General features: G+C 40.5%; 1 pseudogene across 1 annotated transcript; it reads right to left on the bottom strand.

Annotated features, from left to right (window-relative positions):
• Positions 1-33,982: 33,982 nt before the first annotated feature.
• Positions 33,983-70,580, bottom strand: LOC308630101 (phosphoethanolamine/phosphocholine phosphatase-like; annotated as a pseudogene). The gene is made up of 2 exons: positions 70,520-70,580; positions 33,983-34,777 (listed from the first exon to the last, which is right to left on the bottom strand). The product of its transcript is annotated as a phosphoethanolamine/phosphocholine phosphatase-like (transcript).
• Between the last annotated feature and the right edge of the window lie 1,509 nt (positions 70,581-72,089).

Below are 72,089 nucleotides of genomic sequence, written 5' to 3'. Positions count from 1 at the left end.
GAATTCTGACATTTAAACTGGGAAATATAAAAGTAGAAAATGTAAAAGCTGTAACCAATGAACAGTAAATTTAAATTATTTCATGGGTTATCATGAATATGAATTAGTGAAATTTGTGAGAAGTTATTAAACAAAAAGTTACCAGTATTTTCCTGCAATACTATGACATGAAATAGAAATTTTGGAAAAGTTAAAGAATGAGTAGAAATACATAAAAGTGTTACAAAAGAAAGAAAAGGATTCTGATATCAACTGCAAGTTTGGAGTTTTCCCCAAAAACCCTCATGTTTGTTAATTTGTTAGAAACACAGAAATGACCAAAAACTATTATGTTCAGTTATAAGGAAAGAATATACATTAAAACCAGCCAAGGGAAGAGACATAGAGAAGAGTCTGGGAGGGCTCCAAACAGGAATTTTACATCATGCTCAGAATGTGTCACCCTCCTGGCATCATGTGTGACAGTACACTTGAGGTACTGCCAACCTGTGGAGTTGACCTGAGCTTCAGTTTCCAGTTTTACTTATTTATTGTATTGACGAGTTTTAACTAAAATATCATCAAACATATATTTTAATTAATGTAGAAAATATTTTCAATTAAATATATATTTGACTATAAATGCATATCATACATAAGTTTTCATAGTGTATTCTCAATACACAGCCATATGACAGGTGAATCTATGCATGAATAAGCAGTTTAGAATAGAGACCAATTAGATTAGCAGCTCAGTAAGAAGAGTAGCATTATGTGTGAAATCCTAAGATGTTGATTGAGACAGGGAATAGGCAATTTTCTGGATTCAACAGAGGGCTGCACTGGAAAAAAAAATGTGGGGGTGTGTGAGTGAGAGAGGTGGGACTTAATGGATGTTTTATAGAATCAGATGCAAGCAAGACATACTTAAAATAAATGTACAAGTTCAGGGCAGAGATATGATTTTCTGGGAAAATGATTTAAATACACTTAAAAATTAATGCTAAAAATGTAAATCACTGTGAAGAAATTTTAAAAACAAATAATACTTGTTCTGTATTACAAGGACAAGATTATAATTGTTGGCATTTTTACTGTTCTTGACCATTCGCTTCATTTGAGTATGCATTTTTAAGTTTCCAAATATGTTCAAGGTTGTGCTAGTTATTGCAGGGTTCAGAAAAGTGAATAAGCTATTTAAACAATTAAATATTATGCAAAGCAAATACTAAGAGAAAAATGTGCTCTGTACAGAAGAAAAAGATGTAGTTTTATATAAATACAGCCAAACGTGTCTTCAACAGCAATTCAAATTCTGAACAATAAAAGTAAAGCCAATAGAAAAGTACATGCTTTAATCAAATTGCCATACTCACTATCTACATAATGCTCAACAAATTTTTCTTACAATACATTTAAAATCAAATAGACTGAATAAACTATTTTTTCTTTTCAAGTGTTTTTCAAGCACAAAATGTTATCATTGTTTTCTACTACTGCATAGGAAATTCTGGAAAGAGAGCAACATGTCATTTGCAGCCAAAAAATATGCAGCGTTAAAATACAGTGATAAAGCAATAGAAAGTGAAAATCAAGCCAAGTGGAAGAAGGGCACCCATAATAATGCCTACCTATAGAAAATATAGAAAAATATACTTATAGAAAACCATCATTTTCTAAATGTGTTTTATTATTTTTCTCAGATGAAGTTTTCAACTCCAACAGTAACTGCCTATACAAATTAACAAATAGAGGAGACTTTTTTTTGACTAATTAATATACAGCCACTCTTACATAAAATCCACAATAAACTCACAGATGCTTGGGAATAACTTTTTTCTCATTGATGTCATTTACAATTGCAGTAGATTGAATTTTGTTTTATTTACCTAAATTTTTCTTGCTCTGTTGTTACAAATCCAAGATATTGTCTTCTCTACTGAAAGGAAAAATGGCCATAATCTTAATTGTAATCAATGGAGGAAGTTGTCAAAATTAGTTATGTTTCTTCTATTTGTGTTAACACTAGACATAATAATAAAGTGAGCAGTGTTTTCCTTCAATGTCTTCAGCTGTCATATTCTTATCCTCTCTTGATGAAGACTTTCGAATGTTCATTAATTTTGTGTTTCCATCCTGTCTGAGTGTACTTAGGTTTACAACTAGGTTTCTCAAAAGTAGTCTATTACTCTATCCCTCAATTACTGACTTTACATTTATTTCTCGAGTAAGGTGATTTGTGTTCCTCTATCATTGATGTCCTCAATCCAAAGTATTGACTTATTTATCAACTGCACAGATTTCTTAGCTGCATTTACACTATTTTTCCCTAAACTGGCTTCATTTCTGAAAACATCTTCTCTCTTAGATTCTATAGTATTGTTAATTCAGCATTTTTCATGAATCTATCCATTGTTCATTCGACAATAAATGTTAAGATTAATACATATTTTCTGCTCTTAAATGGAAGAGACAGAAAAAAGTGAACTTTTATCAATAAGAATTATTACTTCCATGATAGAAATAAGTATCTAATACTAATCAGGTAGAGAAGACACTTTTTACAGATGGTGGTTGCAATCATGGTTATGAATGTTAAAGATTTCCTGGAGGGGGTAGTACATGAGTTAAGCATCAAAAATGAGTAGGCATTGGCTAGAATAAATGAAGGTAGAAGAAAAGGCCATGTAAGTTGGAAAGGATAGTTTTATCAAAAGAATGAAGATATTTTAAAAAATAGAGTCCAGTGTAAATGGAAAATCATGGGAATTATGATTCAGTGGGACATAAATATGATACAAAAAGTAGAAAAAAGAAATACTTAACAATTTTGTCAGAGGAAAATATTTCTTCTCAGTCATTTCCTGAATTGGACTAAAAAAATGATGCCTTAAGACTTTAAAAAAACACAGATAAAAATATATGTAGCATATCAGATTTGACAAGTTATATGGATTTAAAGTATTCCAAAGTTTTTGTATTATCTGAAAAATTATAAAAGTAACAATATGTATTAGATTCTTAAAACCAAGGCTGTAGGTTTAAATGCTGTAGTGATCATTTAAAGAATAAATCTTTATATGAAAGATCTCTCTATATGAAATCTCTTATATGAGAGACTGCTGTTAAGCCTTCTTGACCTTCGAGTAAGTAGTTCATATTTTGTATTTCAGAGCCATCAAAAGTTCGAGGATTTTGTGGCTTGTGCTTTCGATGTCATATCTAAGAATCCATTGCCAAATCACAAAAGCACAAGCAACAAATTTGGAGGACTTAATACACAAATTTTAATCACATTAATAGAATGAATGATTAAACACACACACACACACACACACACGGTCATTTCACTTGATATAGAAAAATCATTTGACAAAACCAGCATTCTATAATATGGTATGATATGATATGATATGATATGATATGATATGATATATGATAGAAATACCTAACAATCTGGGAATAGAAAGTAACTTTCTCAATCTGATAAAAGGAATTTAGGGAAAAACCTACAGCTAATATTATATTCAGTGGTGTAAAACTGGGAGTCTTCCCCCTAACAGCAAGAATAAGACAAAAGCTGAAATAGCTATATTAATTATAGAAAAAACAGACTTCACAATTTAGAAGATTACTTGGGATAAAGAGGGCATTGCTTAATGAAAAGTGTCAAGTCTCCAAGACATAAAAACTCTAAACGTTAATGTATCTCACAAGAGAGATCAGTATACATGAGATAGAAACTGATCAAACAGTGAGACACAATAGTTAAATGCACTGTTATAGTGGATTATATTATTTCATTATACTAGTTTGAGAGTTTGCTGAGTACCTTATATCACTCTAAATAATTTATACCCCAATATTATCTTCAATTCATTAAAATAATCATGTGAGTTACATGTTATTGATATTCCCATTTTTACAGACAATTAAAGGGAGCCACAGGGAGCTTAAGTATGTCCCTATCAAGCAGCTAGCAAGCTGGGCAAGATGTGTGAGCATCAGACTGCTATGAAAGAAATTATTTAGAAAACTCCTTTGATGAAAACAATACAACTAAAAGACTGCCTAGCCTGAATTCGTGGCTCTCTAGTTATAGTGAGGGTTTATTCAATAAGTTTACAAGAAATAAGAGTAACTTGAGGAATGAGTGTCATGCATATGTTAAATCTAAACACACCCCTCACATTTTGGACATGCACAGATTTTGGAAGTCTACTATGGAATTCATAAAAGTTTGTTCATTTGAGCATGTGTGCATGTGGGAAATTGTTAATTTTAGCTGGTTGACTGTTAAAGGCTCTGGTAGCATTTAGAAATGTTGAGTGGGTAATGGAAATACAGAGCCAAGGTTCGTGGTCAGGCCTGGAAATAATGTTTTAAAATTTCTCCACCTATTCCTAAATTCATGGAAGTAGATTAACTTTTTCAGAAGAGAAAAGAAAAATAAAAGTAGAGGACCATGGTTCAGCATCTTGTAGGAAAACAACACTTAAGGGTGGAAGGAAGGCTTATGTAAATGGTATGGCAAAAGAAATGGGGGATGACTATAAAGTTTAGAATAAGAAGCCACAAAAGGCAGACTTTTGGGGTGGAATGAAAGAATGCCTATGTTCAATGCTGCAGAGAAGGAGAATGTAAGAATAGAATATTACTGTTATGTTTGGTTTTAACACCCTCAATTGTCCTAAAGTAAGAGAATGTGGGGAGGGGGCTGTGAGAAAACAGAAACAGTCAGTATAAACTACCCTTGTGAGAAAACAGACTGGAAAGAAAGAAAATCAGTAGCTGAAAGGAGGTGCAGATTGGAGCAACTTCAGCCTATTTAATTTATAACTGAAGGTTTGTGATTGTTGTTATATAACATGTTCTTGGATCCCTTGTCTTAATTTATAGAAATATTATTGACATGGGGAAAGAAAACTTCATGTTCAGTGAAATACTGGCAATATACAAATACTACAAATTAGCCACGATTGAATGTTAAAGAAATACATAACTCAGCTGTCCTCTGAGAAAGAAACAAATGAATCCTAACCTCCCTTATATCCCTGCCAAGTGGAATGCTAGAGCTTTTATGGTACTTATAAGCGTTCTTCTTCCAGAAACAATGGCATTGCTAAATGACCGGATCTATTAAATGAATTCCTAAAGCTTCTTTATGTAGGCACATCAAGGGAAAGCATGTAAAATTGCATTATAGTACTACAGAATTATAATCTTTGTAGAACCACGAAAAACAGATGTTTATAATACAGATTTGCTCCATCTTTTTCAGCCTTTAGAATGGGTGTAAAGTGCCTTATTTACAAACATTTCAAATTTGTATTCTTAATCTAGGAATTCAGTAGCTAGAAAAGTCATTACATTTGGAATCTGGTGTTTGTTATCACATTACATTTTTTTCTTCCTAAACATACCAACATTAGTTATTTTTGCCTGTATATTGATATAATAGTTTTAACTAATATTAACTTCTGGAAGGTAATGTTAAATATGTCTATACACTATTAGACATTGAATACACTGAGGTGCCCAGTAAGAGTAAAATATTAATAATTTTTTCTCTATTAAGAAAAAGCCCAAATACTTCTGAGTATTTACCTAAAAGAGTTGAAAGCAGGATCTTGAAGAGATATTAGCACTCCCATATTCATTGCAATCACTATTCACAATAGCCAAGATATGGAAATAAATGTCCATTGATAGGTGAATGGATTAAAAAAGTAGTATATACATAATATGGAATACTTTTCAGCCTTAAAAAAGAAGGAACTTCTGTAATATATGACCACATGGATGAACCTTGAGGGAATTATAAGTGAAATAAACCAGTCACAGAAGGACAAATACTGCATGATTCCCTAAAATAGTCACACTTATAAAAACAAACAGTAGAATGGCAGTTGCCAGGAGCTGGGGCGGGAGGGTGGAGGAGTTGCTAATCAACAGGTATAAAATTTCAGTTATGCGGGCTTCCCTGGTGGCGCAGTGGTTGAGAGTCTGCCTGCCGATGCAGGGGATGCGGGTTCATACCCCGGTCCGGGAAGATCCCACATGCCGCGGAGCGGCTGGGCCCGTGAGCCATGGCCACTGAGCCTGCGTCTGGAGCCTGTGCTCCGCAACGGGAGAGGCCACAACAGTGAGAGGCCCGCGTACCGTAAAAAAAATTAAAAAAATCAGTTATGCAAGATGAATAAGTTCTAGAGGTCTACTGTACAACACTGTGCTTACAGATAACACTATATTGTACACTTGAAAATTTGTTAAAAGGATAGATCTCTTGTTAGGTGTTCTTACCATAATAAAATTAAAAAATTCCCATGGATGTAATGAAAATATTTCAAAACCCCATTCCCATTTCCAATGGAATATCTTTTTATTATAAGCAAATTAATTTCAGCTTTACCTATCATTTTATAGTTTGTATGGACCTTTAACCTGTTGATATTCACACGATTTTATTATATCAGTGATAGCATACTAATCAAAACTGGTTAACCAGAAGTGACAGTTATGACAGATGTCCTAGTAAGACCCATGCTTGCAGAGGTGATTATAAACTCTCCAGAAAGGGCTGTTTCCTATTTGTGAAGATTTTAGGAGTTTGATGATCTGAGTCTTTTGGAATAGTCTTTCCAAGATGGAAAAGAAAACAAACAAGGTATTTTACATTATACTCCCTTACCACTAAGAAAGACACCCAGTGTTGTCTTTTACAGTTAAGGTATAGCTTTGTATATCCCCTGCTCCCTTAGTTTAGCTCTAATTGATATTTATTACTGATATGTATTTTTCTCTCAACCACTAATCATTTTTTAATAAAATGACCCTTTGTTAGGTAGTCAGACATTAGCAGCAAGGAGGTGACAGTGGCGGCAAGACAAGAGGGGAATAATCAAGTCACACCCCCCAACCATCTGGAGACCCTCCTCTCTGACCCCACCCAGAATGGGCAAAGCTGTGGTCGGCTGGTGGGCAACTTATCCTGATAAAGAGGGAATACAGTAACAGGAGGGAACCTCCCCGGGCTGTGCATGCCCAGACTAGACACACGTATAGCCTATAGTAAATCCAAACTCATTATACCATCATTATAATAAAATCAGCATACGTGCGGTTTTGCCGCCCCCGCCTCGCGCCCCCCACACCGTGGGCTTTTCTTAGCAAATCAGGGATGAGGGCATGCGCAATAATGAACTTGTTACATAACTCAGGACTGCCAATCAAATAATGATCTCTTGTCACTCCCCCATGATCACACCCCAGCTCCTCGCAGAACGCTCCTTATAAACACCCTTAAGCCTGTACAGGAGTGCTGATTTCACTTCGCAGAAACAGCCCGCTCTCCCTCTGAGAGTGTAACTATGCTTTAATAAACTTCGCTTTGCGCTTAAGCCGGAAGTGGTAGGCTGCAGTTCTTTGCTTGCACAGGGACAGAGATTGTTGGTCCGGGTCTTCTGTTGACTTCCTCCATTGAAGCTGTTTGACACAATGCACGCCAACCGGTAACACCTTCACCTTTTTCCCCTTATAATACCTCAAAAATCTTGAGGAAAAAAATAGTGTAAACTCTAACCCTTACTTCCCAAATTTCACAATCTCAGAACTATAACTCTAAATTTGAAACAATAATAGAAACTTAACTAATGCCTTGCCTAACAGCTAATTCCTTTTATATAGCTGTTATAACTTTGGATATGGTTATATATAATAGAACTATTATAACAACTAATTCCTTATAGTGATGTACTTGTTTGCTAAGTTCTGACACATCACCATACCTTCATCCTTATCAAGAATGGAACCATTAAAGTCATATCACTTTATTAAAGTACATATGACCTGCAGTTTAAAATATATACAACTTTATAAAATATAATACTCTTATTATTGCTTTTCATATTTAAGACATGTTAACACATTGCAAAAAGTACAATTTTTAAGAGATTCTCAGGTGAACTTTCCATATTCTTCCATTCTCCCGTATGGGTCTTGGAAAGTTGGACTTCTCAAAATCTATGTCACTCTGGATTTATGCATTTTGGATATATGTGTCCACAGAATACATGAGTACATGCCCACTTTTCCAGCAGTATCAACTTTTACTGAAAGTTTGGGAAAATGCATTAATATTAAAAATCCAGATATATTATTTAAGGTAATTGCATTAATGTTAAAATAAAATATAAGACTTCGAATACATTTTACACTTACCAATATTACTTTGAGCTACAGACCCAGACCTCAGAGGAACAAGTTCACTTTTCTCACTATACATTTGAAATCAAAGTTCGCGAAGCAAATTTTAGATGTCTGTACTATGTATGACAATCCAGTATTTCATGTTATTTCTCCTCTTTGGGAAAAAGAAAAAGTATTACAATGTGACTGCTGCAAAAAGTTATATGCATTTTATGTAAAAATGAACCAGAATATATAAGCATCTGTTTTCATACTCTGTTGTTGAAATGTTGATACACATGCATTGCTACATACATCTTTTAGATAATTTTCAAGCATTTGCCTTTCATTGTTCTATAAATCTTCTCTTGCCAAAGGGATCAGTAGGGATTAGAGTTTTATCCTAAGGCTAAAATATACAAAGCAAAAGGCCAAGTGGAGAGTAATCTTACCTTTCAAAGAAATGCATTTAAGCAGTAGTTGCATATGCTTCTGCTTTGTGAGTTTTTCTCCCTCTGAATGTGGTTCTACTATTTAAAACAACAGTGCTTACTTTTTAACATAACATAGCCCTAATGCAAGATAACTACCTATCATGTGCTATTACGAAGAAGTATTTTTCTGTTGTAAGAAAAGTGGCTGTTTTAGACTTATTGAGAGATATTATATGGATTTCTAGCTTGATGCCTACCTAAGGGATTTTAACAGTGCTTTTTACTATAGAAGAAAAGAAAAATATTATTTTTTAAACAGTACAGTTATTACTAGCTCGTTCATAGATAATTTATCACTTAACAATATTAAGTTTTCCTTTCCTATATGAAATGTTTAAATACATGGCTATTTTAATTGTTCAAAAAGACATTGATAAAGTATAAGGATACTTTTGAAATCAATTGAATAGTTTGGGAAAGAAATTTCTTACACAGTAGTTGAACAGCAGACTTAGATTTTTTTAATGTGAGTTTTCATAAGTAAAAGTTATATTTACTATGAGTTTGTCATAAATGGACTTTATAGTACTTACTGAATTCACAGACTGTAATGAATGTGTAACTTCATAATAAAGACTCAGTAAACTCTCATTTAAATGTATGTTAATATGCTTAAAATCACATACTATCATCTAATAATGTCAAAGGTTTAACAAAATATTTTATTAAAATTCATGGTATTAAAACATTTTCATTTATTCAAGTCTATTTTGATTCTTATATGAGAAAGTCAAAATAGTGACAATCCTAGGCAAAAAGTATATTAAGCTAAATCTTTACTGATCAGCATTTTACTGTAATTCCCTCTAACCTAGGCTTTCTTGGAACTCAAGAGTTAACATGCTTTATGCCACAAAATTACTCCAGATATGCTGTTTCTGTACTATCTGCAAGGTTTTATTTCTATCATCCCCATGGTCAATCTTCACATTCATTCTGAATCTGTTTGGGTGCCCGAGATTTCCAGTGCCCATTTGTGCATGCTAACTAATAATATGGGAAAATGCATTATTTTAACTTGAAATGATGTGCCTCTGCTATGGAAGAATATTTTGCCCCTTGAAAAATTAATTTATTTTCATTAACAACTTAAAATAGTAAATACTTTTTCCCAAAATAGCAGTATTAAAAATTTGTTTGGTTTCCATATATTATCTCCTTTAATTTTCAGGGCAACTTTCAAGTAGGCAGAGACACTAGCATCCTAGTTTTATAAAAGAGGAAAATGAGTACAGAGAGCTTTTTTGAAGTATTATAAGGTTCATACATCCAGTGAGTGCAAACTCTAGAATTCACGTATGTGTTTTCTGATTCTTTGCCTGGTGTGCTTTTTCACTGTCAGTGCAACCTTCAGATGAAATAACAGTATGTGGTTAATATTTAAGATTAAATATGCATGAGATGTAAAAATTAGCATAGAGGATGAGGATGAAAATTTTAAAAGTAAATATTTTTGATTTCTAATAAACTGAAGATGGAATACTATAAAAGTGATATTAATAATTGATATATCAATTATTTACATATTAATCATCTATACCTGTATATATCTATATATAATATATATTTTATTTGATGAATATACTTTATATAAGTTTTATTTACAAAACTCACTTGGAACAAGATTTAAACCTATTAGAATATTTTCATGTTTTATGTTGCTGTTAAAGATACTTTTAGTTTGCTATCCAAAACCTTTCTCAACTCCTTTCTCTAGCTTCCTTCTACAATACAAAATGAAAGCCAAAAGCTCATTTTCTCAATTTTTCCTGCTTTACATAGAAACCAATCCATAAGGAGTGAATGCAAACTGGCAAGGAGTAAATTAGCGAATTTTTAATGTTTTTGTAAAAAGAGACAACGGTGACTGAGCAGCCCTTCCCTGTTTTTCCAGGTTCCTTTCTTGAAGGTGAATGGATGGCTGAGCAGCAATAGCCATCTTGTAACTATGTGAGAGATATTAAAAAAATTAAGTTCCTTAGCTTTAATATTGTTGAACCATGAAACCAACACAAGCAGTACTGTTTACTATCAGACTACTTGTTATATCAGAACAATAAAATACTATATCTATAATATACTGTTGGGTTTTCCATGTCAATTATACCTCAATAAAGCTGAAAAAAACTTGGGTTTTCCTTTAATTACCAGAGAGAATGTAATATTAATCATTGCAACAGTTCTTAAAACTTCCACTTGAAAAATAGTAAATATAATTTTCACCCTTTGAAAGTATCGTGTATGAGCTTTCATACTATTATCAAATGTGAAGATGAATATCACTGAACTCTGTATTTTGGTAAATGCTTTGGGTTTTAGGTTTGAATGGAGCCATATATGTCATTTAATTCAATTTCCCCCTTCATTTTAACTTCGTTAACTGAAGGATCAAATAACTGGCAGATTGGCATGAGCAAACATACTTTGGGTAGTAACTGATAGAATTAACAATAACTCATTATGGCTCTTTTGGCAAACAGATGCATGGGCAAACATAAAGCTTTTCTATTGCAATTGTAATGAGGAAAGTAGAACGATTATTTAGTGGTTAAGATATAACTTCATTATTATGAGTAAATCCTTATTAAAATACACATAGAGGAACAAAAATACTGTAGAAAACAATATATTTCCTGATTTTTTTCTGCTTTCCAAAAGAACTCCTTTCCTTGACAAATCTGATACTCCTATGACTTGACTTCAACTGCCCACTTTATGCGAGAGATTCAAACAGGTAGACCTGTAGCTCCAAATTATATACCTAACTACTTGGTATATGTTTCCAACTCATCTTAACCTCCCTCAAAACCTACTTTATTATCATGTCTTACAAAATTATTTGTCTCCTACATTCTCTATCATATTTTAAGGCACTTTTACCTCCACATTAGTCACCATTTAATGCAGCTTAAATTATTTTTATTATTTAATTTTATTTCCAAATAGCATTTTACTACCGTGATCTCCTACTTATTTGCACTGACATTTTAGTCCTTCAGTATCTTACCTACATTACTAAAGTAGCAGTAGAAGAAGAAATTTCCCTACTTGCAACCTTTCCATTTTATATATTCTCTTCTCTCTTTAATCATACATTTTCTCCTTCCTTCCTCCCTCCCTCCCTCCCTCCCTTCCTTCTTTCCTTCCCTCTCTCCTTCCTTCCCCCTCCCTCCCTCCTTTCCTTCCTTCTTTTCTTTTCTTGGTTTGGTTAAAAACACTTCAGTAGCTTCAAGCCCCTTACAGCCAGCAAAGCCATTCACAAGATGGCTCTATCTATAGTCACCCTTACATCTTGTTCTTTTTCTAACCAAAACTACACTTTACACAGAGAAAACTACGTGCCCGTCAATGGAAACACAATTGCCTTTTCTGCCTCTCTTGATTTGCTCATATTTAAGTGTCCTTCCACCTGTGTAAGCCACATTTATCATGTAAGACATAGGCCAAAGTATGACATATACTGATAGAACTTCTTGATTTGATAGGATACAAACTGCCCCAAAGATTCTGCCATAATGCCATCAGAAGAAATGCCTGAGTGAGCTTGCTGCAGAGGATAGGACTAGGAGTCATTGTGTTGTATCTGAATGCATTTTATTGTGAGATTTCACTGTAGTGATTTCCTCTGCCTTCATAAAAATATGAGCCTATTTGTAACATGCTACTTCATATATTATATTAATTATTATCAATTATGTTTATCACCTCTGAGAGCCTCTTTGCAGAAAGAAATGGTCTCATATACTTTTTTTTTTTTTTTTTTTTTTTTTTTTTTGTGGTACGCGGGCCTCTCACTGCTGCGGCCTCTCCTGCCGCGGAGCACAGGCTTCAGACGCGCAGGCCCAGCGGCCATGGCTCACGGACCCAGCTGCTCCGCGGCATGTGGGATCTTCCCGGACTGAGGCACGAATCTGCGTCCCCTGTATCGGCAGGCAGACTCCCAAACACTGCACCACCAGGGAAGCCCTCATATACTTTTTAATTAAATACTTATGTGTCTGACTAAATGTAGATCCACAGTCAATGTATTAACTGACCAGAAAAGGTCAAGAAGACTAAAAGTGAGATAGCATGGTTGATATTATGGTTACTTATCTCACCAAACAATTCTTGTTGTTTTAACATTACTATAATTAAGTCTGTGTTGATAATAAAAACACAGGATAAAAATCATTTTAAAAGATTATTTATGATATTTCATCTATCATGGTTCTTTTCTCCCAACAATGACTCACCTTGTTATGATAAACATTTTTTTGAACAAAAACCAAAAATGTATGTACTGGAGTACTACCCGGCACTAAACTTCATGATGTGGAATATATGGCGATGAAAAATAATATTCTCTGATGACAATTGTACTTCTATCAATACATACTAATAGGGCATTACTGAAAATATTGTCTCCATACTATTTTTCTATAAGCTTTAATATATGTCATTCTAAAAACAGGGGGAAAAAAGGGTTGAGAAAAGATGGATTTGACCAGAAAGATGTGAGAAGAAATGATGTATGCATCCTGATGATAGGAAAGAGAATTTGAACATTTGATGGTTTTAGAAATGAAAGCAGCATAACACCATGGAATCCTAGATTGCTGGTTTTAAATAATTTGGGTAAAAATGTGTTTCTCCTAAAACTGTAAAGATGGATTTCTCTCTTGTCTTCCAGCATCTTATTGGTACACAGAAAAATTCTGGAAACACTTTGAGTCTGGATTCTTTGAAGGTACTCTGTTTTCTTTGAGGGGTTCTTTTTGTTTTTGTTTTTTTTTTTGCTTAATGATTTTTGTTGGAATTGGCTTTTTGGCTATATACTTGGTAAAGATTTTCTCCTTATCTTAGTTATTCTAAACCTTTGCCTGTTATCATTGGACCCTTTTCATGAATTTAATATATATTTTTCTGGTAACAACTCTTTTGATGAACTTAATATACATTGCACTGGACTCTTTATCCTGTATAATGGCATTTTTTCAATCTGGCTCTTGCTTTGAATACCAATATTTATATGGGGATTGAATGGATTTTATGTAAAAAATACTCTGTGGTCAATACATTTGAGGAAACTTGGGCTATAAAAATAAATGAATTAACTGTGCAATATTTGTAAATATGTAAGAGGGTTATGTTCTAGAATTTTCAGGAAGTCATTCTCTGAAATATTTTGAAGTATTTTTAAGCTTATTTGAATTCACTTCCTTTTTTTCTATTCCTTATGGACTTCCTTAGCTTTCACATATAATTTTGGAAAAGGTGATCTATGTTTAGGTTTATTTTGTATTAATTATTATTTACTTATTTATTTGTGGTTCAGTTTTTTTCCATCTTTGGTCATTGGGAGGTCTTTCACTTGGCTCCTGTGTCACTTGGATGTATACCAATCATTGTGTTTTCATTTGAGCTCTTCCTTTCTTTCTGGTATTACAGATTGTTCCAAGCTCACCTTATGTATTTCCTATCTTGGTCCTAAGAACTTTACCTGAACCTGTACCCTAATCCTAACCCGTACACTAACACTAAGGGGTACCCTAACATGTACCGTAAGCCTAACACATTTTGGTACCATAACATGTACCATAAAACTTACCCGTTCACTAAACCTAACCCTAACCCTAACTCCATAACACTAATCCTAACCCGTACCCTAAAACGTACCCTAACACGTTAACATACCCTCACCTGTACCCTAAACCTTACCCGTTCGCTAGCCCTAACTGTAACCCTTACCCTAACCTGTACCCTATCCTAACCCATACACTAACACTAACCCTCACGCTAACACGTACCCTAACCCTAACACATTTTTTTACCCTCACCTGTACCCTAAACCTTAGCCGTTCGCTAACACTAACACTAGCCCTCAACCTAAACCTAACCCAAACTGTACACCTTACCCTAACCCATACCCTAATCCTAACGCGTACACTAAGACGAAACCGTGCCCTAAAACGTTTCCGTACCCTCAGCTGTACCCTAAACTTACCCGTTCCCTAACCCTAACCGTAGCCTTAAACCTAAACCTAACCCCAACCCTACGCCTTACCCTAACCCGTACCCTAATCCTAACCGGTACACTAACACTAACACATGCCCTAACAAGTACCCTGAACCTAAAACTTTTCTGTACCCTCATCTGTACCCTAAACCTTACCGGTTCGCTAACACTAACACTAGCCATCAACCTAAACCTAACCCCAACCCTAACATTTACCCTAACCCGTACCCTAATCCTAACCATTACACGTACAGTAACCCAGGCTGTAACACGTACCTTTAACCTGACATGTTTCCATACTCTCACCTGTACCCTAAAACCCCTTTGCTAACCCAAACCCTAACCCTAACCCAACCCTAACCCTTACCCTATCCCGTACCCTAATGCTAACGAACCAGCACTCCAACTACTTGAAACTAAGCCTGAGAAAACCAAAATTAAAAGAGTTATCTACAACAATGTTCATCGCAGCTCTTTTTACAATAGCCAGGACATGGAAGCAACCTAAGTATCCATCGACAGATGAATGGATAAAGAAGATCTGGCACGTATATACCATTCAATATTACTCAGCCATAAAAAGAAACAAAACTGAGTTATTTGTAGTGAGGTGGATGGACTTAGAGTCTGTCCTACACAGTGAACTACGTCAGAAATGGGAAAACAAATACCGTATACTAACAGCGATATAAGGAATCAAAAGAAAAATAAAAGTTCATGAAGAACCTAGAGGCAGGACAGGATTAAGGACACAGACTTAGAGAAAGGACTTGAGGACACGGGGAGGGGGAAGTGTAAGCTGGGACAAAGTGAGAGAGTGGCATGGACATATATGCATTACCAAATGTAACATCGATAGCTACTGGGAAGCAGCCACATAACACAGGGAGATCAGCTCGGTGCTTTGTGACCACATAAAGGGGTGGGATACGGAGGGTGGGAGGGAGATGCAAGAGGGAGGGGATATGGTGATATATGTATATGTATAGCTGATTCACTTTGTTATACAGCAGAAACTAACACTCCATTGTAAAGCAATTATACTCCAATAAAGACGTAAAAGGAAATAAAGAAAGAAAGCCCAGAGATAAACCTACACACCTATGGTCAGCTAATCTATGACAAAGAAGGCAAGACTATACAATGGAGAAAAGACAGTCTCTTCAATCAGTGGTGCTGGGAAAAATGGACAGCTACATGTAAAAGAATGAAATTAGAGCACTCCCTAACACTATACACAAAAATAAATTCAAAATGGATTAGAGACCTTAATGTAAGACTGGACAGTACAAAACTCTTAGAGAAAAACATAGGAAGAATACTCTGACATAAATCACAGCAAGATCTTCTTTGATCCACCTCCTAGAGTAATGCAATAAAATAAATAAACAAATGGGACCTAATGAAACGTAAAAGCTTTTGCAAAGCAAAGGAAACTACAAACAAGATGAAAAGACAACCCTCAGAATGGGAGAAAATATTTGCAAACGAATCAATGGACAAAGGATTAATCTCCAAAATATATAAACAGCTCATGCAGCTCAATATTAAAAAAACAAACAACCCAATACAAAAATGGGCAGATCTAAATAGACATTTCTTCCAAGAAGACATACAGATGGCCAAGTAGCACATGAAAAGCTGCTCTATATCACTAGTTATTAGAGAAATGCAAATCAAAACTACAATGAGGTATCACCTCACACCAGTTAGAATGGGCATCATCAGAAAATCTACAAATAACAAAAGCTGGAGAGGGTGTGAAGAAAAGGAACCCTCTTCCACTACTGGTGGGAATGTAAATTGATACAGTCACTATGGAGAACAGTATGGAGGTTCCTTAAAAAACTAAAAATAGAATTACCATATGATCCAGCAATCCCACTACTGGGCATATACCCAGAGAAAACCATTAATCAAAAAGACACATTCACCACAATGTTCATTGCAGCACTATTTACAATAGCCAGGTAATGGAAGCAACCTAAATGCCCACAGACAGACGAATGGATAAAGATGTGTTGCATATATAAAATGGAATATTACTCAGCCATAAAAAGGAATGAAATTACGTCATTCATAGAGACATCAATGGATCTAGAGACTGTCATACAGAGTGAAGTAAGTCAGAAAGAGAAAAACAAATGTTGTATATTAATGCATATATGTGGAACCTAGAAAAATGGTACAGATGAACCGGTTTGCAAGGCAGAAATAGAGACACAGATGTAGAGAACAAACGTATGGACACCAAGGGGGGAAAGCCACAGTGGGGTGGGGTGATCATTGGATGAATCGGGAGACTGGGATTCATATGTATTCACTTATATGTATAAAATAATTAACCAATATGAACCTGCTATATAAAATAATAAATTTAAAATTTTTTAGAAATAAATAAAATTTAAAAAATACAACAGAAAAAAAGTTCTTCCCTTCACATAGATGTATTTATATGAATGAATTATTTCCATGCTTATATCTATAAATACAAAAAAGAGGAATAAAATCTACCTTGAACCAAAAAAGAAAAAGAAAAAACAGAACCCACCAGTTATACAGAGGAAAACCCTATCAGGGCACTTGCTTCAGTGGTAAACAATTCTGAAGTTGGTCAGAGGTGGGGAATCGTCTCCCATGCAGCTAGCAGCACCCCCACAAGGAGCGTCCTCATTGCAAAGCTGGGGGACCATGCCGAGGCATCTCTGAGTAAACGTAAGCTGAGCCCGAGGCCAGCTGCTGCTGAACTTTTCCCACCCTTCCCAGGTAAAACACCTAAATGTGTGCAAGGACGTGAAAGCCTAGAGGAAGGGCCGTGGAGCCACACCAGCAACAGCACGCAGGAAGACTTGGTGCCTGCAGGCCAGCCAGGATGGTCCTGGCCCCGGGCACTCTTCTGGAAGCTTTCCATTTCCCTGCATTAGATACCCCTCCTGTCCCGGCCCCCACTGCTTTTTTCCTTCCTTACCTCTGCCCGGGGAGAATTTCCAGCAGCAGGTATGGGTGACACATCCTCTTCTTTAGCAGGTGGCAGCCTGGCAACTCCTGTAGAAAGTCCAGCAGAGCCCCACTCACACCGGGCCACCCACAAAGCTGTGGCCCCTTACTCCCTCCCCCCAGCCCGGCTCCGAGACTGCTGACGGGGCAGAGAATATGGCGTCAGGCACAGCTGCAGGGGCTCTTGCTGCCTGGAGCAGTGTTTATATTGACCTCAACCCAGGCACACCTGGGAAGGGCTTGCTGGCAGGGTCAGGTTGCCCAGGTCAGCCAATCCTCACCTCTCAGGAGCTCACAGTTGCAGAAAATGGACCTTGCTGAACCGGCCCGGTCCAAGGAACAAGTGTGGGCTCCTGAGAGTCAGGATAGAAAAGGGGCTGCAGCTCTGGCTTGTTTTCTAATCATCTTATCTGACCCATGAGCAGGAGACAACTTCAAGAAGACCCTCTCCTAATGAGAGGAACCCAGGAGTCAGAGAGAGGAGGGGTGGTGGGTGGAGACAGAGGCCTGGTTCCCCGGCTGCTGTGGACGTCTCTGGAAACCCAGGCAGAGGGAGGCCACACAGAGTGATGTCCAGGGTCACAGACCTGTGGGGCTGCTGTTTGTTAGTTCAACTCCTGCTCTGAGGTGTCCTGTGTCAGCTCTGAGTGACAGGTGAGCTGGGTGTGCTCTGCAATGAAGGCTATGTGCACGATTCCTGTGTGCCCAACCCTGCTGGGATACCTGCCGAGAGGAGCTCCATATCCTGGGAGGGGCCTGACCACGAGAGCCCCGTGGGCTGCTGGGGACCAGCCCAGGTGAGCTCCATATCCTGGGAGGGGTGTGACAACGAGAGGCCCATTGGCTGCTGGGGACCTCCTCAGGTGAGCTCCATATTCTGGGAGGGGCAAGACTATGAGTTTAATTACATTTCATAGAATTATTATCCCTGAATCATAATTCTGTTAGTACACCAGGATAGAGATTATTTCTTAATATTTAGGTCAGAACCATTTCCTTCTGTTTTTGAGAATAATTCTGTAAACTCATTTTGAGTATTGGCACTCTTCCCCAAATCAAAGGTTTAACAAAGGAGATGCAGGCAGAATAATCATGAAAACACAAAGCAATACAACAGCAACAAAAAATTTCTAACTTCCAATAACAGCTCAAATTAAAAGAGGGTTTATATTTTCAGAACAAAAGCATTCCTCCTTGACTTTCTAACCAGTCAAAATCTCTGTATTCTACAGAAAATCTGTAGTTATTCCCATAAAACTACCCTTTACTGATTCTGCCTCCAACAGATTTCCTAAGCACTAGTGTTTTAATGTACAGGTTCAAAACAAAATCCTAATGTGATTTATGTATAATGTGTGTGTTCTGTGTCTTATCCTAGAGTCTAAAGTCTTCTCCTTGGCTGAACCACAAATAATATTCCTTTCCATGCTAAGTGATATCTGGAGAGTGGGAAAGATTTAACAAATACCCCAACTCTAAAGTGTACCCTAACCCTAACCCGTACCCTAAACCTAACCCATAACCTGACCCATACACGTACCCTAACCCCTACCCTAACCCTAACCCTAACCTGTACCCTAACCCTAACACATAGCTGTACGCTATCTTGTACCCTAACCCGTAACTTAACTCTACCCCGTACCGTAACCCTAAGACGTGCCCCAACCCTAACACGTACCCTAACACATACGTCAACCCTAAACCATAGCCACCCCCTATCCTGTACCCTAACGCCTACCCAAAGACTAAGCCATACCCCAACCCGTACCCTAATCCTAACCCATATCCTAACACTGACCCGTATCCTAACACGTACCCTAACCCTAAACCATAGCCGTACACTAAACTGTACCCTATCAGCTCACAAAAACAAACAACTCATTCCGAAATTGGGCAGAAGACCTAAATAGACATTTCTCCAAAGAAGATATACAGATTGCCAACAAACACATGAAAGGATGCTGAACATCACTAATCATTAGAGAAATGCAAATCAATACTATAGTGAGGTATCACCTCACAGCAGTCAGAACGGCATCATCAAAAAATATACAAACAATAAATGCTGGAGAGGCATTTATTGGAGGAAAGGGAACCATCTTGCACAGTTGGTGGGAATGTAAATTGATATAGCCACTAGGGAGAACAGTATGGAGGTTCCTTAAAAAACTAAAAATAGAAGTACCATATGATGCAGTAATCCAACTACTGAGCACTAACCCTGAGAAAACCATAATTCAAAAAGAGTTATGTGCAACAATGTTCATCGCAGCTCTATTTACAATAGCCAGGACATGGAAGCAACCTAAGTGTCCATCGACAGATGAATGGATAAAGAAGATCTGGCACATATGTACAATGGAATGTTACTCAGCCATACAAAGAAACAAAACTGAGTTATTTGTAGTGAGGTGGATGGACTTAGAGTCTGTCCTACACAGTGAACTATGTCAGAAAGGGAAAAACATACCGTATGCTAATAGAGATATATGGAATCTAAAGGGAAAAAAAGTTTATGAAGAACCTAGGAGCAGGACAGGATTAAGGACACAGACTTAGAGAAAGGTCTTGAGGACATGGGGAGGGGGAAGTGTAAGCTGGGACAAAGTGAGAGAGTGGCATGGACATATATGCATTACCAAATGTAACATCGATAGCTACTGGGAAGCAGCCACATAGCACAGGGAGATCAGCTCGGTGCTTTGTGACCACATAAAGGGGTGGGATACGGAGGGTGGGAGGGAGATGCAAGAGGGAGGGGATATGGTGATATATGTATATGTATAGCTGATTCACTTTGTTATACAGCAGAAACTAACACTCCATTGTAAAGCAATTATACTCCAATAAAGACGTAAAAGGAAATAAAGAAAGAAAGCCCAGAGATAAACCTACACATCTATGGTCAACTAATCTATGACAAAGAAGGCAAGACTATACAATGGAGAAAAGACAGTCTCTTCAATCAGTGGTGCTGGGAAAAATGGACAGCTACATGTAAAAGAATGAAATTAGAGCACTCCCTAACACCATACACAAAAATAAATTCAAAATGGATTAGAGACCTTAATGTAACACCGGGCAGTATAAAACTCTTAGAGGAAAACATAGGAAGAATACTCTGACATGAATCACAGCAAGATCTTTTTTGATCCACCTACTATAGTAATGCAATAAAAAAGAAAAATAACAAATGGGACCTAATGAAACGTAAAAGCTTTTGCAAAGCAAAGGAAACTACAAACAAGATGAAAAGACAACCCTCAGAATGGGAGAAAATATTTGCTAACAAATCAATGGACAAAGGATTAATCTCCAATATATATAAACAGCTCATGCAGCTCAATATTTAAAAAAAAAAACAACCCCATACAAAAATGGGCAGATCTAAATAGACATTTCTTCCAAGAAGACATACAGATGGCCAAGTAGCACATGAAAAGCTGCTCTATATCACTAATTATTAGAGAAATGCAAATCAAAACTACAATGAGGTATCACCTCACACCAGTTAGAATGGGCATCATCAGAAAATCTACAAACAAATGCTGGAGAGGGTGTGGAGAAAAGGGACCTTCTTCCACTACTGGTGGGAATGTAAATTGATACAGTCACTATGGAGAACAGTATGGAGGTTCCTTTAAAAACTAAAAATAGAATTACCATATGATCCAGCAATCCCACTACTGGGCATATACCCAGAGAAAACCATAAGTCAAAAAGACACATTCACCCCAATGTTCATTGCAGCACTATTTACAATAGCCAGGTAATGGAAGCAACCTAAATGCCCACAGACAGACGAATGGATATAAAGATGTGGTGCATATATAAAATGGAATATTACTCAGCCATAAAAAGGAATGAAATTGGGTCATTTGTAGAGACGTCGATGGATCTAGAGACTGTCATACAGAGTGAAGTAAGTCAGAAAGAGAAAAACAAATATTGTATATTAATGCATATATGTGGAACCTAGAAAAATGGTACAGTGAACTGGTTTTCAGGGCAGAAATAGAGACACAGATGTAGAGAACAAACGTATGGACACCAAGGGGGGAAAGCCACGGTGGGGTGGGGTGATGGTGGGATGAATCGGGAGATTGGGATTGCATGTATACATTTATATGTATAAAATAGATAACCAATAAGAACCTGCTATATAAAAAAATAAATAAAATTTAAAAATTCTTTAAAAATAAATAAAATTTAAAAAATAAAACAGAAAAACGTTCTTCCCTTCACATAGATATATTTATATGAATGAATTATTTCCATGCTTATATCTATAAATACAAAAATGAGGAATAAAATCTACCTTGAACCAAAAAAAAAAAAAAAAAACAGAACCCACCAGTTATACAGAGGAAAACCCTATCAGGGCACTTGCTTCAGTGGTAAACAATTCTGAAGTTGGTCAGAGGTGGGGAATCGTCTCCCATGCAGCCAGCAGCACCCCCGCAAGGAGCGTCCTCATTGCAAAGCTGGGTGACCATGCCGAGGCGTCTCTGAGTAAACGTAAGCTGAGCCCCAGGCCAGCTGCTGCTGAACTTTTCCCACCCTTCCCAGGTAAGACACCTAAATGTGTGCAAGGACTTGAAAGCCTAGAGGAAGGGCCGTGGAGCCACACCAGCGACAGCACGCAGGAAGACTTGGTGCCTGCAGGCCAGCCAGGATGGTCCTGGCCCCGGGCGCTCTTCTGGAAGCTTTCCATTTCCCTGCCTTAGATACCACTCCTGTCCCGGCCCCCACTGCTTTTTTCCTTCCTCACCTCTGCCTGGGGAGAAATTCCAGTGGCAGGTATGGGTGACACATCCTCTTCTTTAGCAGGTGGCAGCCTGGCAACTCCTGTAGAAAGTCCAGCAGAGCCTCACTCGCACCGGGCCACCCACAAAGCCGTGACCCCTCACTCCCTCCCAACAGCCCAGCTCTGAGACTGCTGACGGGGCAGAGAATATGGCGTCAGGCACAGCTGCAGGGGCTCTTGCTGCCTGGAGCGGTGTTTATATTGACCTCAACCCAGGCACACCTGGGGAGGGCTGGCCGGCAGGGTCAGGTTGCCCAGGTCAGCCAATCCTCACCCCTCAGGAGCTCACAGTTGCAGAAAATGGACCTTGCTTAACCGGCCAGGTCCAAGGAACAGGTGTGGGCTACCGAGAATCAGGATAGAAAAGGGGCTGCATCTCTGGCTTGTTTTCTAATCATTTTATCTGACCTATGAGCAGGAGACAACTTCAAGAAGACCCTCTCCTAATGAGAGGAACCCAGGAGTCAGAGAGAGGAGGGGTGGTGGGTGGAGAGGGAGGCCGCATAGAGTGATGTCCAGGGTCACAGACCTGTTGGAGCTGCTGTTTGTTAGTTCAAGTCCTGCTCTGAGGTGCCCTGTGTCAGCTCTGAGCAACAGGTGAGCTGGGGGTGCTCTGCAATGAGGGCTATGTGCACGGTTCCTGTGTGCCCAGCCCTGCCGGGGTACCTGCCCAAGGGAGCTCCGTATCCTGGGAGGGGCCTGACCATTAAGGCCTTATTGGCTGCTGGGTAGCTGCACAGGTGAGCTCCATACCCTCGGAAGGACCTGACCACGAGAGCCCCGTGGGCTGCTGGGTAGCTTCACAGGTGAGCTACATACCCTCAGAGGGGCCTGACCATGAGAGCCACGTGGGCTGCTGGGGACCTGCCCAGGTGAGCTCCATATCCTGGGAGGGGTGTGACAACGAGAGGCCCATTGGCTTCTGGGGACCTGCACAGGTGAGCTCCATATCCTGGGAGGGGCAAGACTACGAGTTTAATTACGTTTCAAAGAATTTTTATCCCTTAATCATAATTCTGTTAGTACACCAGGATAGAGATTATTTCTTAATATTTAGGTCAGAACCATTTCCTTCTGTTTTTGAGAATAATTCTGTAAACTCATTTTGAGTATTGGCACTCTTCCCCAAATCAAAGGTTTAACAAAGGAGATGCAGGCAGAATAATCATGAAAACACAAAGCAATACAACAGCAACAAAAAATTTCTAACTTCCAATAACAGCTCAAATTAGAAGAGGGTTTATATCTTCAGAACAGAAGCATTCCTCCTTGACTTTCTAACCAGTCAAAATCTCTGTATTCTACAGAAAATTTGTAATGTTATTCCCATAAAACTACCCTTTACTGCTTCTGCCTCCATTAGATTTCCAAAACACTAGTGTTTTAATGTACAGGTTCAAAACAAAATCCTAATGTGATTTATTTAAAATGTGTGTGTTCTGGTTCTTATCCTAGAGTCTAAAGTCTTCTCCTTGGCTGGACCACAAATAATATTCCTTTCCATGCTAAGTGATATCTGGAGAGTGGGAGAGGTTTAATAAATACCCTAATTCTAAAGTGTAACCTAACCCTAACCTGTACCTTAACCCTAACCCATACCCTGACCCATACCCTAAATCTAACCCCTACCCTAACCCTAACCCTAACCCTAGCCCTAACCCTAACCATCACCCTAACCCGTACCCTAATCCTAACCCTTACACTAACACAAACCCGTGACCTAACACCCTGAACTGAATACATTTCTGTACTCTCACCTGTAAGCTAAACCTTACCCTTTCGCTAACCCTAACCCTAACCCTAAATCTAATCCTAACCCTTACCCTAAACCGTACCCTAATCCTAACCCATACACTAACACTAACCCGTGCCGTAACACGTACCCTGACCCTAATATGTTTCCGTACACTCACCTGTACCTAAATCTTACCTGTTCACTAACCCTAACCCTAAACCTCAACCTAAACCTAACCCTACCCCTAAACCTTACCCTAACCCGTACCCTAATGCTAACCCATACATTAACACTAACACATGCCCTAACACGTACCCTGACCCTAACACTTTTCCATATCATCACCTGTATGCTAAACCTTACCCGTTGGCTAACCCTAACCCTAAGCCTAAACTTAACCCTAGCCCTAACCCTAAACGTTACCCTAACCCGTACCCTAATCCTAACCTGTACACTAACACTAACACGTGCCCTAACACGTACCCTGACCCTGACACTTTTCCGTACCCTCACCTGTACCATAAACCTTACCTGTTCGCTAACCCTAACCCTAGCCCTAACCCTAACCTTTAACCTAACCCATACCTGAATCTTAACCTGTACACTAAAACTAACCCATGCCCTAACACGTACGCTGACACTAACATGTTTCCCTACGCTCACCTGTACCCTGACCCTAACACGTTTCCGTATCCTCACCTGTACCCTAAACCCTACCCGTTCGCTAACCCTAACCCTAAACCTATCCCTAACCCTAACCCTAACCGTTACCCTAAACCATACCCTAATCCTAACCCGTAAACTACACTAACATGTGCTCTAACATGTACCCTGACCCTAACACGTTTCCGTACCATCACCTGTACCCTAAACCCTACCCATTCGCTAACGCTAACCCTAACCCTAAACCTTACCCTAACCTGTACCCTAATCCTAACCCATACACTAACACTAAACCATGCCCTAACACATACCCTGACCCTAACACGTTTCCTTACCCTCACGTGTACCCTAAACCTTACCCGTTTGCTAACCCTAACCCTAACCCTAATGCTAACCCTAACTCTAACCATAAACCTTACCCTAACCCGTACCCGAATCTTAGCCCATAGACTAATACTAACCCTTGCCCTAACACGTACCCTGATGCTAACCCATACTCTAATACTAAACTGTACCCTAACCCTAACCTGTAGCCGTACCCTAAACTTTACCCTAAAACGTACGCCAACCCTAATGCTAACTCTAACCCTATCCCTAACCCTATCCCATAACCTAACCCTAACACGTACCCTTACCCTAATATGTACCCTAACCCATACACTAATCCTAACCCAGAGCCGTACACTAAACTGTACCCTAACCCGTATCCAAACCCTACCCCTAACCCTAACCTGTGCCTTAACCATACCCTAATCCTAACACATATCCTAACACTAACCTATACCCCAACCCATAACCTAATCCTAACCCGTACACTAACACTAACCTGTACCCTAACACATACCCTAACACTAACCCATACCCATGCCCTAAACTCTACCCTAAACCTAACCTATACCCTAACCCTAACCCAAACCCTAACCCGTACCCTAACCTGTACCCTAATCCTAACTCATACCCTCACAGTAACATATACCCTAACATGTATCTTAACCCTAACCTCTAGCCATACCCTAACTAGTACCCTAAACTCTACCCTAACCGTTCCCCGTACCCTAATCCTAACCTGTACCCCAACACTAACCTGTACCCTAACCCGTACTTAACCCTAACCCGTAACCATACCCGAAACATTACCCTAACTCAAACCCATACCATAACCCTAACCCGAACCCTAACCCGTACCCTAACCCCAACACGTACCCTAAACCATAACATAACCCTAACCCTTAGCCATACCCTAAACTGTACCCTAACACATACCCTAAGCTTAACCCGTACCCTAACCCTAACCCTAACATGTAACCTAATACTAACTTTTACCCTAACACTAACAGGTACCCTAACCCATACCCTAAACCCTAATCCTTACCCCTAACTTAATTTTTTTTGCATGTAAAAAAATATTTTTCTGGGGGTAAAAGAAATTAGCAGAACAACAAAATACAGCAGAAAGTAACCTGAGTGTCCCTCAAAAAGCTAAGTCTGAAATACTTGGTAGTTCTCTTCTATCGACTGTTATGTAGCCTATAAAATGTGTGAGAGCTAAATCTGTTTTTCTACAGTGGGAAACATGATGTTCCAGATGTAAGGAACAGCTGGATAAAATGAGAAAGCTACACATTATGCTGGTCGTTTAGGGAGTGGGAAAGGATGGCATGTATTAAAATATTATCTTTTCCTTTAATCTTTTTAAATTTCACTTGTTACAAAGAACTTGTATTATAATTATATTTTAAAAAGTAACAATGGAAATTTAAAAGAAAAAATATATATTGTGTGTTTAGTTACATTTCATAGAATTATTATCCCTGAATTATAATTGTTAGTACACCAGTATAGAGATTATTTCTTAATATTTAGGTGAGAACCATTTCCTTCTGTTTTTGAGAATAATTCTGTAAACTCATTTCCAGTAATGGCACTCTTCCCCAAATCAAAGCTTTATCAAGGGAGATGCAAGCAGAATAATCATGAAAACACAAAGCAACACAACAGCAACAAAAAATTTCTAACTTCCAATAACAACTCAATTTAGAAGAGGGTTTATATCTTCAGAACAAAAGCATTCCTCCTTGACTTTCTAACCAGTCAAAATCTGTGCATTCTACAGAAAATCTGTGATGTTATTCCCATAAAACTACCCTTTACTGCTTCTGCCTCCATTAGATTTACTAAGCACTAGGGTGTTAATATACATGTTGAAAACAAAATCATAATGTGATTTATTTATAATGTGTGTGTACTTTGTCTATCCTAATGTCTAAAGTCTTCTCCATGCTGGACCCCAAATAATATTCCTTTCCATTCTAAGTGATATTGGGAGAGTGGGAGAGATTTAAAAAATACCCTAACTCTAAAGCATACCCTAAACCTAACCCTTACCCTAAACCATACCCTAACCCTAACCCGTGCCCTAACCTGTACCCTAACCCTAACACGTAGCTGTACACTATCCTGTAACCTAACCCTAAACTGTACCCTAACCCATACCCTAACACTAACCCGTACCCCAACCCTACCACTTACACTAAACCTAACACTGACACTACACTAACCCTAACTCTAAACCATAGCCATACCCTAACACTAACCCGTACCACAACCCTACTGCTTACACTAAACCTAACACTGACCCTACACTAACCCTAACCCTAAACCATAGCCATACCCTAACGTGTACCCTAAACCGTACCAAAAGCCTAACCCAAGACCATACCCTAAGCCTAACCCATGCCCTAACCCTAACATGAACCCTAACCCATACCCTAACACTAAACCATAGCCCTACACTAACCTGTACCCTAACCCATAAGCGAACCCTAACCCTAACCCTAACCCGTAGCCATACACTAAACTGTACCCTAACCCCACCCGTGCCCTAAGCCTAACCCATATGCTAACCCTAACCCATACCCTAACGCTAACCTGTACCCTAACCCATAACCTAAACCTAACCTGTAGCCGTACCCTAACCTAACCCTAAAACGTTCCTAACCCTAAAACGTACACTAACCCTAACCCTAGCCCTATCCTATCCCATACCCTAACCCTAAACCGTACCCTAACCCATACACTAATCCTATCCTGTAGCCGTACCCTAACCTGTACCCTAACACATATCCAAACCCTACCCCTAACCCTAACCTGTGCCCTAACCATACCCTAATCCTAACCCGTATCCTAACACTAACCCATACCCTAACCCGAAACCTAACCCGTACCTTAACCCATACCCTAACCCTAAACCATAGCCATACGCTAACGTGTACCCTAAACCGTATGCTAACCCTAGAAAATACCCTAACCCGTACCCTAATCCTAACTCATACCCTCACACTAACATTTACCCTAACATGTATCCTAACCCTAACCTGTAGCCATACCCTAACTAGTACCCCAAACTCTACCCTAACCCTTAACCTAACCCGTACCCTAATCCTAACCTGTACCCTAACACTAACCCATACCCTAACCCGTACCCTAACCCTAACCCATAGCCATTCCCTAAATATTACCCTAACTCAAACCCATACCATAACCCGAACCGTACCCTAACCCTAACACTTACCCTAACCCCAACACGTACCCTAACCCATAACATAACCCTAACCCGTAGCCATACCCTAACCTGTACCCTAACACGTACCCTAAGCCTAGCCCGTACCCTAACCCTAACCCTAACCTGTACCCTAATACTAACCTTTATCCTAACCTTAACCCATACCCTAACCCGTACCCTAACCCATACCCTCAACCCTAATCCTTACCCCTAACTTAATTTTTTTTTGCATTTTAATAAATATTTTTCTGGGGTTAAAACAAATTAGCAGAACAACAAAATAAAACAGAAAGTAACCTGAGTGTCCCTCAAAAAGCTAAGTCTGAAATACTTGGTACTTCTCTTCTATGGACTGTTATGTAGGCTATAAAAAGTGTGAGAGCTAAATATGTTTTTCTACAGTGAGAAACATGATGTTCCAGATGTAAGGAACATTGGGATAAAATGAGAAAGCTACACATTATGCTGGTCGTTTCAGGGAGTGGGAAAGGATGGCAAGGGTAAAATATTATCTTTTCCTTTAATCTTTTTAAATTTCACTTGTTACAAAAAACTTGTATTATAATTATATTTTAAAATAGTAACAATGGAAATTTAAAAGAAAAAATATATATTGTGTGTTTAGTTACATTTCATAGAATTATTATCCCTGAATTATAATTGTTAGTACACCAGTATAGAGATTATTTCTTAATATTTAGGTGAGAACAATTTCCTTCTGTTTTTGAGAATAATTCTGTAAACTCATTTCCAGTAATGGCACTCTTCCCCAAATCAAAGCTTTAACAAGGGAGATGCAAGCAGAATAATCATGAAAACACAAAGCAATACAACAGCAACAAAAAAATTCTAACTTCCAATAACAGCTCAATTTAGAAGAGGGTTTATATCTTCACAACCAAAGCATTCCTCCTTGACTTTCTAACCAGTCAAAATCTGTGTATTCTACAGAAAATCTGTAATGTTATTCCCATAAAACTACCCTTTACTGCTTTCCCTCCAGTAGATTTCCTAAGCACTAGTGTTTTAATGTACAGGTTAAAAACAAAATCCTAATGTGATTTATTTATAATGTGTGTGTTCTTTGTCTTATCCTAGTGTCTAAAGTCTTCTCCATGCTGGACTCCAAATAATATTCCTTTACGTGCTAAGTGATATCTGGAGAGTGGGAGAGGTTTAATAAATACTCTAACCCTAAAGCATACCCTAACCCGTACCCTAACCCTAACCTGTAGCCGTACCCTAACCTGTACCCAAAACTGTACCCTAACCCTAACCCTAACCCGTATCCTAACCTGTACCATAACCCCTAACCCGTACCTGTAACCTAACCCCTAAACTCCACCCTAACCCTAACCCTAAACCCTAACCCTAAGCCTTAACCCCTAACCCTAACCTTAGCCCCTGACCCCTGACCCCCGACCCCTGACCCTCACCTGTAAAAACAAGGTCATCTGACTATAATTCATTCCAGGAACACAACCTTGTTGAGGGAGAAAGGAAGTAGCTACTCTAAGCTCTGGATTAGAGACCAAAAACCAGATTTAAAGAAACCTATGTTATTGCTGTTTTCCACTCCAACAGACAGGTATACTGAAGCAAGGAATCACCCTGGCCCTCTAGGATCTGCCTGGGGTCCTAATCTGGGAAATTCTTATACATCAAGAGATGACTCTGAGCTGAATTTCTGCAAAACAAGACTATCCCGTGCAAAGAACAACCCAGTAGAGCTTTGTGTCCCATCAGCTACAGGAAGAGAATGGCTGCAGGCTACTGAAAGCCAGCAGCATTTACAACTTAACTCCCATGGCCTCTGCAGTGGCATGTCTGAGTTTTCTGTTTGCTTCCCTTTTTTGTGCCACCGATTCCACAATGAAAGGGCAACAAGGTGCCCTCATCCCTTCTCTTCTGCCAGGGTGACCACTATGTGTTTAAATCCACGCCCCCTGGCAAGTTTCTAAGGTGAAATTCTGACACTCTTCCCTTTCCCATCCCAACAGGTGGCCAAGGGCTGGCCGGGGCTGGAGAAGTGCAGTAACCAGGGCTGGGCCAGCTGGCCAGAGTGGGGGTTGGCGGGGGGGTGGGGCGAGGTTCCCAACAGGTGAAATCACCATGCAGGATAAATCCCTTGGACTTCCCATGGGCCAAGGGCGAGTCTCTCGAGGCACCCGGCCCCTCTCGGGTTCTGCTTGCAGAGACATCGCGGGGGAGGGGCCTTTGGCTGCTTAGGAAAACCGCGCACGAGTGAGCTTTACACCTGCAGACGTTCTGTAAAACGGGAGTGGGTAAGCTTGGGCTTGTCCTCAAAGCCTTTACTCCAAAGGCGAGCCCTTCCTGCTGCCGCCAGGTTAGGGAGCTCCGCGACTGTACCAAACAGCTCTGGTGTAATTCGTCGTTCCTTCCTCCACCCACCCCCACCAAACCCTGTCCCCTTACCTGTGGTCCGCGGCCCTCCGCTCCGCTCTCGAATGCCGCTGGGGTGCCAGGGACCCACGGGACGGGTTGTTCCCAGCCGCCGCGCGCTGGCTTCTTAGACCCCCGCCGGCCCGCGTGGCGCCGACGGCGAAGAGCCCCGAGGATGCCCCGCGCCAGGTGCGCTCTGGCCAGGACGCCCACTTCCGGGAGAGGCGCGCAGACCGCCGCAGCCAATGCTGAACAAAACCCGCCCCTGCGGCGCCGCGTCCGCGCGGCACAGCACGATCTCGGCTCTCCAGGCACGGGCGCCGGAGGCCGGGCGTCTCCCCTCCTTCGAGCTTGAGAGAGTAAGTGGCGCCCCTGAGAGGCCGCTAGTGATGCCCCAGGGCACGGGCCCCTGCGGCGCGGAGAACGCTACAGGCTGGACTAACCGACACCAACGCCGCCAGGAGGAGCGCTTGGCGGGACTCGGCAAACAACCCAATGTTTTAAGTGGAAAAAAGGACTTGAAAAGACCCTTCTTCAGATAAGACATACAAATGGTCAACAAGCACATGAAGAGATGTTAATCATCATTAGTCATGATGAAATGCAAGTTAATACCACAACGCCATACCTCTCCACACACTAGAAGTCCTATAATCAAGAAAGCTAAAAATAACAAATGTTGGCCAAAATTTAGAGAAATTGATACAGAATTTTCCATAGGGAAAATGAATAAGTTCTGGAGGTGGATGCTGAGAATATTTGTACAACAATGTGAATGTAGTTAATGCCATAGAACTGTATGATCAAAATGATTTAAATGGTAAATGTTATGATATGTGGGGGGGTAACATAACTTAGCCCCTGCTTTATACCAGACCCCAGAGTCAAATCTTCTCATCCATTTTCTCACTTTTACTTAACCTCCTAGGATCTTCACACTGCCATTTAACAGATGAAGCTGAGCCTGAGAGGTTAAACTAAGTGACTTGCCCAAGGCTCACTCGGCCAAGTCTACACTGTTAAATGTTACTGTATTTACTGAGCACCTACTAGAGCACCTACTGAGCAATTTCTCCAGCACCTGCTAGAGACATTGTGGGAGGACCAGGATGAACGGGGGCTGAAAGCAGATTACAAAAAATGGGTAGATCCTGGGGCCCTGCTCTCAAACACTGAAGTTTCTTGGAGTGGGGGGGATGGCCTGTGTCACCCTTGTGGAGCCTTTTATTCCACACCACCGCACCCCCACAGAGGAGGGAAGCAGCTGGCCTGATACTGAATATTAGCTCAGCTGGGGAGGCATCATGGGGTTTTGAAGAAGGCATCTCCTGCCCCACTCTCCACATTGCCCCCTAGAGTCCAGTATGTGGGCACAAGCATCCCTGTGGCGGGGCAGGAGGCACATCTCATGGCACCCCTCTCCTCCTGCCCTGCAGTAGTGACACTGTACCCATACACCCGCCAGAAGGGCAACGAACTCTCCTTCTCTGAGGGCACCATTATCTGCATCACCCACCACTACTCTGATGGCTGGTGTGAGGGCATCGGCTCAGAGGGGTCTGGATTCTTCCCCGGGAACTATGTGCAGCCTAGCTGCTGACAGCCTGGGATCTCTGGGATGCTGACCCAAGCACCGCCTTGAGTGAGCCTCTTGACTCCCACACCAAAGCCTGTTCCAGTCAAGACTGGACCAGTCCTGCACACCTCCTGGGCTGTGAGCTGTGTCTGTTCCTTCCCCCCATTGCAGTGGGAAGGGGTCCTGGTAAAGACAGAGGAGGTACCCAGAGGCCTGCCGGAGATAGGAAAGAACTGGAAGCCAAAGAGTTTGGTGACCTTATCCACAGGGGACCCTTACGCCATGCAAGACAGGGTCTCCAGCTGCAAGTTCCAACTTTGAATAAAATTCTGATGACCTCCTGATGATTGCCCTGCAGGGCTAGTGGGCCGAGGGACTGAAAGTCAACCCACTTGTAAGGCTCCCGCTAATTGAGCCTCCTCTGCCTGCCCTAAGCAGCAGTATCTCCCATCTCCTCGGTGCTCATGGAGCCCTCACACTAGACCCCTCTGCCCCTCTGCGAAGGTGCGCTGCACCCTGCTATTTTGCCTGTTGCCTGCTTTGTTATGTATTCAGTCTTGGTTCCCCAAGCTGGGCACTCCTCCCAGAGTGGGAACCAGCTCCTTTACTTAAGTGGGGCTCCCTGAGAGCAGAGATCACCTCGCCCTCATCCCTCAGACTGCAGTGTGAGAGATCTCGCTCACCTCTGCCCCTTCACCTCCTTTACAGCTCTGAAACACCAAAAGAGGGAGGTGGGCCTTGGGTTTCTATTGGCCCTGCTTTAAAACATCATGGCTTTCTGTTCCATATGGGAGGAGGGGGACTCAGAGGGCCCAGTCAGTGGGGCGACTTAGGTCAAGTCGCTGGTTTCTTGTTGCATAGACAAGGCTGGGGTGCAAGGAGACATCTTCAGGCTCTGTGAGGTCCCTGGCTGGCCAGACCCGAGCCCCGGGACAGTGTGCTACCTCTTTCCACCAACAGGAGGTGACTGTTCCCTCTAGCTTTTTTCCCTGTGGGGATGCTGACAGGGTAGGGGGGGAGGGGAGGCAAGGAGTGTAGTGTAGGGTCACAGTAGGTAAAGCAAGATCTAGGCCTGGGACCGTCGCAGGGAGTGCCACCTCTCTCCGCAGGGAGTCCGGTGTGGGGGAGGTCGCGAGGGGGGCGGACATTTTGAGGCCTGGGTCCCCTGGACAGAAGACTGGAGGAGGGAGGCCATGCAGCCCAAGGCAACAGTTAACCGCAACGAGGCGGGACATGTTCCTTCTCTACCCTGACAGGGAACTCCGTCCTCCCACCTGGGAGGACAAGGCTTTTGGAAACAATGCTGCCTGCTCAGATATGCGCGCCACCCTGGTGGGGCCAGACTCCGGAATTCGCTTGCAGTGGAACTGGGGGAGGCAGCCGAGCTGGGTTAACTGCACAGTTGGGGATAGCTCCCAACTCCCTCCTCCAGTCCCCAAATGGACCAACCTGGGATTCCGGGAAATCCCAGAGGGATATACCAAAACGAAAGGGAAAGGGAGTAATAAAACTAGCTTTCTCTTTCCCGACCCCCACCGCTCCACCACCTCACCGCCCGGGTGCCCCCTGCAGGCCACGTCCTCAGCACATCCTCAGCACCTGTTGCAGGTGTAGGCACACTTCGGTGGAGGTTTCCCAGGGCACCACCCTGGCGCGGAAGGAGCTGGTATAGGCCTTCTGCACCTCCTGCATAAGGCAGTGCATGGGGTAGCAGCAGCGTGGGAAGGCCACATCGTCGCCTGCCAGCAGCCCCATGGGGCAGAAGTCGTTGGCGCCGTCGCTCACGTAGAAAAGGCGCTCGAAGTGCACGCCGTCGTGGGCCTGCTCGCGCAGGTAGTCGCTGAGCACCTTGTGCTTGCACATGTTGGTGGAGCAGCGAGCGCAGCTGTGCGCATAGAAGGGCCGCAGCGCCAGCAGCCCCCAAGGGTCGGGGCCTGACGTGTTGCTGAAGATGCGGCGGAACAGGCCCTGGTGGCCGGCGGCGCGCAGCGCACTCTCCACGCCAAAGGTGTTGGCGTATGAGATGAGAATAACCTCAAAGCAGGCGCCCTGCTTGGCTACAAACTGCAGCAGCTCGCCCATGCCGGGCGACAGGGGCATGGCCTCATAGATGGCGCGCAGGTCCCGCGGCCGCACGCCCTACTTACCCAGGTACTGGAAGACGTGCCGCATGTACTCGTTGTAGAAGCCCTCGCGCTAGGTGGCACGCAGGCTCTCAGGCAACCGCTGGCCCGCCGTGGCACGTGCACGATGGAGTCGTCTCTGTTTCCGTCCACGATAGTCTCGTCAAAGTCGAAGGTCAGGAGGAAGCGCGGCGCGCCCGGCGCAGCCATCCCGCTGTCCTCTACCAGCTTTGTCTTCAGCGATCAAATCCTTCTGTAGTCACCAAAAAGAGTCCCTCAGAGGAAAGGGAGACAGGACCTCTGAGCTTCTCCTGCAGAGTGGGGAGCGGCGGCTGCAGAGGTCTGTCCCGGCTGAGTTGGGAGTGTAAAGAGTGGGGAGAGGGCCTAGCGGAGGTATTTGGGCGCAGGATGGAACAAGGGGTGCTTACGGGAATTGGAAGGGACGCTGTGTCTTATCCATCCCCGGATTTCTGGGCTCCAGCTCTCACGAGTCCCTCCAGTCCAGAGGGTCCGTGAACAATGTGCATCTGGGCCGTTCCCTCCACTTGCCCCCCATCCCCATGTTATGTATTTTTAACCACAATAAAAAAAAGAACGAAGCACTGATAATACATGTTACAACATGGATAAACATTGAAAACATTCTAAGTCAAAGAAGTCATACTGAAAAGGCCACTTATATCACAATCATCTTGTGTGCTTTAAATCCATAGCAGTTTTGAAAATGAGGGGATGGGACTTCCTTGGTGGTCCAGTGGTTAAGAATCTGCGCTCCCAATGTAGGGGGCACAGGTTCGAACCTTGGTCGGGGAACTAAAATCCTGCGTGCACAGCATGGCCAAAAAATAAAATAAAATAAATGTAATTGGCCTGGTTTGGGTCATAGCATCGTCCTTGAACCCATCAGAGCACCCATAGGATGGAACATGGGATTGGCTAGATGTGGATCATATGCCCATCTTCAAGGTGGGTGGAATGTAGCATCAGCCCTCTGGAACTGTTTGGACTGGAAACAGGTAAGAAGTTCCCAAAGGAAAGCTGAGGTTCTGGACTTTGGCATGAGAACAGATGCTGGCTTGGGGAAAGTGGCAGATTCCACATCACTGACAGCCCACTGCACAGCTGTGGGATCTGAAGGCCAAGGAAGGACGGGGTTGATTTAGGGTCAGGGGCTTCAGCCACCCATCCAGTGCTCTTGCTGTCCTCCCACAACAGCAAGAAACTCTTCCTCTTGCAAAAGGCACAGCCCTCATTGATGTCTCTGGTGGTGGGAGCCCAGGAGTCACACCTGCCCCCGGCCACATTACTCACCCATCCCCCAAGAACAATATTGCTCATTTATCCAGTCTCCTCCCTCCTTTACAAAGAGCAGGGACTAAATGCTATGGTGGTTAGGAAATTCTTGCTCAATGAAGCAGTGGGAGGCCCAAGGATTATTCCATATCATGGAATCCATAATTGGCAGCTTTCAGAGCTCACATGGGTGCACATGGCTCTCCAAGAACATGCAGCCTCAGTGTGAAACTGTCCATTGGGTGGCCCAGTTGCTCCCATATCTTTGACACTTAATGAGTATGAATATCAAAAGTTTGTTACAGCTGGAACATCCTCTTTTGTTTTTTTAATTTGGTTGCACCTGGTCTTAGTTGCAGCAGGCAGGCTCCTAAGTTGTGGCTCCAGGGCTCCTTAGTCGTGGCTTGTGGGCTCCTTAGTTGCAGCTTGCCAACTCCTTAGGTGTGGCATGCGAACTCTTAGTTGCAGCATGAATGTGGGATGTAGGGCCCTGACCAGGGATCAGACCCAGGCCCCCTGCACTGGAACCATGGAGTCCTATCCACTGCGCCACCAGGGAAGCCCCTCATCTTCTTAATGTACCCTCTAATTCTGTCCCTGATCCTCTAACACTGACCCTGACCCTACATTCTAACCCTGAGCCCTGAGCCTGAATTTCCATCCTCACTCCTGACCCTCTAACTCTGAACCTTACTCTACTCCCTAACCCTAACCTCTGAGCCTGACCATGATCCTACACCACCCTTAACCCTAATCCAAATACAGGCCCATATCAGAACAGACTAAAAATTTGAACCCTACTGCAATCCCTTTTCCCAGTGTAATCAGAACCACCATTTTCATTTTTTGTCTGAAACCTAAGCCTGTTCAATTATGCTTTTTCTAAATGAACTCTAATGTTCAGTAAACTGAACAAAACCTTAATTCTTATACCCACATAACCCTACACTGTTAGTGGTTATATAGACAAACCCTTTGCCTGTAACCTAACCCTAACCTCTAATTCCTAACCCCAACTCTAACTTACACCCCAACCTCAACCCCAAACATAACTCTAACCTCTAACCACTAACCCACCCAACACAGCCACCCCAAACCTCAGCCAATGCCTGCTCAACTCCCAAACTGTATTCCTAACCCTAAAACACAACCACATCCCCCATGAGTCCTTATCCTGGCTCCTCCAGCCACAAGCCTACCCTGATCCTCACCATGAAGCTGGGCCTAATCCACCCTTGCATCCTATCGGGCCCAGAGCAAGTTGAAGAGATTCTCACCTTCTTCTGAGCCCTGTGCATTCCGTCCCCGAGCCCTGTACCCATGGAGATGGCTCATCCGCCTGGCTCCACACCCCTTGCATATATCACCCAGCAGCATGGTGGGGTTTTTGTTTTTGATTTTTTGCTAAGTTTTATTTTAATCCAAGGACTTTGCTTCATACAACATGTCATTGTAGAAACAATAGCAGAATCCAAAGTTTGGCTGATAAATATTACACAGGCAGCAAACTAGTCAATCACAGAATTTTTTTTAAAGCAAGCCCCAGTTGTGTTGCATAGTTGGGACTTCTCTTTTTTTTTTTTTAAACACTGTTCTTAAATATAAAGTTTTGCAACAAACCCTTGATTTATATCAAATATAATTAAAAATTAACAAATGAATACATTTTACCAAAAAGTACGAAGATATACATGTCATGCACATACTTCAATATATGTACATATGTATATATTTTACATGTACACATAAGTTATTCAAACTACAGCCACTGCTTGACTGGTTCCAGATGCAGACAACTGGTTGATGCACTTCAAATTTGGCAACTCATTATGAGATTTTTGGGGAAACGTGACAGCTGAGAAGAGACAGTACAGAAGCAAAATTCAGAGTCAGGAAAACAACAGTATATCCCCCGCTCTCTGTAATTTTCACCAATTCCAGTGTCTAGAAGAATCCAGACAAGCCAACATGGCTGTGTGGGTCTGGAAAAGTGGATTATCTGCCCAACATGGCCTGGGGAAGCAGATGTGGTTCTGCACAGAATGAATACACTCAAAATAATATGGGCTGGGGGACCAGAGACAAAACATCAGTACCAAAATACACATCCTTCTGCTCTGCAACAGGAGCCAGGGATGACATGCACAGTCCAAGATTATGATTTTAATTATACCCTATTTGAGTAAAATACTCTGTTATTTTAAAGTTTCTGAGTGTTGTGCCTTCAAGTAAGGAAATTCTATAAAATGGTTTGGTCACAATCATGCTCAAACCCTAGAACAGGTGGTGGTCTTGTGTGTCTTATTTCTAATATTAAACGTGTGTCTTTTGTTGCATAGCCCTATGGGTTAACGGCATCCACTCATGGGGACACACAGACACGCACACACACACATCACACTCCAAGTTTCTTTAGGAGAATCATGAGGTAAAAGCCAATGGGAACATTCAAATGATCCAGCAAAGAGATAATCTCACATTTCAAAATATGGAGGACACACCAGAATCTACTCATCTAAATGCTTCTTTTGTTCACAAAACAAAGGGTCTCCCAGTGTTTTATGTACCACATCCTAACGGTGGTCTTTCTCTTTTGAATGTGGCCCTGAAGCGGGACTTCGTTTGGCTGCCTGCTTTCCCACCTCTTGTGCCAGAAAGAGTGTGGGCTCAGATGCCCAGCTCATCAGCTGCTGCTGAGCTGCTCCTTCCTCCGAGCTCTGGCCTCATTTCCATTTGGTTCCCAGCTGCCCTCATCTGCTCAGACGTGGGCGCTCCTCCTGCCCCCACCCCATTCAATCTCCCCCACTTCCCATCAGCCTTTCCCTGATGAGTCTTCTGTGAAAAGAAATTTGCACAACTAGAGAGATTGCGCTCTGCCTGTCAGGAACCACGTCCCTGAGAATCGGGTGTAGAAAGACTGACCGGCCCACGCGGGCCATGCTACACATGCCCTGCAACCTCTACTGCTTCGAGGAAAAAGGGCAAACGGCCGCTTCATTTCAACTACAACGGACCTACGGGATGTTTTCTGCACGTTCTCCATTACATCCGCTTTCTACTCAGTTGCTGTTTGGAATAGCTTCCACAAAGCCCACTCGCAGTTCACATGGGCCTCCTGTCCCACCCCCGAGAGCCTGCACGAGGCGCTAGGAGGTCAGGCACTTGGTCGAGAGCCGCAGGAGACGGGGTGGTCTGGTTGGCCGCCTGGACCTAACCCGTATCCTAACACTAAACCGTACCCTAACTCATAACCTAACCCTAACTAGTATCCGTACACTAAATTGTACCATAACCCTATCCCATACCCTAACCCTAAATCTAACCCTAACATGTAACCTAACCCATACACGAACCCTAAACATAACCCTAAACTTTACCCGAACCAGTACCCTAATCCTAAGCTGTATCCTAAGACTAACCCGTACCCTAACCCGTACACTAAACTTAACCCATAGCCGTACACTAAACTGTACCCTAACCCTAACCCGTACCCTAACCCTAACCCTAAAACTCACCCGTAACCTAACCCTACCCTGTACACTAACCCTAACCTGTAAAACAACCCTAAACCGAACCCTAACATGTACCATAACCACAACATGTAGCTCAACACTATCCTGTACCCTAACCCTAACCAGTACCCTAAAGCTAACCCTAAACCTAACACATACCCTAAGCCTTCCCCGTACCCTAACCCTAACACATACTCTACCCGTAACACATACCCTAAAACACACCCTAACCCTAACACGTAACTGTACCCTAACCTCTATGAGAACACTAACCCATACCCTAACCTGTACCCTAACTGTACCCTAATCCTAACCTGTATCCTAACACTAAACTCTACTCTAACCCATAACCTAACCTGAACTCATAGACGCACATTAAACTGTACCCTAACCCGTACCCTAACCCTAAACCTAAAACGTAGCCTAACCCTACCCCGTACCCTAAACCTAACCCATAGCCATACTCCAACCTGTACCCTAACTCTAACCAGTACCCTAATCCTAACCCTAACCCCAACCCATACCCTAACTCTACCCGGTACACTAACCCTAACCCACAAGCTAACCCTAACACATACACTAACCCATATGGTAACCCTAATACTTACCCGTTCCCTAACCTGTACCATAATCGTAACATGTAGCTGTACCCTATCCTGTACCCTAACCCTAACTGGTACACTAACCCTAACCCATACCCTAATCCGTACCCTAACCCTACCCCGTACCCTAATCCTAACACATACACTAACCCAAAAACGTACCCTAAAACATACCCTAACCTGAAACGTAACCATACACTAACATGTACCCTGAAGCCAACACGAACCCTAACCCAAAGCCTAACACATACACTAATCCTAACCCATACCCTAACACGTATCCTAACCCTAATTCGTAGCCACACATTAAACTGTACCTTAACCCTAATCCATACCTTAATCCGAACCCGTATCCTAACACTAACCCATACCCTAACACTAAATAGTATCCGTATGCTAAACCATATCCTAACCCTACACCGTACCCTTACCCTAATCCGTATCCTAACCTTAACCCTAACCATAACCCATAACCTAACCCTAACCCGTGGCCGTACCCTAACCTGTACCCTAACACATACCCAAACCCTAACTCTAACACTAAACCTTACCCTAAACAGTACTCTAATCCTAAGCACTATCTTAACACTAACCCATACCCTAAACCATACACTAAACCTAACCCGTAGCCATACACTACACTGTACCTTAACCCTAACCTGTACCCTAACCCTAACTCTAAGCCGTAACCTACCCCGAACCCTAATACTAACCTGTATACTAAACTTAATCCATACCCTAACCTGTACCCTAATGGAAAAACATAGTTCTACCCTATCCTGTACCCTAAACCTAACGGGTACCCTAACCCTAACCCTAACCCATACGCTAACCCTTCCACGTACCCTAACCCTAACTCATACTCTAACCCTAACACCTAACCTAAAACATACCCTAAACCTAACATGTAACTGTGCCCTAACCCGTAGCCTAACCTCTACCAGAAGCCTAAAAATAACCCTAACACTAACCTGTAACCTAACCCTAACTCATAGCTGTACATTAAACTGTACCTTACCCGTACCCTAACCCTAACCCTAATGCTAATCCTAAACCTAAACCAACCCCATAACCTAACACTAACCAGTACCCTTACCCTAACCCATACACTAACACTAACATGTACACTGACCTGTACCCTAACCCTAAAAAACGTAGCTGTACCCTATCCTGTACCCTAAACCAAACCAGTAGCCTAATCCTAACCCTAACCCATACCCTAACTCTACCCAGTACACTAACCCTAACACCAATGCTAACCCTAACTTGTACCTTAACCCATACCCTAACCCTAATACTTAGCCGTACCCTAACCTGTACCCTAACCATAACACATAGCTGTACCCTATCCTGTACCCTAACCCTAACCCTTACCCGTACCCAACACCTACCCCTTACCCTAATCCTAACACGTACCTAACACATACCTGAAAACATACCCTAACCCTGAAATGTAACATAGCTAACCTGTACCCTAACCACTACCCGAAACCTAGCCTTAACCCGTACCCTAACCTGTACCTTAATCCTAACCCATATCCTAACACTAACTCGTACCCTAACCCTAACTCATACCCGTACACTAACCTGTACCCTAACCCATACCCTAACCCAAAACCTAACCCTAACATGTAACCTAACCCTAACCCATACTCCACCCCTAACACGTACCCTAACCTGTACCCTAACCATAACACGTAGCTGTACCCTATCCTGTACCCTAACCCTAACCTGTACCATAAACATAACCCTAACCCGCAACCTAACTGTACCCTGTACCCTAATCCTAACACATACCTTAACTCTAACACGTACCCTAAAACATACCCTAACCCTAACACGTAACCATGAGCTAACCTGTACCCTAACCCCTACTCGAAGACTAACCCTAACCCTAAAGCGTACCTGTACCCGTACCCTAATCCTAACCCATATCCTAACACTAACCCACACTGTAACCCATAACCTAACCCTAACTCATAGCCGTACACTAACCTGTAGCTTAACCCTAACATGTACCCTAAACCTAACACATACCCTAACCCTAACACGTACCCTAAAACATACCTTAACCCTGAAACGTAACCATACCCTAACCTGTACCATAACGCCTACCCGAACCCTAAACATAACCCTAACCCTAAACTGTATCCTAACCTGTAACCTAACCCTAACCATAACCCGTACCCTAAACCTACCCTGTAACCTAACCCTAAACCATACCCTAATGTTAAACTTTCCTCTAACCCAAGCCAGTACCCTAACCTGTACCCTAACCCTAACATGTAGCTGTATCCTATCCTGTACCCTACCCTAACCGGTACCTTAACCCTAAACCTAAAAATAACCTGTACCCTAAGCCTAGCCTGTACACTAATCCTAATCCGTACCTTAACCCTGACATGTACTGTAATCGATACCCTTACCCTAATCCTTATCCATACCCTAAACTGTACCCTAACCCATACCCGAAGCATAACACTAACCCTAACCAGTACCCTAATCCTAAGCCATATTCTAACACTAACCCATACTCTAACCTGTACACTAAACCTAACCCCTCGTCGTACACTAAACAGTTCTCTAACCCTAACCCGTACACTAAACCAAACCCAAAACCTAACCCGTACCCTAACCCTAACCCATACCCTTACCCTAACCCATACTCCAACCATAACCCATACCCTAATATGTACCCTAAACGTAACAAGTAGCTGTACCCTATCCTGTTCCCTAACCCTAACCAGTACACTAACCATCACCCTAACCCTAACCCTACCCCGTACCCTAATCATAACATATACCCTAACCCTAATACATACCATAAAATATACCCTAACGCTAACACATAACCATACTGTAACCTGTACCCTAACCCTTACCAGAAGCCTAACCCTAAACCTAACCCATACCCAAAACCGTACCCTAATCCTAACCCATATTCTAACACTAAACCGTACCATAACCCTAACCAGTAGCCTAATCCTAAACTGTATCCTAACCCTAACCCGTACAATAACCCTAAACTGTAGTCATACACTAAACTGTAACCTAATTCTAACCAATATCCTAACACACACCATAACCCTCACCCATAACCTTACCTTAACCCGTACCTAAACCCTAACCTGTAATCCAAGCTTAACCCGTACCCAACCTGTACCCTAACTGTAACACATAGCTGTACCCTATACTGTATCCTAACCCTAAATGGTACACTAACTGTAACCCTAACCCGTAACCTAACCCTACCCTTGGCCCTAATCCTAACATGTACCTTAACCCTAACATGTACCCTAAAAATAATCTAAACCTAACACGTAACCATACCTTAACTTGTACCTTATCCCCTACCCGAACCCTAACCCGTACCCTAACACTAACTCATAGCTGTACACTACTCTGTACCCTACCCCTAACCCGTACCCTAAACCTACCCCCTAACCTAACCCTAACCCATACCCTAAACCTACCCCCTAACCTAAGGCTAACCTGTACCCTAACTCTAGCTTGTACTCTAACCCTAACCTGTAGCTCTACCATATCCTGTACACTAACTCTAACCCTAAAACTAACCCAAACCCTTACCCATACCCTAACACTAAACCTAAACCTAACCCGTACCCTAACACTACCCTGTAACCTAACCCTAACCTGTACCCTAAACGTAACCCATACCCTAACCCTAAACCATCCCCTAGCCTGTATGTTAACCCTAACACGTAGCTGTACCATATCCTGTACTTTAACCCTAAACTGTACACTAACGCTAACCCTAACACTAAGCCGTACATGAACCCAACTCCATGCCCTAACCCTAACACGTACCCAAACCCTAAAACGTACCCTAAAACATACCCTAACACTAACACGTAACCGTAACCTAACCTGTACCCTAACCTCTTCCCAAACCCTAACCCTAATGTTAACCATAACCCGTACCCTAATCCTAACCCGTATCCTAACAAAACCGGTACCCTAACCCGTACCCTAACCCTAACTCTTAGCTGTACCCTATCCTGTATCCTAGCCCTAACCAGTACCCTAACCCTAGCCCATAACCTAACCCTAACACATACCCTAACCTGTACCCTAACTGTAACACATACCTCTACCCTATCCTGTACTCTAACCCTAACCAGTACCCTAACCCTAACCCTAACCCGTACCCTAACCTGTACCCTAACCCTAAAACATAGCTGTACACTATTCTGTACCCTAACACTAACCAGTACCTTAACCTAAAACTAAACCATAACCTAATCCTAACCTGTATCCTAACACTAACACGTACCTTAACCCGTACCCTAACACTAATTTGTAGACGTACACTAAAGGTAACCCTAACCCTAACCCTAACCTAACACTAACAAGTACCCTAAACCTAACCTATACACTAACCTGTACCCTACCCCTAAAACGTAGCTGTACCCTATCCTGTAACCTAACCCTAACTGGTACCATAACCCTAACACTAACCCATAACCTAAACCTAACCCGTAACCTAACCCTAACCCGTACCCTAACCCTAACACGTACCGTAACACATACCATAAATCTAAACCTTAGCCGTACACTAACCAATACCCAAACCATACCCGAACCATAACCACTACCCTAACCCTAAGCCATACCGTAATTCTAACCATACCCTAACCCGTACCCAAACCCTAACCTGTAGCCATACACTAAACTGTACCCTAAACTAAACCGTACCCTAACCCTAACCTTAGGCCTAACCCATACACTAAACCTACCCTGTACCCTAACCCTAACTCTAACCCATACCTGAACCCTACCCTGTACTCTTACACTAACCCTAACCCTAAACCTATCCCATATCTGAACCCTAACCCATACCCTAAACCTAATCTGTACCCTAACCCTAACCCTAAACCTAACCTGTACCCTAAACCCTACCCAAACCCTAACCCTAACCAGTACCCTAATCCTAAGCCATATCCTAACTCTGATCCATACCCTAACCCATACCCTAAACCATACCCTAGCCCTAAAACATAGTGGTACACTAAAATGTACCCTAACACTAACCTGAACCCTTAGAGTAACCGGTACCCTAACCCTAAACCATACCCTAACCTGTACCCTAACCATGACATGTAGCTCTACCCTATCCTGTACACTAACCCTAACCAGTACCCTAACCCTAAGCCCATCCCGTAGCCTAACCCTAACCTGTACCCTAAGCCTAACATGTACTATAACCCTAACACGTACCCTAAAACATACCCTAACCATAACATGTAACCATAACCTAACCTGTACCCTAACCCATAACCTGGACACTAACACTAACCCTAAACCTTACCCTAACCAGTACCCTAATTCTAAGCCGTATCCTAACCCTAACCCATACACTAACCCATACACTAACCCTAACCCGTAGCTGTACACTAAACTGTACACTAACCCTAACCCATACCCTGACCCTAACCCTAAACCTAAACTGTACTCTACCCCATAACCTAACGCTAACCCCTACGCTAATCCTAATCTGTACACCAACCCTAATCTGTACCCAGACCTGTATGCTAACAGTAACACGTAGCTCTACCCTATCCTGTACCCTAACCCTAACCAGTACACTAACCCTAACCCTAATTGATACCCTAACCTTTCCCCATACCCTAACCCTAACACGTACTTGCACCCTAACACATACCCTAAAACATACCCTAACCCTAACACGTAACCGTACGCTAACCTGTAGCCTAACCTCTACCGAAAACCTAAACTTAACTCTAACCTGTACCCTAATCCTAACCTGTATGCTAACACTAACATGTACCCTAACCCTACCCTGTACCCTTAACCTAACCCGAATCCTAACTGTAACCCTAACCCTAACCCATAACAGAACCCTAACCTGTAGCCCCACCATAACCTGTACCCTAACAGGAACCCGAAACCTAACCCTAACCCTAACCCTTATCCTAACCATTACCCTAATCCTAAGCCATATACTAACACTAACTCGAACCCTAACATGTACAAAAACCCTAACATGTAGCCATACACTAAACTGTACCCTAACCTAAGCCATGCCCTAACCCTAACCTTAACCTGTACCCTAACCCTACCCTGTACCCTAACACTAAACCATACCGTACCCTAACACTAAACCGTACCATAACCCTAACCTGTACTCCAAACCAAACCCATACCCTAACCTGTATCCTAACAGTAACACGTAGCTCTACCCTATCCTGTACCCTAACCCTCTCCAGTACCCTACCCCTAACCCATACCCTAACCATTCCCCGTACGCTAACCCTAATAGTTACTCTAACCCTAACACGTACCCTAAAATATACCCTAACCCTAACACCTAATCGTACCCTAACCCTAACCCTAACATGTACCTGAACCCTATCACTTACCCTAACCCTAAACCATAACCTAATCCTAACCACTATCCTAACACTAACCCATACCCTAATGCATAACCTAACCCTAACTCTTAGCCGTACATTAAACTGTACCCTAACCCATACCCTAACCCTAATGGTAACATGTAGCCTAAACCTACCCTGTACCTTAACCCTACCCCCTAACCTAACCCTAACCCATACCCTAAACATAACCCATACCCTAAACTGTACACTAACCGTAACACGTAGCTCTACCCTAGCATGTACTCTAAACCTAACTGGTACCCTAAACCTAACCCTAAACTGTACCCTAACCCTAACCGGTACCCTAACCCTAACCCTAAAACTAAAGCGTACTCTAACCGAACCTGGTGCACTAACCCTAACCTGAACGCTAACCCTAACTCATACCCTAACCCTAATCCTTAGCCGTACCCTAACCTGTACCCTAGCCCATACCCGAAGCCTAACCCTAACCATAACCCTAAACAGTACCCAAATCCTAAGCCGTATCCTAACACTAACCTGTACTCTAACCTGTACACTAACCCTAACACACTATCATGCACTAAACTGTACCCAAACGCTAACCCGTACCCTAACCCTAAACCTATTCCTAACCTGTACCCTAACCCTAACGTATACCCTAACCCCAACCCGTAATCCAACCTTAACTGATACACTAACTTGTACCCTAACTATAACATGTAGCTGTACCATATCCTGTACACAAACCCTAACTGGTACCGTAACATTGCCCCTAACCCTAACCCGTATCCTAACCTTTCCTCATACCCTAACCCTAACACAAACCCTAACCCTAACACGTACCCTAAAACTTACCCTAACCCTAACATGTAACCATACAGCAACCTGTACACTAACCCCTACCCGGAGAATAACCCTAATCCTAACCCTAAACTGTACCCTAATCCTAACCTGTATCCTAACACGAAGCCATACCCTAACCATACCCTAACCCTAAGTAGTATCCGTACACTAAACTGTACCCTAACACTATACCATACACTAACCCTAAACCTAACCCTAACCCGTACCCTAACCCATACTCAAACCCTAACCCGTACTCTAACCCTAACCCGTACCCATACTTGTACCCTAAGCCTAACACATAAGTGTACCCTGTACTGTACCCTAACCCTAGCCCTAACCCGTACACTAAACCCACCCCGTACCCTAACCCTAACTCATAGCCATACACTAAACTGTACCCTAACACTACCCCGTATCCTAACCCTAACCCATACCCTAATGCTAACCCGTACTCTAACCAGACCCCTTATCCTAACCTGTACCCTAACCCTAACATGTAGCTTTACACTATCCTGTATCCTAACCCTAAATGGTACCCTAACCTTAACCCTAACCATAACCCACACCCTAAGCTTAGCCAATACACTATACCTAAACTGTACCCTAAACCTGACACATAGCCTAACCCATAACCTAACCCTAATCCTTAGCCGTACACTAACCTGTACCCTAACCCATACCTGAAGCCTAAACCTAACCCTAACCAATACCCTAATCCTAAGCCGTATCCTAACACTAACCCATATCTAACCCGTACACTAACTCTGTCATCGTACACTGCACTGTTCCCTAAATCTAACACATACCCTATCCCCAGCCTGTACTCCAACCCTAACCCATACCCTAACCTGTACCTTAACTGTAACACGTTGCTGTACCCTATCCTGTACCCTAACCCTAACTGGTACCCTAACCCTAATCCTAACCCGTAGCCTAACCCTACCCCATAACCTAATCCTAACACATACACTAACCATAAAACGTACCCTAAAACATACCCTAATCCTAACACATAACCATAACATAACCTGTATCCTAACCCCTACCCGAAGCCTAACCCTAAACCTAACCTTAACCCATACACATACGCTAATCCTAATCTGTATCCTAACACTAACCCATACTGTAACCCGTAATCTAACCCTAACTCATAGCCGTACACTAAACTGTACCCTAACCCTAACTGTAACCCGTAACCTAACCCTACCCTGTACCCTAACCCTAACACATACCCTAACCCAAACTCTTACCCTAAAACATACACTAACCCTAAAACATAGCCGTAATCTAACCTGTAACCTAACCCCTACCTGACCCCTAAACCTAACCCTAATCTGTACACTTATCCTAACCTATACCCTAACAATAAACCTTACCATAATGCATACCCTAAACCTAATTCGTAGCCATACACTAAACTGTACGCTAACACTAAACCGTACCCTAACCCTAAACCGTACCCTAACCTGTATCCTAACCCTACCCCATACCCTAAACTTAACCCATATCCTAACCCTAAACCTAACCCATACCCTAACCCTAACCTGTAGCCATACCCTAACCTGTACCATAACCAAACCCTAACCATAACCATAAACTTACCCTAACCAGTACCCTAATTATAAGCCATAGCCCAACACTAACCCATTCCCTAACCCATACACTGACCCTAATCCGTGGCCGTACACTAAACTGTACCCTAACCCTAATGTGTACCCTAACCCTACCCATAACCCTCACACATACCGTAACCCTAAACTGTACTGCAACCCTAAACTGTACCCTAACATGTACCCTAAGTGTAACAGGTAGCTCTACACTAATCTGTACCCTAACACTAAACGGAACCCTTTCCCTAAACTTAACCGTAACCTGTAGCCTATCTCTTCCCCATACACTAACCCTAACATGTACTCTAACCCTAACATGTACCCTAAAACAAACACTAACCATAACACATAACCGAACCCTAAACTGTACCCTAATACTATCCCATATCCTAACACTAAACTGTACCCTAACCCTAACCCTAACACATACCCTAAACCCACCGTGTACACTAACACTAACCCATTCCCTAACCCTAACCCATACCCGAAACCTAAACCATACCTTAACCTGTACCCTAACCCTAACACGTAGCTGTACACTATCCTGTACCCTAACCCTAAACGGTACCCTAACCCTAGCCCTAACATGTAACTGTACCCTAACCCTACCCGATACACTAACCCTAATCCGAATGCTAACCCTAATACGTACCCAACCCGTACCCTAACCCTATTCCTTAGGGGTACCCTAACCTGTTCCCTAACCCATACCCGAAGCCTAATGCTAACCCTAATCCTAACCCTAACCAGTACCCTAATCCTAAACCGTAACCTGAGTAAACCATACTCTAACCCGTTCACTAACCATAACCCATAGTCGTAAGCAAAACTGTAGCATAACACTAACCCGTACCCTAAACCTATCCCTAACCCTAACCCACAACCTAACGCTAACCCGTACCCTAACCCTAACCTGTAATTGAACCTTAACCTGTACCCTAACTGTAATACGTAGCTGTACCCTATCCTGTACCTTAATCCTAAACGGTACCCTAACACTAACCTGTACCATAACTCTACCCCATAACCTAATCCTAACATGTACCCTAACCCTAACACGTATCCTAAAACATACCCTAAACCTAAAACCTAACCATACCTTAACCTGACCCTAACCCCTACCTGAGCCCTAACCCTAACCCGTACCTTAATCCTAACCTGTATCTGAACACTAACCCATACCCTAAACCATACCCTAACCTTAACTCGTAGCTGTACACTAAACTGTACCTTAAGCCAAACCTTAACACTAGCCCATACCCTAACCCGTACCCTAACCCTAACTCATAGCCGTACACTAAACTGTACCCTAAGCCTAACCCTAACCCTGACCCATACCGAAACCTAACCCTAACCCTCACCTTACCCTAAACAGTACCCTAATCCTAAGCGGTATCCTAACACTAACCCTAACCTGTAGTCATACACTAAACTGTACCCTAACTCTAACCCATATGCTAACACGAACCCTTACCCTAACCCGTATCTTAACCCTAACCCGTACTCCAACCCTAAACCCTATCCTAATCTATACCCTAACTGTAACACGTAGCTGTACCCTATCCTGTACCCTAACTTTAAAAGGTACCCTAACCCATAACCTAACCCTACCTTGTGCCCTAATCCTAACATACTTTAACCCTAACATGTACCCTAAAACATAGCCTAACACTAACACGTAACCATAACTTTACCTGTACCCTAACCCCTACCCAAAGCCTAATCCTATCCCTAACTCTAACCCTAAACAGTACCCTAATCCTAACCCGTATCCTAACACTAACCCGTACCCTAACCTATAACCTAACCCTAACACGTAGCTGTACAGTAAACTGTACCCTAAACCAAACCCATAGCCTAAACCAAACCCTAACCCTATCCCCTACCCTAACCATACCCGATACCCTAACCCTAACCCATACTTAACCCTAACCCATACTCTGACCCTAAACCGTACCCTAACCTGTACCTTAACCCTAACACGTAGCTGTACCCTATCTGGTACCCTAATCTTAATCCTAACCCTAACATGTACCCTAACCCTAACCTGTAGCCTAACCGTAACCCATGGCCTAACACTAACCCATACACTAACACTAATCCATACCCTAACCTGTACTCTAACCCTAACATGTAGCTGTACCCTATCCTGTACCCTAACCCTAATGCTAACTCTAACGTGTACACTAACCCACCCCGTAACTTAAACCTAACCTGTACCATAACCCTAACCCCTACCCTAACTCTACTCATTACCTTAACCCTAACACTTAGCTCTACCCTATCCTGTACTTTAACCCTAACCAGTACAATGATGCTAACCCTAACCCTAACCCCTACCCTAACTCTACTCATTACCTTAACCCTAACACATACCCTAACCCTAATCCTAAAATATACCCTAACCTTAACACATACCCATAACCTAACCTGTACCCTAACCCTTTCCTGAACCCTAAACCTAACGTTAACCCTAACCCGTACCCTAATCCTAACACGTATCCTAACAAAACCATACCCTAACCTGTACCCTAACCCGTAACTTAACTATACCCTGTACCTGAACCCTACCATATACCCTAATGCTAACCCATATCCTAACCTGAACACTAACCCTAACACGTAGCTATACCCTATCCTGTATCCTAACACTAACCGGTACCCTAAACCTAACCCATACCCTAACCTGTACCCTAACCATAACACATAGCTCTACTCTATCCTGTACCTTAACCCTAACCAGTACCCTAACCTTAACCCTATCCCATACCCTAACCCTACCCTGTACCCTAAACCTAACACATATTCTAATCCTAACACGTACCCTAAAACATACCCTAACCCTAATGCATAACCGTAACCTAACCTGTACCCTAACCCCTACCCGAACCCTAACCCTAACCGTTACCCTAAACTGTACCCTAATCCTAACCCGTATCCTAACACTAACCAATAAGATAACCCGTCACCTGACCCTAACTCTTAACCATACACTAAACTGTACCCTAACCTTAACCTGTACACATAACTTAACCCTAAACCTAACCTGTACCCTAACACTAGCAGTTACCCTAACCCTAACCCATACTCTAACTTAAAACTGTACCCTAACCCTAATGCATACCCTAACTTGTACTCTAACCCTAACACATAGCTATAACCTATCCTGTACCTTAAACTTAATGGGTACCCTAACCCGTACCCTAAACCTAATCTGTACCCTAACCCTAATTCTAACCCGTATCCTAACACTAACCCATACTCTAACCCATAGCTTAAACCGAATCCATAGCCGTACACTATACTGTACCCTAACCCTACCCCATACCTTAAAACTAGCCCTAACACTAAACCTAACCCATAGCCTAACCTTAACCCATACCTTAACCCTAAAACGTACCCTAACCTGTACCCTAACCCTAAAACGTAACTGTACCTTATCCTGTACCCTAACACTAAGTGGTACCCTAACACTGACCCTATTCCCAATGCGTACCATACCCCTACCCCGTACCCTAACCCTAACCCTTATCCATACCTTAACCTGTAACCTAAACTGCACTCAAAGCCTAAACCGAACCCTAAGCCTAACCCTAACCAGTACCCTAATCCTAAGCCATATCCTAACACTAACCGTACCCTAACCCGTACACTAACCCTAACCTGTAGCTGTCCACTAAACGGTACCCTAACCCTAACATGGACCCTAAACCTAAACCTAACCTTAACCCTAACCCTAACTATACCCTAACTGTAACCCATTCACCAACACTAAACCATACCATAAGCTGTACCCTAACTGTAACACGTAGCTCTACTCTATCCTGTACCAAAAATGGAGCCCTAACCCTAAACCTAAACCTAACCATAACCCATACCCTAACCCTACCCTGTACCCTAATCCTAACATGTACCCTAACCCTAACATGTACCCTAATACATACCGTAACCCTAACATCTAACCATACCCTAATCTGTACCCTAACCCTACCTGAACCAGAAACCTAACCCTAACCCTAACCCGTATCCTAATCCTATTCTGTATCCTAACTCTAACCCGTATCCTAACCCATACCCTAACCCTAACTCGTAGCCGTACACTAAACTGTACCCTAACCCAAACCCGTACTGTAACCCTAACCCTAACCCATACACTAAACCTACCCCGTAACCTAACCCAAACAGGTATGCTAACCCTAACCCGTACCTTAACCCTAACACAGATGCAAACCTGTAACCTAACCCAAACAGGTAGCTGTACACTATCTTGTACCCTAAGACCAACTGGTACCCTAAACCTAAACCTAAACCGTGCCCTAATCCTAACCAGTATCCTAACACTAACATGTACCCTAACCCATACCCTAACCCTAAATCATAGCCATACTCTAAACATTACCCTAAACCTAATCCTAACCCTAACACTAACCCTAACCAATACCCTAACATGTACACTACCCCTAACATGGAGCTGTCCCTATTCTGTACCCTAACCCTAACCGGTACCCTAACCCTAATCCTAACCCATAACCTAACCCTACCCCGTAACCTAACCCTAACCCATACCCTAATGCAAACCTGTATCCTAACCCTAACACGAACCCTAACCTGTACCCTAACCCGTACCCAAACTCTAACCATAACCAGTAACTTAATACTAAGCAGTATCCTAACTCTGATCTGTACCCTAACACATGCGCTAACCCTAACATGTACCCATACAATAAAGTGTACCCTAACCCTAACCCGTACACTAACCCTAACCCGTACCCTAACACTAACCCATACCCTAACCTATACCCTAACCCAAACATGTAGCTATACCCTATCCTGTATCCTAACCATAACCAGTACCCTAACACTAACCTGTACCCTAACTTGTACCCTAACCGTAACATGTAGCTGTACCCTATCCTGTATGCTAACACTAACTGGTATACTAACCCTAAGCCTAACCCTATCCCATACCCTAAGCCTACCCTGTACCCTAACCCTAACATGTACTCTAACCCTAACACGTACCCTAAAAGATACCCTAACCCTAACACCTAACTGTACCCTAACCTGTATCCTAACCACTGACGGAACACTAATCCTAACCCATACCCCTACCTTAACCCGTAGCCTAATCCTAAACCATACCCTAACACTAACCCGTACCTTAACCTGTAACCTAACCCTAACCCATGGCCATACACTAAACTGTACCCTAATGCTCACCCGTACCCTAACCCTATCCTTAACCCATAACTTAAACCTACCAGGTACCCAAACCCTAATGCATACTCTAACCCCAAACCGTACCCTAACCTTAATACATACCCTAACCTGTACCCTAACCCTAAGACGTAGCTCTATGCTCTCCTGTACCCTAAACCTAAACTGTACCCTAACCCTATCCCTAACCCTAAACTGTAAGCTAAACATAGCACATACCCTAAACCTAACCCATATCCTAACACTAACCCATACCCTAACCCTAACCTGTAGCTGTACATTAAACTGTACCCTAACCCATACCCTAACCCTACCCCATGCCCTAACCCTAAACCTAATCCTAAAAACTACGTGGTTCCCTAACCCTAATTCATACCCTAACTTGTACCCTAACCCAAACAGATAGCTCTACCCTATCCTGCACCCTAACACTAAACGGTACCCTAACCCTAACCCTAAACCTAAACCTAAAGCATAACCTAACTCTACACATACCCTAGCCTTAACCAATAACCTAACCCTAACACGTACTCTAAACCATACCCTGACTGTAAGCCATACACTAACCTGTACCCTAACCCTAACCCTAACCCAACCCTACCCTAACCCTACCCGTACCATAACCCTAACACATACCCCAACCCTAACCCGTATCCTAAACCTAAACCATACCCTAACCTGTACCCTAACCCCTACCCGAAGCCAAACCCTAACCCGTACACTAACCCGTACACTAATCCTAACCCATATCCTAACACTAACGTGTACCCTAATCCATACCCTAACCCTAACTCGTAGCCATACACTAAACTATACCCTAACCCTAACCCGTACCCTAACCCTACCCCGTACCTGAACCCTACCCTGTACGCTAACACTAACCCGTACACTAATCCTAACCCACATCCTAACACTAACGCGTACCCTAATCCATACCCTAACCCTAACTTGTAGCCATACACTAAACTATACCCTAACACTAACACGTACCCTAAAACCTACCCTAACCCTAAAACGTAACTGTAACCTAACCTGTACCCTAACCCCTACCCGAACACTAACCCTAACCCATACCCTAACCCTAAACTTAACCCTAACCTGTAACCGAACCTGTATCATAACCGTGACACATAGCTGTACCTGATCCTGTACCCTAACCAAAACCTTTACCCTAAACCCACCCTAACACTAAGCCTAACCTGTACACCGTATCCTAATCCTAACACGTACCCTAACCCTAACATATACGCTAAAACATACCCTAAACCTAACACGTAACCATAACCTAACCTGTACCCTAACCCCTACCCGAACTCTAACGCTAACCCTAACCCTAACCCTAATGAATACCCTAATCCTAACCCATATCCTAACACGAACCCATACCCTAACCCATACCCTAACCCTAACTCGTACACTAAACTGTACCCTAACCCTAACCCTACCCAAACCCTAACACTAACCCGTAACCTAACCCTAAATGGTACCCTATCTTGTATCCTAACCCTAACACGTAGCTATACCCTAACCGTAGCTGTACCCTAACCCTAACCCTAACCTTTTAACCTAACCCACCCCGTACCCTAACCCTAACCTGTTCCCTAACCCTAACATGTACCCTAACCCATACCTTAACCCTAACACTTAGCTGTACCCTAAACTGTACCCTAACCCTTACCCGAACCCTAACCAGTACACGAATCCTAAGCTGTACCCTAAAACTAATCGTACCCTAAGCCATACCCAAAACCTAACCCATAGCCATACAATAAACAGTACCCTAAACTTAACAGTACCCTAAACAAAACAAGGCAATATATCATGCACTTATTGATTTATAACAAACTATTCACAAACACAATAGTAATACAACAGTTTATAATTATAATTCATGCATCACAAGGGTAATATTCTGCTGACCTCATTGGGGCTTAGTTCCTCTAGGTACCTGAGTCAACTGGGACAACTGAGCTCAGTACCCATGTCTCTCACCTTCTCTTGAGATTAGCAGATTAGACTGGGACATGACTTTTTCTTGATGATGGCAGAAGCACAGGCCCACATATATAATTGCTTTTCAAAACTCTACTGGTGTCATATTTACTACCCTCGCCCCTACATTTGCTAAAGCAGATCACATGGCCAAGTTGAGGTAAGATTCCTCACTTACCAAAGAACATAAATATAAGGAGGAGTGAAAACTTGGAGCTGTTGGTGTAATTATTCTACTACAGGTAGGGCACTCCACTTGTCAAGATTTTAAACTCTGTAAGTAGAATCCCTGGGTGCATATCCTGCCTCTACCATGAGTTCTGTAACCTTACGCAAATTACTAACATATCTAAGCCTGGTTCTTTATTTTAATAAATGAAGTTATCAAGACTATTTATCTTATATAGTTAATAGATACATATGTCTGGGACCTATATCTACCAAAAAGACATATTCAAAATTTTAACTATCATTAATAATGTTATTCCATAGTGTGGAAATTGAGGTTCATATGGGTTGACATGTTTAATAATAAAATTTAACATTAGTAATATGCATTGAAATTAGTGCTTGAATGCAAAAACGCAGATTACCTGACTTTGAATTTCAGTTTCTTTACATGCCATCTTTCTATCACTACATGAAAATCATTAAGTATGACCACCACAGACAATATAAATATACTTAACAAAGTATTGTATTCTTAAACCAATATTATTAGGGCTGTATTGTAAAAATTTCAGGTTAGGAAAAAAATTTGATATCAACCTTTGAGTATTTAATTTTCATTGAAATATAATTTATTTTTCCCATTTATAAAAAAATGTGAAATAAATGACACATTGGCTTTATTAAGTACAATAAATGACCCAAACTAAATCAGATGTATTACATTGCAAGTTGGTGTGGATTACTGAGCAAACATTGTAATTACATTTTGAAATTCAAACTCTAATACTGAATGTCAACTAGGACACTTGCAAAGGGGAATTGAAGCAACCAGTGTATCTTAATGACATTGTGCTACTTTAATATAAGGAACACTGTGTAAAAGTGTAGTCAACACTTTTAAGGTACCCATATATGCAGTGGAAATTCTTGCAACAGACACTTAAGATTATTTTAAGGAATGCATATAGCAACCAGTGCCTTCTAACAGAAAAGCATTTTTTTGTAGAAACATGCCAGTCTCAATTTTCTATGATGTCTGACACTATTCCATATGTTCAGAGCTCATAATTCTGAAAGAAATTTGACAAATAATTTGCTATACATAGATTGGTTCTGACTTTTGAATAAAACTTCCTTGGCTATGGCAAATTCTAAAAAACAGTTTATCCACATGTTGCAGGTGAGTGATTTAGTAGACAAATTGTCAGTATTTTGGCCTCTGCTGCTTGAGCTATTTATCCTTCAGGGATAAATAAACTGTCCCTCCTCTGTGAGCACTTGTGCTCTAACATTTTTCCTAAAGTATATAGAGCAAAGACTCTATTTTATTTTTGGTCCTTGTGAAAATATCCCCAGTATCATCACACACAGAACAAATAGTGTCACTTTATTTTTACTTCTCTATCTGAAGGTGCCTGAATTTAAACAGCAATAACTATGTACCATGGGGTTTTCTAAAGTTTCCTCATCATGCTCAAATGATTTCAAACTAAAGTTGACTGTAGTGTACTTGTTAAATGCTACTAAGATTTATCAACTGATATAGTTTTATGTACATTTCTAACATTCTTTGAGGTTTCTGGTGTTTGTTTATCTGTAAAACTAATGGTATAATTCAAACTTTAAAGTTTTGGATGAGCGTGTCTAAAACAAATATGTATTTATTTCTTTATTTTGTAATTAACTAATCCATTCCATGAGGTGTGCTATTAGAATAAGAGGCAATTTTTAGGGCATGTACTCTGAACTAATTTTATTTAGTTTTCTTATGAAAATACTTTTTTGAATGTTTGATCTAGAAAATCAGCCACTGATATTACTAGCTATATTTGTTTATGAAGGAAAAAGATAGAGACAGATGTAGGGGGGAGAAATAGAACAAGAAGGAGAGAGATAGTGAAAATAATACATATCACTATGTCGCACTTAATATGTGTTAGGCACTAATCTAAACATGTATTTTCATTAAATTAAAACATTCTTCTAATTTTACAACAGAGGTACCAGTATTATTCCCATTTGCCAAATGAAGAAACTAGTTACACGAAGCTAAGTGACTAGACCAAGTTCACTCAGGTAGTTAATATCCAACAGAGTTTGGCTCTTAACTGCAGTGCTATATTCAATGTTCCAAGATAGGGTAAGGGAGAGATAAAGAATACAACACAATAGCCTACAGATTTAGTACAATTACTGGCTCAGTTATTTAAGATGTAAAATCACACTGTTAAATCTCCATCTTCTTGTCTAGCATAATTAGAACCATGACAATAAACTTACTGGCTTACTGTGAACAAGCTCATTGAAGTCACCAGGCTACATGACATTCTGGGAACAATATGAGACATAGAGTAAACTAACATACGTATGTCATCAACCTGACTCTTGTTAGTTCTGCGATTTTGGAAAACAATTTTTGGAAATATATGTATATATTTGGAATATATATATATTTAAATTCATTAAGAAACAAAAGCACTGGGTCTTTCACAAAGGAAGAGTTCAATTAAACTCATATTTAAATAGAAAATTCATGTTCCATCTCATTAAAAAATAATTTGATTGGACATAAAGGAGAACATTTGTACACACCAGTGACTGCAACATAAACAGCAGAATAATTTCTGTACATATCATATAGCCTCAGCCACTCCCAAATTCTAACCTGGTTTTCTAACCAGTGACACAATATCTCCATCTCCCTACATCCTCTTGTTACCCTCAACTGAAGAAGAAAATATTAACTTATTTTCTTTAATCATAAGTTTCTCCCATAAGGAGAAACCAGTGAATAATCTGGAAGTTAGGAGGCTTGGGGTTTGAGTACCAACAATCTATGTGATTGTGAGCAAGACACAGTATGGCTTTGAACTTTATTTTCATCATATGTAAAATGAAGAAATTGCAAGAATTTATACCTGGAACAACTTACATCTTTAATATGAAATGACAGGGAGTTCATAAAAATAAAAATTATTTAAAGAACAATATTTAGATTTACTAATGAATGTATAAAACATTATGGTATTGAAAGTATCTAAGAGCAAAATGTCTCAACCTTTATAGAAATGAGTTACTATTTTTTCTTTTCATAAAACCACTTTTTTAGTCATTATTCCATCTTTTTAATAACATACAAGTATGGGCAAACAATTAGGCCATTAGTCAATAAATGCTATTGCACAACATGTTTATCCAATACATTTAAGAAAATGAATTAGATGAGAATTGAGAGAAGATAGAACTACAAAGGAATGGCAAGAAGGACTTAAGGCAAAGTCAAGAATATTTTTATAAATGAGAAATTATAAAATAAGGTGAAATAGTGAAAGAATGAAAAAATGGAAAAGAAAGTAAGCATAGTGAAAAAATTAGATAAAATATTTGAAAGTGACTGGAATCAGGGAGTTTGTGTTCATTTTCAAGGATTCTTTCAGTGAAAAAGTATGGTATCTCCAAAGAGAAAGATTTCCAAGAATTTCACATTTGTTATTGATGTGCCATAAGTGTACTAATCAAGTACAAATGTTATCACAAGATGATTCATGAAAGAACCTATTAAAATTTCATTTTTTGAAGATAGTTCAACATTTGTTTCTAGTCATTCTTTCTTTAATTTGATTTGTTAGAAGAATTTGATGACCTTAGATTTCTTTTATTGGTAATGTTTAAATTCTTCCCCAAATTGCATTAGGCCAATGTGAAGATGAGCCCACATTATCAGAACAGACTTAAAAATATATTTCACTTTTAGCTCTACAGAATCTTAAAAAGGTATATGATTACATTTTAATGCAAACGCATCAGTTTTGAAAAAACAAGGTTAAATTAAGCTTTTCGATTCCAAGTTAACATTTTTAGAATTAATTATGCTTGCACTCTACTAAGAATCCTTCTTTGAGATTTTTCTTGTTTCCTGAAGTAGGCTTGTATCACTATAAACTTCCCTCTTAAAACTGCCTTTGCTGTGTCCCATGTGTTTTGGATCATTATGTTTTTGTCTTCATTTGTCTCCACATATTTTTTAATTACTTGTTTGATTTCTTCAATGACCCATGGATTGTGTTGTAACATATTGTTTAGCCTCCACACATTTGTGTTTCTTGCAGTTTTATTCTTGGTTTCTAGTTTCATAGCATTGTGGTTGGAAAAAAGTGCTTGATATGATTTCAATTTTCTTAAATTTACTGAGGCTTTTTTTGTGGCCTAGCATGTGATCTATCCTTGAGAATGGTCCATATACACTTGAAAAGAATGTGTATTCTGCTGCTTTTAGCTGGAATGTTATAGATAGATAGATAGATAGATAGATAGATAGATAGATAGAGATATAAATAAAATCCATGAGGTCTAATGTGTCATTTAAGGACAGTGTTTCCTTATCAATTTTTGGTCTGGATAACCTGTCCAATCTTACACCTAATGAACTATCAGAAACAGGAATTGAGAAAACAATCCCATTTACCATTGCATCAAAAAAACCAAAAAACAAAAAACAAAATACTTAGGAATAAACCTACCTAAGGAGGTAAAAGACCTATACTCAGAAAACTATAAGACAATGAAAGAAATTGAAGATGACACAAACAGATGGAAAGATATACCACATTAATGGATTGGAAGAATTAATATTGTTAAAATGACTATACTACCCAAGGCAATCTACAGATTCAATGCAATCCCTATCAAAATACCAATGACATTTTTCACACAAGTAGAACAAATAATTTTAAAATTTGTATGGAAACACAGAAGACCCCAAATAGCCAAAACAATCTTGAGAAAGAAGAACAGAGCTGGAGAAATCAGGCTGCTTGACTTCAGACTATACTACAAAGCTACAGTAATCAAAATAGTATGGTACTGGCACAAAAACAAACACATAGATCAAATGAACAGAATAGAGAGCCCAGAAATAAACTCAGGCACTTATGTTCAATTAATGTATGACAAAGGAGGGAAGAATAAACAGTGGAGAAAAGAAAGTCTCTTCAATAAGTGGTGCTAAGAAAACTGGACAGCTACATGTAAAATAATGAAATTAGAACCTTCTTTAACCAGATACAAAAGTAAACTTAAAATGGGTTAAAGACCTAAATGGAAGACCAGAAACCTCAAAACTCCTAGAAAACATAGGTGGAACCCTCTTTGACATAAATTGTAACAGTATATTTTTGGATCTGTCTCCTAAAGCAAAGGAAATAAAAGTAAAAATAAACAAATGGGACCTAATTAAACTTAAAATCTTTTGCACAGCAAGGGACACCATCAACAAAATGAAAAAAGCATGTACTGAATTCGAGAAAATATTTGCAAATGATATGACTGATATATAAACAGCTCATACAACTCAACATCAAAAACACAACCCAATTCAAAAATGGACACAAGACCTGAATAGACACATTTTTTGGTCCTCTGAAGAGGACATGCAGATGGCCAACAGGAACATGAAAAGATGCTCAATATTGTTAATTATCAGAGAAATGCAAATCAAAACCACAGTGAAATATCACCTCACATCTGTCAGAATGGCTGTCATCAAAAAGAACACAGATAACAAATGTTGGTGAGGTTGTGAAGAAAAGGGAACCCTCATGAACTGTTGGTGGAATGTAAATTGGTGCATCCACTGGGGAAAACAGTATGGAAGTTTCTCAAAAAACTAAAAACAGAACTACTGTATGACCCAGTGATTCCACTCCTGTGTATGTATCCAAAAACAAAAACAAAAAACACTAATGCAAAAAGATACGTACACCCCAATATTCATAGCAGCATTATTTACAATTGCCAAGATATGGAAGCAACCTAACTGACCATCAACAGATGAATTGATAAAGAAGATGTGGTATATCTGTTTCCAAATCTGAAGCTACATCTAAAGCACAAGGAATAAAAAGTTTCTTCCCTTAGAAGAACTCTGCTATCAAGTGTTTAATTTTTTTAACCTTCTGATATTATCTTACACTTTACTCTTATTTTTGTAAATGTTTATCACCTAAGCCTTAAGCACCTACAGATCTCCCATATAAACATGATGTGCTCATGTAAGCACTTTGATTAAGTCATACTTTTTACAAAAGGTTATGCCTTCTACGTGTACATACATTTTACATATAAATAAATCGTTTGTCCATTGTTTAAATCAATTCAAAGTCACTTTGAAAAATTAAGTTAATTCATGCTTAAGTTGAAATGTATAGACATATGAATGCTATATTTGAGATTGATATTTGAAACTTAACATGATATTTTTATCTTTAAACTGTAATAGCATGGCAATTTTTATACCTTCAAATTCATATTATTTTATTAAATGATACTTAAATAGCTAAGAGTAATGACAGGAAAGATAGTGACAAATATATCCATGCTCTTTTCCCCTCTAATGCCCTGGTAGGCAACTCAGCAACTAAATTAACCATCACAAAACTTTGGAGTCTGATGAAGATTCTTTTTACAGCTAAAAATTTGAGTTCTCAGTGGGATAAAAAAATATGCAAGTATAGCTGTTTAATATTTTTGACAGTGGAAAAAATACTAAGTCTTTGAAAGAGTCTGGAGTGAACTCCAACCTACCCCTTGATTTTCTGAGCAGATTAGAATGACTGATATTGATAGATCCCTTACTGCTTGTAACTATAGGCAGGTTAAGATGTTCATATTGATTGCTTTTGCACTGGGGAAGAATACATTTTATTTGAGGGTAACCTATTACAAACTGTACCTGAAAAGAAGGGGTCTAAACAAATACACTGTCCTAAAAATTAGAAGTCCTATTTGCTCACCTAGTCAACATCAGGCCACTGAGAAAAACACTCACACATTATATTTCACTGTCTGTCTAATCTAAAGGCTAAAACAGACCTTGAGAGATCCCATACCCAATGGCTAGAGTATCATGATTGACATAATAAAAAGCAGGAGGAAGATCAATCTGAATGCGAGAGTAGATTGCATGCATTTATCTCTGGGCTTTCTATCCTGTTCCATTGACCTATATTTCTGTTTTTGTGCCAGTACCATATTGTCTTGATTACTGTAGCTCTGTTGTATAGTCTGAAGTCAGGGAGTCTGATTCCTCCAGCTCCGTTTTTTTCCCTCAAGACCGCTTTGGCTATTTGGGGTCCTTTGGGTCTCCATACAAATTTTAAGATGTTTTGCTCTAGTTCTGTAAAAAATGCCATTGGTAATTTGATAAGGATTACATTGAATCTGTAGATTGCTTTGGGTAGTATAGTCATTTTCACAATATTGATTCTTCCAAATCAAGAACGTAGTATATCTCTCCATCTGTTTGTATCATCTTTAATTTCTTTCAACAGTGTGTTATAGTTTTCTGCATACAGATCTTTTGCCTCCTGAGGTAGGTTTATTCCTAGGTATTTTATTCTTTTTGTTGCTATGGTAAATAGGAGTGTTTCCTCAACTTCTCTTTCAGATTTTTCAACATTAGTGTATAGGAATGCAAGAGATTTCTGTGCATTAATTTTGTATCCTGCAACTTTACCAAATTCATTGATTAGCTCTAGTAGTTTTCTGGTGACATCTTTAGGATTCTCTGTGTTCATGCACCTATGGTCAACTAATCTATGACAAAGGAGGCAAGGATATACAATGGAGAAAAGACAGTCTCCTCAATAAGTGGTGCTGGGAAAACTGGACAGCTACATGTAAAAAATGAAATTAGAACACTCACTAACACCATACACAAAAATAAACTCAAAATGGATTAGAGACCTAAATGTAAGACCGGACACTATAAAACTATTAGAGGAAAGAAAACATAGGAAGAACACTCTTTGGCATAAGTTACAGCAAGAACTTTTTTGATGCACCTCCTAGAGTAATGGAAATAAAAACAAATGGAACCTAATGAAACTTCAAAGCTTTTGCACAGCAAAGGAAACCATAAACAAGACGAAAAGACAACCCTCATAACGGGAGAAAATACTTGCAAACGAAGCAACTGACACAGGATTAATCTCCAAAACATACAAGCAGTTCATGCAGCTCAATATTAAAAAACAAGCAACCCAATCCAAAAATGGGCAGAAGACCTAAATAGACATTTCTCCAAAGAAGACATACAGATGGCCAAGAAGCACATGAAAAGCTGCTCTGCATCGCTAATTATTAGAGAAATACAAATCAAAACTACAATGAGGTATCACCTCACACCAGTTAGAATGGGCATCATCAGAAAATCTACAAACAACAAATGCTGGAGAGGGTTTGGAGAAAAGGGAACCCTCTTGTACTGCTGGTGGGAATGTAAATTGATACAGCCACTATGGAGAACAGTATGGAAGTTCCCTAAAAACCTAAAAATAGAACTACCATATGACCCAGCAATCCCACTACTGGGCATATACCCAGAGAAAACCATAATTCAAAAAGACACATGCACCCCAATGTTCATTGCAGCACTATTTACAAGAGCCAGGACATGGAAGCAACCTAAATGCCCATTGACAGACAAATGGATAAAGAAGATGTGGTACATATATACAATGGAATGTTACTCAGCCATAAAAAGGAATGAAATTGAGTCATTTGTAGAGACATGGATGGATCTAGAGACTGACATACAGAGTGAAGTAAGTCAGAAAGGGAAAAACATATTTCGTATATTAACACATATATGTTGAACCTAGAAAAATGGTACTGATGAACTGGCTTGCAGGGCAGAAATTGAGACACAGATGTACAGAACAAACATATGGACACCAAGGTGGGGAAAGTGGTGGTGGTGGGGGGTGATGTGATGAATTCAGAAATTGGGATTCACATATATACACTAATATGTATAAAATGGATAACTAATAAAACCTGCTGTATAATAAAATAAATAAAATTAAATTCAAAAAAAGTAGATTGCTATAAAGGATTACTTAATGGAAGCAAGAGGAGAAAACTTTATGGAAGAAATAGAAAGAAATTTTTTTTGAAAATATCAAAACACACAAGAGAAATACGAAATTATCAACCTTGGATTAAAGAAGTCATCTTGGTCAGAAAGAGATGAAAACTAAATTAATATTTTGAAATACCAACTAGATAAAATATGACACACCACAGAACAAAGGTATAAAGACTTGGGAAACATAAAGTTAAGAGACATGAAGATGAGTTCCAGGAAAGCCAATATTTAAATAATAGAAGTTACAACATAAGTAAATATTAACAGGTGACGGAGAAATAACAAGGACAGGGAATAGAGAAACCACGTTAAACCAAAGAAATACTTGTTTTTCAGTTTGAAAACGTTCACATAAATCATAAGTAGTAATATTGAAAGACAAGAAATCATTTATGCTGGTGAAGTTTCTGAAGTTCATAGATGAAGATAAATTTTGAAGAGGTCCTGGACAGAATGAAAAGGAACACGAAGGGACATGATACTTTTCATTTGTACCACCTGAATCCAGAAATTTTATTTAGATTTCTATTTTTAAACAATTAAATAAAATTATACTTTTTGGAGAGTAATGTGTATGGTATGAGCCCAAGATTAAAATGATGCCTATATATAGATAAATGTATGGAAATACATACACCAAGGAATTAATACTGATTTCTTCAGAGAATGTGATATAGGAAGGGGTACAAAAGATTATTAGAAGTAAAGGAATTTTGTTTCTGACCATGTTGGAATAATTTCTACTGGACTTACCCTACTTCTGTAAATGAGGGTTTAGACCTAATTAAAATATATGTACTTATTATTTTCAGAGACTGGAAAACATATAGAATAGGACTAGCATTTCTAAGTTATGATAAGCAGATAATATAAGCCCTACAATCTTGGATATCTACTTGGTGCTGTTTCCTAACCATGGTGCAAGAAGGAAGCCAAACAGTGTACAGTAGCCTCACTGAGCTGTGGATATGTAAATTTATATTCTAGATGAATTATGTTGCTGGAATTTGTGAGCCACAGTGTTGAAGAAGATGGAGTTACACTGAGAAAAATCTCCCAAGATTTATAGAGATACATCTTTAATCCCGCTTCTGAATACTAATCTTCATATATACATATATATATATAGATATATATAGATATATATATATAGGCGGTATGTGGGCCTCTCACTGTAGTGGCCTCTCCCGTTGCAGAGCACAGGCTCTGGACGTGCAGGCTCAGCGGCCATGGCTCACGGGCCTTGGCTCTCCACGGCATGTGGGATCTTCCCGGACCGGAGCACGAAGCTGTGTCCCCTGCATCAGCAGGCGGACTCTCAACAACTGTGCCACCAGGGAAGTCCCTGCATATACATATATTGAAAACCACAAGTAAGGAAAAACTACTGGAGAACAGTAAGAGGATCAATTTTCAGAGCTCATAGAGGGTTAGGCTAGGAGATGTTCCTGTTAAGACTTGAAAACGTAGAGAGACCATGAGGAATAGGCAGGTTTTTCAGTGGAAATTCAAGAGTTATAATGCCTTAGTAGCAAGGCTAAACTAGACCAAATCAATAGGCTCTTTAAGACATGTACTAAAAATCTTTAATAAAACTTGAAAACAAAACTCAACAAATCAACTCTCAAGTATGTTAACTGCCAGCCACACACTAAATGAAGAAACAAAATCCAGACCATCAAAAACATAGCACAAGCAACTCCTGTTTTTGAAAGTTTGCTTTATGCCACTTTGTTTTTACCGAAGACCTAGATTAATACCTGTTTTCTAACTGTAAGAAATCTGAAGAGGATTTTTGCTTTTGTGAAAAAAGCCAAAGAGGAGAAATAGCTTTCAGCATGTGTGTGTGTTTTGCAGTGAGCTGTTATAGAGGTAGCAGGTGCACCAAAGCAGCAAGAGTGGGGCCACAAAGCTCCTTTCCCAGGAACTACACTCAGCATCTCAGCATCAAGACGCCAGAGCTTTGAGTTGTGTCTGTGAGCACCTGTGCTTTATCTTGACTTATTTTGTGTATCACTTAGCAAGACATGTCCTAAGGTAATTGCTTCTTCACTTTACACCAGTTAGGCTTATGAAAGGTTTCATAGGAGCTCTCTACTTTCTGATAGCAGGGGAAGCCTGTACTTGTACTGTCCAACATCCAGTCAAACTTATTATACATGCAAAGATGCATGGAAATTGTGACCCAAACAAGGAAAAATTAAGTTAATAAAAACAGACCCAGAGATGACATAGGTAATGAAAAGTATGAAGGTAAAGTTGAGATGTGAAGAAGAGTTCCAGAAGAGCTATTACTCAAATAACAGAAGTTAAAAGATAAGTAAATATAAACAGGTGGATGTGAAACAGTAAGGAAAATATCAGAAACCAATATCACGCACCTAAGAAACCAATTCTTGTTAACTCAAGCAGAAAAGAAATGTTTTCAGAGAATATTAGTTAGCTCGCAAAATTTTCAAAAATTCTAGAGAACCAGACTCAAAAAAGCAGGTGGGTATCAAGAAATCTTGTCATCAAATAATATAGACCAGGGCTTCCCTCGTGGCACAGTGGTTGAGAGTCCACCTGCTGATGCAGGGGACGTGCCCCAGTCTGGGAAGATCCCACATGCCGTGGAGGGCTAGGCCCGTGAGCCATTGGCACTGAGCCTGTGCATCTGGAGCCTGTGCTCTGCAACGGGAGAGGCCACAGCAGTGAGAGGCCCGCATACCACAAAATATATATATATATATATATATATATATATATATATATATATATATACCATATTAAAGCCAGGATTTCTCACCATGGACAGTACTGTCCTTCAGAACCTTTGGGAATGTGTTGGAACATTTATGGTGTGAGAATTTGCTATTGGTATTCAATGTGAGGGATCAGATATTTTAAACGTTCTGCAATGCACTGGGTAGTCCTCCACAAGAAAGACGCAGTTATGGAATCTGAAAACCACAGAATATTTACCATTATGTGTCTGGACTCTCAATTTATCATTCTAAATAATCTCTATCCCTCTACCTTTACATCATTCCTTCAGTATTAGGCATCTAAACGAGATCATTCATTCGACCATGCATACTTCACATTTCATGTTCTTGTTTCTGTGAATGGGGGAGAAAAAAATACCTACTTCCTTTTTCTTCCATAATAGGATTCCCTCTTAGATGAAGCCTTTTCAAATGTTCGGTGTCTAGAAATTACATATGTCCACCACAGTCTTTCATCACTGCTTAATTTTATTCTCATAGAGACTCTTTCTACAGATGAAAAAGATGTCTGCAGGCAACCTCAAGCATATTTGGACCCACTCTGCAAGTATTAAATCACACGTAGGGGTCTTGACTGAACCTACCCATGTCCAATCCTGAACTAAACACGGTTGCTCTGTGAGTAGTTACATACATCCTGTGTCAAGAGTCAAGTTCTATTCCATTTGAACTTTATGGCATGTGTTCCTCATGAGATAAAGGAGTTCTGTTTACAGATAAAAGGAAAGAGTTACTTGAGAGTGAAACTAAAAGACTTCCTGTCCTGTGGGTATGCAGACATTTCTTGTTTTTGATGTGTATAAAGCAGTGTAGATCTATTGGGTAACTAACTAATATAGTTTTTAGAAACTTTGAAAAAAATTGTTGTGCATACACATAAAAAGAAAAATATATTTTATGTGGAAAGTATAGTATATAAACAGTTCTTTCCAGATAAAGACCATGAAAATGAAAAACATGTTGCTTGTTTAAGGCCAGATAAAGTTTTATTTTATTGTTGATACACACAGCTACACTTTTACCACTGTTTTTAGCTAAAGTTGTATATTTGCATTTTTAAGTGAACTGGACTTGAATAAACAAAAGTGTCCTTTATTCCCCATTTCAATTATTAATGAAATAAACACCAAATGTAGAGGAGCCAGATTTAAGACCATTTGTGGAATGTCAGCTAATATCAAAGCAATGCAGTAAAAGCACAGAGTAATATCTCAGTGAGTTGGAGAAAGTTCTAGTAAAAATAGCTTGCTTTAATATATATCAGTAAATATTATCATTTTTAACTTTTCCTTCTAAATCATTATATCTATAAAATTCTGCATTGGCTTCCAGCATAAATAGAAATGCCAGATAATGTCCTTCTTAACACACATTTATTTTGTATCGCTCACAGTTATATTAAAAGATAGCATGAACTTAAGCAAATATACTTTCAACACAAAACAGGAAAAATGTAGGTTCCAATCAGATTCTTTGTTGGAGAGAGAAAAGCTTAGAAATAAGTTTAGTCAATCTACTATATGTGAATAGCTCTGTGAATTTATATAACATTTAAACACTCTGAGAATTAATTTTCTTACCTTTAAAATAAGAAAATATTATAGAATTTATTATTTCAACAAATACCTTTTAGAATATTAGTCTTTATGCCTAATGCTATAAAATAGGAGCAAATAAATGTGATTTGAATGTTATCTCTCCTCAGGAATCTTGCATACTGTGGGCAATCTAAAGTAGTAGAATGCCAGTAAACAGTCATAAGAGCAATAGTAGCATGAATACAAAGTGCTAGTAGGAGCACATAACAGGAGACTCTAACACATTATGGAGGATCAAGGAAGTTTCCTATGGAAAGTCAAAACTGAGGTTTGAAAGGTGAGTAACATTTAAGCAGATGAAAACTCCTAGAAATGAGAGACAGCCTAGACGTTTGAAAGAAACAAACAAAAAGTACAGAATGTTTAGAGCATAGAATATATGGGAGTGATTTGAAATGAGGTTGGGAAATTATTAAAAAGACAAATTGATAAGTTTGCCTATAAAACATTTAAAGATTTTAAGCTGAGATCAAAGTGGAACATTCTGCACCTGAGAGATAAAACTGCTGATCCTAAAAATTTAGTCATATATGAAGCCTGCATGCCAGAGTTTAGTCTATAAGTCACATAGAATTAATTTCTAAGATAATATGTTCTCTGAAAGGTCACCCAGAGTATCTACTACCCAGTGGGCACTCATGTCAACTGAGGCATGATTCTGTCTGTTTCTAAGGAACTTCCCCAAATTTAATCCTTGGCTTATTTAGATGTCCTCACCACATGTATTCTCCAGATTTAGAAATTCTACTTTACCTCCAAGGTTGGGATCACATTCTACTTTTTAAAAAAAGCTACTCTGATGTTTCCAGACTTAGGTCATGATGTTAAATATCTATGCCTAACCATATAAAGCAAAATGGTTTTCTTTTCTTAATGAGGCATGATAGTATGGAAACAATTTTCTCTGGAAGAAATAACACCAACATTTTACTTTCATTTCTGTCACTTGTTCCATGATGTTTGGCAGCTCAGCTAATACAAGTCTCAAAATTCTAGTTAGTTATATTTCTTTAGTTCTCATATTCTAGGATTGTTAGTTTTCACTACATTTGAAAATAACAATAAAATAATATTACTTACATTTCTAATCAGCTTTTACAATATAAAAGCTATCATAAGCATGGATCCAATCATAATCAATCACTCCATGGTCAAATACCTGTCGAAACATGTTCAATATTATACACTAGAGTAATGTGTAAAATATCAGTGATAAATCATTTGATATTATAGATGAAACGAACAAAGTAAGCATTGTATTTTGACCTAGAAGATCTTCAAGCTATAATATTTACTGAGTAAAAGAAGAGACAAAACATAGCATAATTTGATTCTAAACAAGTAATAAACAAACCAAAGATCTTTTCTTTTATATGTACATGTGCATATAAAAACATTGGAACAATTATAGTATAATCATCAAAATTTCAAAAGTGAGAGTAGGAAGAATAGTTGAAGGATGCTTTTACACTTTAGAGAATTGTAAATTGTTTGCATTTTCAAACAGCAGTATACTTCTGTGTTGCTTCATTTTTATTTAAAGGTCAAAAATTTGAAGTAAATTTTTTGAATTCTGAAATAGCCTGATTACTGGTATTGCATAGAATTTTATTTCCAACATTTTGGCATTTCTAGGGATTTTTGCTGATCTTTAATTTGTTTCAGTTCCTGATATTGTCAAAGAAAATTTGCACCAGACAAGTCAAACAGGCAAGGAAGACTTTATTCAAGATTATTGCAATATGGAAGGAGATTAAACTTACCTCCACTGAAATAAGAGATAAAAGAGAAATTAACCACTAGGGAGAGTAGTAGAAAAGCACTGGAGGACATTAAGGAAGAGATTGGTCAATGTGATTAGGCCATCTGTGTCTCCTAATTGGTGCATATCAAAGTTAGGTCCCTGCCTTCCCATAGAGACTAGGAGACAGGGTCCTTATATTTCTTTTTTCCTTTTTTGTTAATTGAAGTATAGTTGATTTACAATATTATATTTATTTCAGATATACAGCATAGTGATTTGGTATTTTTGCAGATTATACTCCATTAAAAGTTACTACAAGATAATGGCTATAATTCCCTGTGCTAAATAATATAACTTTTGTTACTTATCTATTTTATACATAATAGTTTGTATCTTTTAATCCCATACCCCTAATTGCCCCTCCTCCTTTCCCTCTCCCTCTTGGTACCACTAGTTTCCTTTCTGTATCTGTGAGTCTGTTTCTGTTTTGCATATGCATTCATTTGTATTATTTTTTAGATTACACATATAAATGATAACAGTATTTGTCTTTGTCTGATTTATTACACTAAGCATAATATTCTCTAGGTCCAACCACTTTTCTGCAAATAGTAGAATTTCGTTCTTCTTATGGCTGAGTAATATTCCATTGTGTGTGTGTGTGTGTATGTGTATACCACCTCTTCTTTATCCGTTCTTCTGTTGATGGACACTTGTCAAAGAGATGGCTCCCAGATCTTTGAGAAATTTATTCCTGGGCTGTAAAACTGGCAAAAGACTGGGAGAAGATTTAAATCTCAAAGAGGCAGAGAAAGTTTACAATTTTAAGTTTTCTGAAGTAAATGTTCTAAAGAAAGGGAGATCCAGGCACTTATAGGAAGAGACCTGTCTAAAATTTAGACAAGC

Source organism: Mesoplodon bidens, assembly GCF_964165515.1.
Source record: "Mesoplodon bidens genome assembly, chromosome: 16".
Taxonomy (NCBI): domain Eukaryota; kingdom Metazoa; phylum Chordata; class Mammalia; order Artiodactyla; family Ziphiidae; genus Mesoplodon; species Mesoplodon bidens.
Note: the sequence above shows the minus strand (reverse complement) of the source record. Positions and strands in the feature narration are given on the sequence as shown.